General features: G+C 39.9%; 1 non-coding gene and 1 pseudogene across 1 annotated transcript; one reads left to right on the forward strand and one right to left on the reverse strand.

Moving 5' to 3' along the window:
- The first annotated feature begins 3,471 nt into the window (after positions 1 to 3,471).
- Positions 3,472 to 43,467, forward strand: LOC121401494 (annotated as a pseudogene).
- Positions 39,006 to 39,124, reverse strand: LOC121396241. Its single transcript, XR_005962900.1, has one exon. It is a non-coding gene; the product is annotated as a 5S ribosomal RNA (ribosomal RNA).
- Positions 43,468 to 72,089: the final 28,622 nt, after the last annotated feature.

The raw sequence follows: 72,089 nt of genomic DNA on the forward strand, positions 1-72,089 counted from the left end.
GCACAAAAATTGTGAGTAGTGATTTTAAACGTATGTTGCAAGATTTCTGGTTAAGCAAACCATATTACTGCAAGTTGCAGAGTTTTAATGGACACTGGACACTTTGGACACTTTGGTATTTTGGATTATATATGAACAAAAGGTACTTGAATATTTATTAAATATTTATTATGGATTTTATGGATTTTTATATGTCACAAAGGGTTAAAATAAATTTGGTCACATGGGAGGAGGCAATGTGTTCTCCCCTCCCCCTACTGAGGTATATAAAGGCATAAATGTTACACTGGTGTTAAGCTTGATAAAGGGCTGGTTATGCCCGAAACGTTGCTTCATTTGCACAAATAAATTTTTTTCACCTTACCGGAGTGCTGCTGGAATTTGTATTGGAATTTGTACTGGACCTGGGCAGACAGAGTCGCAGCTGGCACCCGATGCTTCAAAAAGCGGTGAGACTGATTGTGTAGCACTACACTCTATGTTTTTGTACAGTCAGACATACAGTGAGACTAGCAGCCCCTTTGGATGCTCAGATAGGAATCTCCTGCTGGTTGTTCCTCCAGTCTGGATTCCTCTCACACTCTCTGTCTCTCCAGACACAGTATGTGGCTTCCCTGTGCCAGTCTGATCCAAATGAATGTGGTGCAGCCTCTCAGCTCTCTGGTCCCACCAGCAGCTCTCTGGCTTCCTTCTCTGTCCACCATGTGGCTCTCTATGCCAGGCTTTCTTCTTTTGCCAGTCTCTGTGACTTCCTCTTCCTGCCTGACACTCACTAGCTGATGTGTCACTTCCTGTTGCACTGAATAGCTGGTTGCTAGGTAACAGCTCACACACACAGGCTCTCTGCCCTTACAGGGATAAGTGCAATGATTTTGCACGGATTCCCTACAGTAACATTACTTGTAATCTTTTGAACCTTGGTGTCAGTCTGAGGGCTAGATCCTCCCCCACCACTAGCTTGTGGCTTTAATCAAGAGAAATTCCCCAAACCAAGCATTGGGCCCCCATTTGTTTAAAGGGGCAGGTGTGTGGTGCTACTGATTTGGCCAATGAATCAATGCTCCTTGGCTGGTCCCCTATCTCATAAGTAATGGTACTATGCAGAGGTACAAGCCTTCTTATGCTACGACCAAAGATAAACAAGTTAGGGACCACAGTATGAGGTTTACCTTGATGTGATATGGTGGCTTATCAACTTTATGATCATAACTTTGTAACTAAAAACCCTGTTTTGTAAACACATTCACTTATATATATACATCACTTATATATATATACATATACTTACATATACTTACATATATACTGAATAACTTATGAGACAGGGGGCCAGGGAAGTGCACTGATTAATTGGCCAAATAAGTAGCACTTACATTGTATTTAAACACATTTAACTTGGCCTTGAAGTGCACCCACAATCCCCCTTTTTTTATTTTGAGGTCATGTAGAAGTCAATGGTAGATGTCCCTGAAGTTGTTTCTTGACATTGTGATCTATGCTGGATAATAAGATAAAGCCAGGGTTTTTTGTCCTTAATCCAGGTTTCATACCCATTTCCCTCAACTACTCAACATACGGAATTTGAGTTTCAACAAAAGCTGTTTTCATTATCAGCCACAATATTGTAGTATAATTAAAAATGAGTAATAGATTGTGTTTTTTATAGCACAATTATGTTTATTTTACATAAATAAGTGCCCTTTCAAGTATTTAACTTTTTCAAATTATTTTACAAATTCGAAAAATTTTGCAAATGTTGATATGAGTCTTTAATATGATATGAGTTTTCATTATATTAAAGGGAATATTTTTACCAGTTTGCATACGTTGACAGTGGTGAATATTAGGGATGCACCGAATCCACTTTTTTGGATTCGGCCGAATACCGAACTGAATCCGAACCCTAATTGGCATATGCAATTAGGGGTGGGAAGGGGAAAACATTTTTTACTTCCTTCTTTTCTGACAAATAGTCATGCAATTTCCCTCCCCGCCCCTAATTTGCATATGCAAATTAGGATTCGGTTCGGCCGGACAGAAGGATTCGGCCGAATCCGAATCCTGCTGAAAAAGGCCGAATCCTGGCCGAATCCCGAACCGAATCCTGGATTTGGTGCATCCCTAGTGAATATATTGGTGGTGATATCTATGTAATTTAATACTACACCATATTTATTTTTTCTTATATTTTCCTTCCAATTGAGACCAACTGAAAAGATGCTCCATATTTCTTGAAACTCTTATATGGTAGCACAAAAAATTCTCCATAATCAAGTTTTCAGATTGAACATAGCATTCAGTTCTGACCCTAATTCCTAGTCCCAATCCAGATGGTTACTTGGTTAAAATGGCCATACATGTAAAGATCTTTTCGTTATCGTGAGACCACGATTATCTCAAAACGATTGTTTAAATGTACGATTTGTCCATCAAATAAAAAGACCATTTCAGTCGATATTGCCTGGAAAACGGAGGGTAGCTGCCTGCTTGGTCCTGCAAATATGGATAGATTGCACTGGGAGTGACAACATTTTTTTAACCTGCCAGATCAATTTTCTGACAGATGGGAAGAAAAATCACACAATCGTTCGATTCCCACTAACTTCCCGATATTTTGACAGATTGGTCGGATTGCACTTAAATCAATCGTTCACTAACGAAAGATCTTTGCATCTATGGGAACCTTTAGGCTTACTTTGGACAGAGCATATTGCTGGGGCTGGGAAAGGCAGCTCAAAGGAGATTAATTTTATACTGAATTTATACATGAATTTAACAAATTTATCAAAAAAATCTAATTGAAAAAGTCAGTGCGGGAAAAGTCTTGAAAAATCATATAACAATTTGATTTGTTCAACTTTTTCAAATTTGACATCCAAATTGTACGATTTTTTCATTGTTTCCAGATTATCATATGTAAGCCAGCAAAGATCACAATGTCAAGAAACAACATCTACCATTGATTTCTACATGACCTTGACAGGTTTTAGAAGGAATATTTTGGGATTCAGATTTTTAGCAGCTTTGGGGGGGTTGCACTTCAAATTTGAGTTTTCCGCTGAAAAAACTTGACCAGAGGCTTCATAAACGGGCCCCATAGCAATACACTTATGTTAAAACTGGAATGTGTTGTGATCCTTTAAATCATGATAACATTTCAGTATAACAATAATAAAGACATACAATTAAAAATACAGTCTAAAGAGGTATAATAATAATAAAGAGAAAGTTATACTGTTATTTTTACAGCTGTTATTAATAAACCCTCTATTGAACATTCTGAGATGATCCTAAAGGAACCTGGTTATATTCAGGGAGCTGTGTAAATGCTCAGAGTATAAAACAAGGGTTGGATCACATTGTTCTACAGATGCAACTGTATCCTGTATCCCCTGCATTCGGTACCAGGGAAAATATTTTTTGCCTTGTTCTGGGGTACACTGTACTATCCAGGGTTGTGATGCTAAAACTATGGCTGCCTCTAACTCTAACATTACAGTGTTGGTATATCTGATATCTGTTGTTTGTTTGGTAACTAACAACTCTTGGGCTTGGATTGGAAATCCTGCTTGTAAACTGAAGATCATTGGCACATATGAGGACTATGAGTATTTTAAAGAAGGAGATATTATGATCGGAGGAGTACTAACTGTCAACTCATTCATAGTTTCCTTTAAGTATCCGTGGGATAGTTACAACAGAATGCTGTGTGTTTGGTAAGTCCCGTGCGTTACAGGAAAAATATTGGAAAAAATAAGATGCAGAGGTACCTTTTGGTCTTTGTCCTGAAAGTTAAAGATTAGAATTTTCCCCATATGTGTTCTCATATTGAATAACATACCTGTATATATACCTGTATATAGCATTTGCAATAGCCCACAACTGTCACAGTGATTGAATTATACATTCCTTATCAGTATCATTTAGTTGCATCCACGATAAAATAATCCTTATCCAATTTATACATAGAGGAACACTTTTCTACTACTTTATCCTTTCATAAATTGAAACAAATAAAGTTTTATGTTTGATTTCTGCTCCCCTCTCCCCATGCTATCCTGAATTCAGGAGAAGATCACATAAATTCATATGCAGTAGATCGGCAATGGTTTGGGTTAGATAGTCATATGTATGAATATATATATATATTGGTACCACTTTGTCTTCCCTTCTCCACACTTTATCCTGTAGCTTTATCCTGAATGCAGAATACATAAAACCCATGGAGGGGAATGGCACATCAGGACAGGGGAAGAGAAAGAATGAAGTAATTGCACATGTAACAGCAATGCACCAATGTCCAGATTTACAACTTTCTATCAAGAACTATGCTTGGGCCACAATTTCACATTTTGCACTGCAATACATATCTGAAAACCCATCAAACACACACTAAAATTGCTCAACAAAACTGCTCTACAAAAAGTTTACAACCAATTCTTTTTTTTTCAAAAAGGATTGTTTGATCATCACTGTGTCTGTCCCAAAATAGGTTATCACTCATTTGTATAAGTACTTATAATAGGGTGTTTTGTTTTACAATTATTTCTCTCTTCTCTGTCTTATGAGTTGTGTACAAACACTAGTCCGAATGCTATTAATTTGCTGTTTACAATCACATGATTTAGGCCAGATTTAATTCAGTGAGAAAAAGGTGGAAAACTCATGAATGAGATTTATTTTGAGACTCAATTCAATTCAGAAAAACCTATCTCATGGTTTATCATGTGAAAACTCTATTGAAGTCTAAAGAACCGGAACTGAATGGAGCAAGGTCTTTTCGCCACAAATTAAATTAAATCTCTTTCCCTTTGTTACAATTGAAAAATGCTAATTCAAAAGAAACAACATAACATAACCTGCTACTTCTAGCAAACATCCTATAATAACCCTTCCTTCCAGGCTACAAACTTCCAACTATGGCTATTCTTGGTATGATTTTTTGCCAAACCACCAAGTGGGTTTTGACATCAGGGTTGTCCATAAGCCTAAAAACTTGTATCTGTAGGAAGATCAAGGGTGTATGAGCTGAGCATGCTCACTCTCCTAGACAGCAGCTTCTGGGTGGCACTAAACTATAATGCAAATGTAAAAGAAGGGGGTATATTTTGACAAATGCATCTTTCTTTTGAGTAGAAAAATAAGTGAAAAAGATTATATTTTTTTTCCTTTATTATTTTTTTGTGTCCCTTTAGAGGGAGAGAGGGCCTAGGAAATGCAAAATAGAGGAGGAATGGGAGAAAGAGCATAAAGGACAGGGGTAAAGCATAAGCTATAGTTATATACTTTATGGTCAGTTGCTCGTTGTTCTCATCATTTTCACAATATCAGTTGCAGCTGAATAACCACATAATACAAACAATATGCTTCTTCTTCTGCTGTTTCATATACAGAAAGCCATTTATCCAATGTTTTCTTAAATGTATGATGTACTCAGCTTTGCTACTGCATGGAGCCAGTCTTGGAGGTAAGGGGTCTATAACATTGAGGGTCTATATGCACTTCTGTGTAAAACTGGCAAATTGTATTAATTGTAGAAGTTTTGAGGACCATATACACTTTAATACCCGGTAGACTAAAACCAAGGGTACCACTTGGTTTTTATTTATAGCAGAGTTGAAAATCTCCTCCAGTATCTTAGAATTTTTCCCAGTTTTTCCAATATGTATAAATTTATATGGCTCAACCATTTTTTGGTTGGAGGGAGAGAGGAATTTAAAATGGCATTTGTGTTTGGGACTGGAATTTAAGCGGAGCACTTACAGTAAGTATTTGCCAAGGGCATTACTTGTAGGAGGGTGGAAGCCCTGAGGGTAGTGATTTCAGCTGGAATTAGGGTTAAGTAACCAAAAATGTGGACTTTAGGGAAAAGACTTATCAATGGGAATGTACTTACAGACAACATTTTCTACTGTCCCTGCATTCAGCATATGAAATACATCCTGCAGGACTTTGCTTGATGAAGAAACATCCAGATCACACACCGATATAGTAATATTGTCTTTCTCCAGGCCTGTCCCTGAGTATTACAGACAGTTTGTTGATTTCAATTTTGTTATTGAGACAAACAACAACGATCCATCCTTGCTCCCCAACCTGACTCTGGGGTACCATATATATGATTCCTGTGGGGACCCAAGGAAGGCTATAAAGAGTGTATTCCAGATATTATCTGGTACCAGGGAGCCGGTTCCAAATTACTCCTGTGTGGGAAAGAGAAACATTGCTGGATTTATTGGGGATCTCACCTCAGAGACAACTGTACCCATAGCTCATATTCTGGGCTTGCTCGGATATTCCCAGGTGAGAAAAAACAATATTGTTTATTATTAACATGTATTTATATAGCGCCAACATATTGCGTAGCACTGTAAAGTAAATGTGATTATACAACTACATCACATGAATTACATACATAGACTATATGGAGTAACAAACATCACAATCAATACAGGTACAAAAGGTGAGGAAGGCCCTATGCATAGGCATACAGTCTAAAGGGAAGGGAGTAATACACAAGGTGTGGGAGTGGGCAAGATCGAATTAAGTGGGTGAGAAATGTGGTGTTGTATGTGGTGTTGCGTTTGGTAGTTAAGCAGAGTGAGGGTAGGCTTCTCGAAAGAAGTGCGTTTTCAGAGATTTCTTGAAAGCAGAAAGGTTGGGAGAAAGTGGGACAGACCGTGGGAGAGAGTTCCAGAGGAGGGGTGCAGCCCTTGCAAAGTCTTGAATGCGAGCATGTGAGGAGGTAATGAGAGAAGAGTTGAGTAGCAGGTCAGTAGAGGAGCGTAGTAAGCGAGTGGGTGAGTATATAGAGATGAGTTCAGAGATGTAGGGTGGGGCAGAGTTGTGAAGTGCTTTGAAAGTCAGGGTCATTAATTTGTTATTACTAATTGTTATTAGTAAAAAAAAAAAAAGAAGTAATCTCCTGAACTGGAATGGCAGGAATTTCCATCAACAGTAAACAACAATCTACTTTTCCCCAATCACAACCAACATAATGTTTTCAGCTGCATGATTTGGTGTAAAAGGGCCTTCAGATTAAACATTCTACTGACATTGTTTGCATTATGTTCCCTTTGATATTTTTTGCCTGTTCAGCTAAAACTATTAATTTTGAAATTACTATTTGCAAGAAAGCTGCCTATTTGTAATTTGTGTAATCTTTTTTACCTTGAATTTATATACTTTCACAATTCTTCCTGATTTAACTATTGCCCCTGCAAGAGGCAACTAGTGATGAGCTACATTATAACAATAAAGGGAAAATTGTGCTCACCGTTAAATTTTAAACCATTAGTCAGGGGTGCAATGAGGTTGTGACCACAAAATTCACACAAATAGAGGTTCTCTATCCATATATTAAGGACATGGAGACAGTTTGTGCATTACAGTTTGTGTTACAAGATGCCTTCCCATTTAAACAAAATATGGATTGTTTGTAAATATATTTCAATGTTTTCAAACTGGTCAACTACTTCAAGGTCACCAATTTAATGGTTAACTTTCCCTTTTTATAGTTTACACAGGAGCAGTGACCAGCTCCAAGTTGTAGCTTCCACCCTTTCCAGCTATAGTCAGGTGACTGCAGTAGGAACATAAACACAGGGAGAAGAAACAAACTCCTTTGTGCACAGGTTGAAATCAAACATAGGACCTGCCAGACATTATACCTGCCACTAACACATGGTATTTTAAGTTACACATACAATGACATGAATGAATGTAAAACTATGTTGATAAAACACTACAATAATAGTGTAGGGGCTGGCTACATCTAAAGTCATTAGCACCATGACTATGTAGTCCATGCATTTTACTATCAGCCATAAAAAAGGGTTAGCAACATAGCAAGTCAACCAGGAGGGCTGGTGATTGATTTGTGGATTTTTGGTATTGTATGAATAATAGGTACCGGAGGGTGGAGAGAGACTCATAGGTGGGAATATCTACCCAACTTGAAACACTTCCCATCAGTAGCAGTGAGTCAAGTACAGATATTAATTTTATGGTGGAATCACAAAGAAGTTAACAGTATGTGGAAGTGTCAGATAGTGGCCCACTAGTTCTGCATGATAGTAGCTCTTATCAAGGAGTACAATAGTGCCCCGTTTGCCAGATTGTAAAATGACCAAATCGCATCAGATCTTAAATATTAAACATTTATCTTTATTTATGATTGTATTTTTTTACATTTCATGTGGCAGTTGAGTCAGCGGAAAATGTGCCTACAACACATATGAACATCTCATGGTCCCACACGGGAGACCTCCTTTTTTGCCCCCTTTAGAGGAGAGCCTCTGTATTCAGTGGATCCAGTATCCCTGTGTGACACTGGTGGCCAGCTGGTAGTCAGTATGGAAAGTGATAGTTGAACTACATTTGGTGATGTCATGGGACTCTACACTTGACAAGCATGGCAGCAGAATTGTCTGCACAATACACATAATTGGAAACAACCCCTTTACTACGGTGCCTGCCAGTTGGATCACCATACTCACATACTCATATTGACTAACCAGCCATAGTGTCCCCCATATGTACCCACAGTGATCACTGATCTTGCAATACACTGAGAAGTGTTTACATTGGTTGACATGGTTACACTAGCTGGAACCAAAAGTGTGAGTATGTGGATGGGTGGGGGCTATTTCAATGTGTGTTCAATGTGTGTGCTCTGTTTGTTGGTCCCTGAGGAAGAACACATCAGTGCTAGAAACATTGGATTTTCTCCATTAAATCACTTATTTGCACTAGGTTCCAAATGAGTGTAGAACAGTTTTTTATTCATACAGTATTTACTTTCTACCAACACTCGGGACAGATGACCTAAATATTGTAAAGGGTAGTGCACTTCTCTTTCCATATATATATATACTACACAACTTAATCCCAGCACTCTAATATATAGCCCCCACGGAAACCTTATTTTTTAAAAAGAGACACTTTTAGTTACAAAGTTTGTACAAAGTAGGGATGCACCGAATCCAGGATTTAGTTCAGGATTCAGCCAGGATTCAGACTTTTTCAGCAGGATTCAAATTTGCATATGCAAATTAGGATTCAGATTCAGTTTCGTATTCGGCCAAATTTCACAAAGGATTTAGGGATTCTGCCAAATCCCAAATAGTGGATTTGGTGCATCCCTAGTCTCTTTTTAATAAATGTTACCTTTAAGTTGTGCACAAATACGTTTTCCCTGGGGGCTATATATTGGAGTGCTGGGGTTAAGTAGTTTACTATGTATATCAAGCCACATCTACAATAAATGCACCCAATAAAAAGGGATGAGTTGCATTCTAGTGTGTTTTATATATAAATAAATATGTGTTTATTTATTTATGTTCCAATTCTGTGTTCTATGTTCTATTTACTTGAATTATTGACATTTTGTAGGAAAAGAAGAAAACAGCATTATGACTTTTTCTGTAGTGGGAATAAAATATAATACTACATCTATTATATCAGCATTTATAATAAATACAAATTAGCACAGTGCTGCGGATATTACTATGAGGGAAAGCATGAAATGTACTTTAGGAGTCATTTTAGTTGCATCTCTGTTTGGGTAATAGACTGGGGTGTTGGGAGGTCTTGACTTGAATTTTTCTGCATTTAGAGTGAGTCTTTCAGAGTGTTGCCTTCATTCCTTATTTCCAGATCAGTTATGGAGCTACAGACACTTTGCTCAGTGACAGAGTCTCTTTCCCATACTTTTTCCGGACATTACAAAGTGATCTTGGCCATTATTTTTCTTTAAGCAAGTTACTGAAAGCCTTTGGTGGGAACTGGGTTGGGATTATCACATCTGATGATATAAGTGGAGAGAAGGAACTTCAGATATTGAGACATTTTCTGTTCATAGATGGGATATGTGTTGAGTTCATCATAAAGATAAGTGACAATATGGATGAGATCTCATCTGTTGGCAACATCCGTAGTCACATGCCCTATAAGGACATCATTCAGAAATCCTCCACCGATGTAGTTATCCTTTGCGGGAAAATTTCTCTGGGAGTCATCGGAAAATTAGTCATTTATACAGATGCATTTAGTGAGAAGCCATTAGTTGTCTCTTTGACACTGACATCTAAAACTCACATTATGGATTATGCTCTTGAGATATTCAGCAACATTTTAGGATTTGTTCAGCATTCTTTATATTCTTTGGATAGTCCAGAAATAAAGTACAATTTGGAGAGTTTCCATCCCAACGACAAGTTACTGGAAGATATTTGGATGCATTACCATTTTTGTTTGTCAAAGCAAAAACATAAAAATTTTTGTATACAAAGTTATATAAATATAAGCTTCACAACTGCACTGGAGAGGAACGTATTACAGACATTCGCCATTTTGATAGCAATTTATACTCTCCCAGCATGCCTCTTTCCGTTGATATGATGTCACACGCTATTCGTGATATGCAAATTACTCGTGCTGAGCAAACGCCTGAAAATCACAAGAAAATGTAAAAATACCAGGTGAATACTGTACTGCATATTAGATAGAACTTAATTGTTTCACTTCACGACTTTTATGTTTGATTTTTTATATTTGTGTAATTTGCGGTTGTGTTAAAAAATGTTTCAGTAAAGGTCATGTATAATGCTTTTTCTTTGTTTCTTTGTTTCTGTGTTTAATTTCTTGCTAAATAGCTACAACAGTATCTGAAGAAACTTCACTACAAGACCACAAGGGACACCATTGTTTCTTTTGAACAAAATGGAGAGTTAATCACTTGTTACATGATTTACAACTGCATCTTGGAACCTGATAATCAAATAACTGTGAATTATCTAGGAGAGCTCCAACCATGGGATCCATCAGATGACAAATTAAATGTCAGGTCTTATCAATTAATATGGATGAGCAACAAGAGCAAGGTCAGATATGGCTAATTCTAAAGCTGATAATATCTATCACTCTAGCAGGTTAATTCCATGTGATCACTAAATGTACAAAGACTTGTGGTCTTGGTTACAAAAAATATTTGCAATGGACACTTGTGTGCCTCGACACAAATTAAATATTGGGTTTATGAAACCAGAAACCATTTACCAGTTACTATGGAAAGTGGAAGAAGGATTATGAATTGTATTATTTGCTCTAAAACATTACAACACTTTCAACCAAGTCTTAAAGGGGTATTAATTGCTCAATAAAACCTTTCAACACTTTTCCCCAAATCTCCACAGCCAGAGACTGCTTGAAAATGCAAAAAAGCCTCCAGTGATAAGTGATAAAATATAAAATTAAAATCCATTGCAGAGATGTTACATTGGTACAGTGACATCCAATAATCACATTTTTTACAACATCTAACAAGGGATACCTAGATGTTTTTTTATTAAAGGTCAAGTGTCAGAGTTTTTTTTTACCTTGAATGAACTCAAATGAACTCAAAACTCGAACTGTGTCTTATTTAAGATAAAACTAGAATGGGAAAAAGCAGATTCTGCGAGTTCGAGTCCTGAAACCCGAAAACTGGAATTAATAGAGTTTTCGGCAAAAAAATAATTAAATCACTCAAATCATTTGAATTTTCTGGCAAAAAACCCTCCAAAAAAATCCTCAAACATCAAGCAGACTATTTACATATTCAAATGGTTCCAGGGACCTCTGCCATTGATTCCTACATGACCTCAATAGATGGTGTATTTTCGGATTTGAGCTATTTCCAGGGTCAGGGTATACTCAATGTTGAATATTTGAGTTTTTAAAAAAAACTAGAAACAATTTGAATTTTTTTAACTTGAAACTGTAAGTCGAAAAGTCGAATTTTCGTTGAATATACAACTCAAACCTTAATAAATCTGTCCCCTAATATTAACAAATTAACACTGAAAAATCCTACATATTTATAAAGCTGTGAAATGACTTTATGTGAAAACATTTGACACTACTTTCTGAGTTAGAATGTACTGTATATACAGCAAGTGTTATAATAATAATTATTATAAAAACATGCTACTAAGGGTAATTATTTAAAGCACTATTACTGTCTTTCTGTCTCAGTCACCTGCCTCACAAACACATAGGGGCCCATTTATTAAACTCAAAATTTTCTGGTCGAATTTTTAAAAGGGGAAAACTCAAATATTAGAGAGGAAAAAATATTGATTTTTTAGAGATGTTTTATGCCCAAAAGCTGCTTAAAATCCACATCTGAAAATACTCCAGTTAAAACCTATAATGGTCATGTCACCGTCCCTTGACTTGAATACAATCTCACCAGTTAAGATATTTTTCAATTGGTAGATTTAAAAAATTGGACATGAATTTGCAATTTCTCGCCATGATTTTCTGAAATCATTGCCAAAAAGCAAGTTTTAGTTCTAATAGATTTCCATCTTAGTGGCTATTCAAGGAATTGCTGAGAAAAAATATTATAGGGGTCGTTTAAAAGAATAAATAAAGTCTAAACACACATAAGGGTTAGCCGATATAAATGAATAAATATAGCATTATATTTGGGTGTGTCACTTGCTATGACAGAATCAGTAAAAGTAAAATTTGCATGTCTACATGAGGGTGAACCTACCTAAACCTTTTGGTTTACTTTCTTTTAGATCCCCAGTACTCAATGTTCAGCTAAATGTCCTCCTGGGCTGTGGAAGGTGCCAAGGATCAGAGCTCAGTCCTGCTGTTACGATTGTGCCCAGTGTTCCGAGGGAGAAATTTCCAATGTGACTGGTATAAAGGATAAGATTACTCTGATACCAAAACAAATATCTACATGATCCTCAAAACAATTTATTTCTTATTTTCATATGTCGTATTTGTGAAAAATAACAAATTCATGTATGTATTTCTATATAATGAAACTGTGAGTGACATGGCCAAAATATCTTTACAAGGAAGAAAGGATTGACTAATGCACAATATTCCATGGCTCCTGAATGTGTAGTAATCAATACCCCCTATCTTGTATATATGAACCCCACAATCAGATTTAACAGTATTGTAAGTGTTTATGAGTGTATCTTTGCAGCAGAAAAAAATATAATATATATGTATGTAAGGAAAATATGGAGATTATTTAGCTTTTCTTTTACCTGAAATGAATAATATATTCTCCTTGTAAATTTTCAATGGTTATCATTAACCACAACAGACAAATATAACACGAGGGATGATGTACAATAGCAAGAGCAGTTGCATTTGCTCAGATTTCACTATAGTCAGTTGCACATAAAACCCCATTTATTAAAGATGATTGTGTCAAACTATGCTCCTTGCCCTTCCATATAGTTTTGCTTGCACCCACTACCTCTTGTTTTGAATCGAGCACTCCTGCACCCTGAGCTGTCACCACCTCTAGACCATGCAGTAGCCCCAGGGTTCCCTCAGCACCAGGCATTAAAAGGCCACATATATCTAAAGTAGTGATCCCCAACCAGTGGCTCGTGAGTAACATGTTGCTCTCCGACTCCTTGGATTTGCTTCCAGTGGCCTCAAAGCAGGTGCTTATTTTTTTTAATTCCAGGCTTGAAGGCAAGTTTTAGTTGCATAAAAACAGATGTAGTGCCAAACAGAGTCTCCTTTAGGCTGACAGTCCACATAGGGGCTACCACATAATCAATCAAAATCCAAATTGTGCAACCCCAGGAACTTTTTGCATGATTTTGTTGCTCTCCAACTTGTTTTACACTTAAATGTGGGGATCTCTGATCTAAAGTACTCAGGCACTCTGGAAATGACACCAACCAGAATATTAGGTGCAATTACATCTGAGTTACAGTACTTCTAAGGGCAATTCAGTTAATTTTGTCACATTGCGCACAACTGCGTCAGAAGGAACGCTCCCCTGTGAGTGTAACAATGCTTGACATCTCGGAAAAACATACTGCATTATGGGACAAACATAATGATTATACTCAAAATTGCACTTTGCTCACCGCATTTGCAGTTATAAATGACGCCTGATATTATCAATGAGCATGATCATTTATATTTAATGATATATATATATATATATATATATATATATATATATATATATATATATCATACATTAGAAAACAAACTTATTTTATGGTGAAGTCTGGGCAACTTGAACCCTACCTTGTTAACCATTACTGTTTATGAGCAGCATCCATAATCCCTGCCTTACTTTCATTAGTTGCTTGAATTATTCATTATACGTTTGAGCCTCTCGTCCTTATGAAGTGCACCTTTGTAGTTTACCTCTGGCTATTATTCTGAGGTTCCTTAGTTGTGGATTGTATGTGACCACTAGGGGGACCCGATTTATTTCAGGTTTTTGTTTATATTGTAGAAGGTGAGTTCTGGGAATCCTGGTGGCTCTATGAATGTATTGATGTACAATCATGGGGTTGTAGCCCCTGTTGATGAAGTCTTCTTTCAACTAGGACTATTATTTATTTTTGTTTCTTTAATCCATTAAATGTTTGCATAGGTTTAAATTAGTGTAATGATGGATGTGGATCAGTCATTATGCAAATTATGAAGTCATTTCCTGTATGTTGCTTTTAAATCTCACGTGTGTAACGCTGATTTTTTTATATGGCTTGCCCAAAACGTTGCTGTACTAATGTTCTGATATTTAATATACACTTTTTGCAAAGAATCGTGTGCTGTTTTATATAAGTATGGGACCCTTTATCCAGAATGCTTGGGACCTGGTGTTTTCCAGATAATGGATTTTTCCATAATTTGGATCTTCATATGTTAAGTCTACTAGAAAATCATTTAAACATTAAATAAACCCAATAGACTGATTTTGCTTCCAATAAGGAATAATTATATCTTAGTTTGGATGAAATTCAAGGTACTATTTTATTATTGCAGAGAAAAAGGAAATCATTCTTAAAAATTTGGATTATTTGATTATAAGGAAGTCTATGGGAAGCAGCCTTTCCTTAATTTGGAACTTTCTGAATAATGGGTTTCTGGATAATCGATCCCATACCTGCATGTGTGTATATATATACACTTTTATGCACTGTACTGCACTGCTGCTCCCTAACAGCACTTTACAAGTGAAGTTATACAGACAAGCTCCATAAGAAAAAGGATAGTGCAGCAGGCAGTAAGAAGAACCCAAAATTATTTTTTAATATTTAAATAGTAAAAAAATGAAGCAGGAAGGGGTGGGACCAGGACCGCCATCAGAAATCACAGGGCCCCATATGACAAAATTTCCTGGGTCCCCTGGGCTGCGCCCACTGCAAGCCCCACCTACAGGTCCACCCTCCCCACCTCACAAGTCTGCCCCCCACCACACAGTAGAAAAAACAAAAATAATATTGGTGGCTAGGGTTCCCACATTTTAATAAAAAATAAAAAGATATTGGTGGTCAGGGCCCCCCATTAAAAAAACATTTGTGGCCAGGGCCCACCCATTAAAAAATATTGGTGGCTAGGACCCCACATTGGGGGGCCAAAATTGGTGGCCAGCCCCCCCCCCACATTATAAGAAAATTGGTGGCCAGGGCCCCTTAAATGTCCATGCCTTCACGAAGTCAGCAGCTCTCAGAAAGATGGGGGGCCTGGCTAATCAAGTAAGTGTGGCGTGGCCAGGCTCCCCTTACCCTCGGCGCCCCCCTACAACTCTCCCTCCTGTCCCCCCCTGATGGCTGCCCTGGGTGGGACCCATAATATCAGAGGGGGGTCAGCTGGTTGATGAGAGCAGAAAAAAGCAACTATTTTTCAATGTCTACACAAATGAGGAACCAGTTAATGAAGGTTTCCTTCTTAGTAGTCCCAATTCTAGTAATACAACTAATGATGCATGGTTCACACATGAGGAAATTCAAAAGAGACTAGAACATGTTAAGATTAACAAAGGTCCGGGGCCAGATGGTTTTCATCCCAGGGTACTTAGCGAGCTTAGCTCTGTATGATGTCAGTGGTAGGAAAGCTTTTTGAAGGGTTAATAAAGGATAAGATACTGGACTTCATTGCAAATAATAATACTATGAGTTTGTGCCAGCATGGTTTATGTATAATAGATCTTGCCAGACTTATTGAATTTCTTTCAGTCAGAAGGTGAGCTGTGACTTTGATTCTGGAATGGCAGTGGATGTGATTTACTTAGACTTTGCTAAAGCATTTGATACAGTGTCACACAAAAGGTTACTGGTTAAATGAAGGAATGTTGGCCTGGAACATAGTATTTGTACCTGGATAGAGAACTGGCTAAAAGATAGACTACAAAGAGTGGTGGTAAATGGAACATTTTCTAATTGGACCAGTGTTGTTAGTGGAGTACCTGTCAGGGAGCCGGGAGCTCCCTCCAGGGAGGTAGTCAGGATCAAGGAGGAAGCCCTCTTGAGGGTGCAAGGTCTCGGTATCCAAAGGGTTAAGCAATTTACAAGGTCAAAGTCCAGGCAAGAGTTCAATGGTAGGCAGATGAGGATCAAATAACAAGAGTCCAGGCAGGGGGTCAAAACCAAGGCAGGAGCAGGAATCAGGAATACAGGAACCCAGGTTCGGGGTAGCAAAACCTATTCTTGGGCGCCCTTTTACAGTTGAATCTGGCGCCATAGTGACGTCACGGCATGTTTGCACATGCGTGTTTTACGCATGGATCGGCGTTGCGGCGCTGGCGTCCTAGCATCCACTAGGGATGTAGCGAACTGCCGTTTATGTGTTCGCGAATGCCGGCAAAAATGCGAACAGTTCGCGAACAGTTCGCAAACTTCAAACACCCGCAAAATCGTTCGATTCGAACGATCGAAGGATTTTAATCGTTCGATCGAAGGATTTTCGTTCGAATCGAACGATCGAAGCCATTCGATCGAATGATCTTCATTCAATCGAATGGCTTCGATCGTTCGATTCGAACGAAAATCCTTCGATTTTAGCGGTAGAAGGAATCGAATGGTTGAATGGTCGAACGATTTTTGTTCGAATCGAACGCGAACTCATATTGGCGAATGTCGCGCGACGTTCGCGAACATTCGGCGGACGCGAACAGTCGAAGTTCGCGCAAACTAGTTTGCCGGCGAACAGTTTGCTACATACCTAGCGTCCACGTGGGCCGACTGGGCGCCGCCATTTTGGATTCTTCGCCGCCGAGAGCAGACGCGTCCCTTCATGCTCCTGGCGGCCTTGACAGTACCCCCCCCTCACAGGGGGCCTCAGGACCACCAGGACTTGGCTTCTGGGGAAACTTGGAATGGAAATTCCTTACAAGACGAGGAGCATGAACATCAGAGTGTCCTTCCCAGGAGCATTCTTCAGGGCCAAAGCCCTTCCACTTGATGAGATATTGAAGAGAGCCCCTGGAGATTCTGGAGTCAAGGATCCTTTTCCACCTCATATTCTTGTTGACCATCCACTGAGATAGTAGGAGGGTGAGACTGGTCCATAGAAAAGCGGTTGGATGTAGCGGGTTTCACCAAGGAGACATGAAACACGTTGGGAATTTGCATCTCAGGGGGAAGCTGAAGTCTGACAGCCACAGGATTGATCACTTCAGAGATGGAGAATGGACCCACAAACTTTGGACCCAACTTAGGAGATGGCACCTTCAACCGAATGTTCCTGGAAGACAACCAGACTTTATCACCAACCTTGTAGAGAGGAGAGGGTCTACGTCTTCGATGAGCGAAGGTCTTGTGCACAAGAGCACTTTTCTCCAAATTAGACTTGGTTGCAGCCCAAATAGCAACCATATGCATGGTCATCAGCGGCTGGGACATCAGACAAAACAAAGTCTTGTGGAAAGGCTTGAGGATGTTGGCCATACACAGACATTAATGGAGATCTTCCAGTGGATGAATGACTTTAATGAATTTTTATGGGCAAATTCCGCCCACGGGAGAAGGTCAGACCAATCATCTTGGCATAGGGAGACATAATTCCTCAGGAATTGTTCTAAGACTTGATTCACCCGTTCCGCTGCCTCATTAGTTTGGGGGTGATAGGCAGAAGAGAACTGGAGAGCAATACCCAAATCCTTGCATAAGGAACGCCAAAACTTAGCTGTGAACTGGGAACCTCTGTCAGAGACTATCTCCGCTGGGAATCCATGCAAACGGAAAATGAATTGAATGAACAATTGAGACAATTCCACCGCAGATGGAAGCTTCCGTAACGGGATGAAGTGGACCATCTTGCTAAAACGATCAATGACGACCCAGATGACAGTGTTCCACTGGAGGCAGGAAGTTCGACTATGAAATCCATTGCCAAATGAGTCCGTGGACGAGAGGGGACAGGCAATGGCTGTAGTAACCCGCTAGGGCAAGAATGGCTAGGTTTGGAAGTGGCGCAAACAGTACAAGCAGCAACAAAGTCCTTGACATCTTTACGAATAGTCGGCCACCAGACTAGACGCCGTAAAAGTTGTCTTAGCAGGACCAGGATGTCCAGCTTGCTTGGAGCAATGGGTCTGTTGAAGAATAGGCAGACGTAGCTCGGAGGGAACAAATGCCATCCCAATGGGGGTATCAGGAGGGGCAGAAGATTGACCAGCAGAATTAGATCAGCAAATTGAGGGTACAAGGAAGCAATGATCTTGACAGGAGGAATAATTGTCTCTTGTCTTTCAGGAGAACGATCCAACGGAGTGAAACTTCGAGACACAGCATCAGCCTTCCGATTCTTGGAGCCAGGGCGATAAGTCAAGACAAAGTTAAATCGAGAGAAGAAAAGAGCCCACCTTGCTTGTCTGGGATTCAGCCTCTTGAGAGATTGAATGAACTCAAGATTCTTATGATCTGTGTAGATCGTGACTGGAATCAAGGAACCTTCAAGGAGGTGACGCCACTCTTCTAAGGCAAGCTTGACAGCTAAGACTTCTCGATTTCCTACGTCATAATTTTGCTCGGCAGGAGAGAACTTCTTAGAGAAATACGCACAAGGGTGCAACTTTCCATCGGAGGAATGTCTTTGGGACAGGATAGCTCCAGCCCCAACTTCAGAAGCATCCACCTCGATGCAGAAAGGTAACTCTGGATCAGGATGGCAGAGAACCGAAGCGGAAGGGAAGGCATCCTTCAGGGATTGAAAGGCTTCAATAGCAGATGGGGGCCACAAGCTGGGTTTACCCCCTTTTCGGATGAGGGCCAGGATAGGAGTAATGCGAGAAGAGAACCCTTTAATGAATTGCCGGTAGTAATTGGCAAAACCAATGAATCTCTGGATTGCCTTGGTGCTCAGCGGAAGGAGCCACTCTTGGATTACGGACACTTTAACGAGATCCATCTCGAAACCCTCTGGGGAGATGATATAGCCCAGAAAAGGAATCTTGGACACTTTGAATACACATTTCTCCAGCTTGGCAAAGAGAGAGAGTTCTTCCTCAAACGAGAGAGTACTTTCTTCACCTGGGAGCGATGGCTTGCTAGGTCCTTGGAGAAAATCAGGATGTTATCAAGGTACATGACCACAAACTTTCCCAAGAGATCCCGGAAAATGTTGTTCACAAATTCTTGGAAGACAGCGGGGGCATTGCAGAGACCAAAGGGCATCACGAGGTATTTATAGTGCCCATCACGAGTGTTGAATGCCGTCTTCCATTCGTCACCTTCATGGATGCGGCTGAGGTTATATGCCCCACGGAGATCCAAGTTTGTGAAGATTTTAGCCCCCTTCAGTTGGTCAAAAAGTTCTGCAGGAGAAGTAGAAGGGCAAATAAACCCCCGCTGGAGATTTTCTTGGATATATTCCTTCATGGCGGCGGTCTCTGCTGGGGAGAGAGGATAAGTGCGACCTCTAGGAGGCATGGTTCCAGGCAGGAGATCAACTGGACAATCGTAGTGACAAAGAGGAGGGAGAAATTCTGCAGACTTTTTACAGAATACATCAGAGAATTCCTTGTAGAAGGAGGGAAGCGTCTTCAAATCTGATGTAGAAATATTCACCCTCTGGATGGGTTCAGCAGGAAGGCAGTGCTGTTGGCAGTATGGACTCCAACGGGAAATCTGCCCCGAGGACCAATCAATGATAGGGTTATGCAGGCGTAACCAGGGAAGCCCCAAGACGACAGGAACAGAAGGACAGGAAATAATCAGGAACGATAACTTTTCTTTGTGTAAAGTCCCAACCTGCACAGGCAATTCCCCAGTCATCATTGAAATAAACTCAGATTCAAGGGGTCTGTCATCAATGGCGGTTACTCGAAGAGGAGGAGTCAATGGAAATAGTGGAACATTCATATACTTAGCAAAGAGAGCGTCCATGAAATTTCCGGCAGCACCAGAGTCAATGAATGCTGAGCCAACAATGGTTTTAGTGGCCAGACGGATCTGTAAAGGCAGAAGAAACCTGTGAGAGTTCTCTTGACATTTGGGAACAACATCCCTCACATGAGACTTTCCCGGGTCACCTTGAAGAGGGGAACTCTGAGGCTTTACAGGAATAACACCCCTCACACGAGTCTTTCCAGGGTTACCTTGAAGAGGAGAACTCGGAGGCTTCACAGGACAAGAGTTAGCAAAGTGGGATTGGCAATAGAGACAAAGTCCAGCCGTACGTCTCCGGAGTTTCTCCTGTTCAGAGAGACAAACTCTTCCGACTTGCATAGGTTCCTCCAGAGGAATAACAGAAGGCTGCTGAGGAGTAGAAGGTAACAGCGGTCTTTGGAAGCGAGGAGCCAACATGGGTTGAAATTTCTTGACTCGATCCCTATCAGCCTGATGTTCTCTCTGACGGGTGTCCACCTTAACAGACAAGGCAATGAGGTCTTCAACCTGCGTGGGTAATTCACGGGAGACCAGGTCATCTTTGAGGTGGATAGAGAGTCCATTGTAGAAGGCAGAATGATAGGCATCATTGTTCCAACAAGTCTCCTCGGCGAGAGTACAGAAATCAATGGCATATTCCGCTACACTGCGATTCCCTTGGCGGATCTGGAACAGACGAGAAGCAGCGGTCGCCACCCGAACGGGAGCATTGAACACCGCCCGGAATTCTTGAAGGAAGGCTTTGGAATCATCTAATAAAGGAGATTCTTTCTCCCAATGCGGCGATGCCTATTCAAGCGCTTTCCCTGCCAGACGAGTGATCACGAAACCAACTTTAGCTCGCTCAAAGACAAATTCTGCAGGTTGCAGGGCGAACCGGATCTGGCATTGATTCACAAAACCACAACAGGCTTGAGGGTCGCCACTGTAGAGAGGCGGTGCAGGAATACGTGGACCAGAAGTGGAGGACTTAGTAGCCATGTCGGCAGCAACTGGCGTGGGCGTTGTCGGCATTGGAATAGTCGGCGTCAGCATGGATAATTTTTCTAGAATTGTCTCCAGCAACATAATTTTGCCGAGCTTCGTACGCCTCCATGCGAGTATGCAGACCTCGAAAGGCCCTGCCGAAATCTGGCTGAGCTTCCTCAGTGGGATCCATGGCCCAAGAATAATGTCAGGGAGCCGGGAGCCGGGAGCTCCCTCCTGGGAGGTAGTCAGGATCAAGGAGGAAGCCCTCTTGAGGGTGCAAGGTCGCGGTATCCAAAGGGTTAAGCAAGATACAAGGTCAAAGTCCAGGCAAGAGTTCAATGGCAGGCAGATGAGGATCAAATAACAAGAGTCCAGTCAGGGGGTCAAAACCAAGGCAGGAGCAGGAATCAGGATACAGGAAATAGGAATACAGGAACCCAGGTTCAGGGTAGCAAAAACTATTCTTGGGCACCCTTCTGGCGTCCTGGGCGCCCTTTTATAGTTGAATCTGGCGCCATAGTGACGTCACTGGCGTCCTTACGCCGGCGTGTTTGCGCATGCGTGTTTTACGCATGCGTCGGCATTGCGGCACTGCCGTCCTAGCGTCCACGTGGGCCGACTGGGTGCCGCCATTTTGGATTCTTCGCCGCCGGGAGCAGACGCGTCCCTTCATGCTCCCGGTGGCCTTGACAGTACCGCAGGGCTCTGTACTAGGTCCCTTGCTTTTCAACTTGTTTATTAATGACCTGGAGGTGCCATTGAAAGTACTGTTTCTATTTTTGCAGATGAGACTAAATTGTGCAGAACTATAGGTTCCATGCAGGATGCTGCCACTTTGCACAGTGATTTGTCTAAACTGGAAAACTGGGCAGCAAACTGGAAAATGAGGTTCAATGTTGATAAATGCAGGTTATGCACTTTGGCAAAAATAATATAAATGCAAGTTATACACTAAATGGCAGTGTGTTGGGAGTTTCCTTAAATGAGAAGGATCTTGGGGTCTTTGTAGATAACAAGTTGTCTAATTCTGGGCAGTGTCATTCTGTGGCTACTAAAGCAAATAAAGTTCTTGTATAAAAAAGGGCATTAACTCAAGGGATGAAACATAATTATGTCTCTTTATAGGTCCCTGGTGAGGCCTCATCTGGAGTATGGGGGCAGTTTTGGACTCCAGTCCTTAAGAGGGATATAAATGAGCTGGAGAGAGTGCAGAGACTAAGTGCAACTAAACTGGTTAGAGGGAGGGAAGAGTTAAATGATGAGGGGAGACTGACAAGGTTGGGGTTGTTTTCTCTGGGGGAAAAAAGGCGCTTGTGAGGGGACATGATTAGACTTTACAAGTACATTAGAGGACATTATAGACAAATAGCAGGGGACCTTTTTACCCATAAAGAGAATCACGTACCAGAGGCCTCCCCTTCAGACTAGAGGAAAAGAAGTTTCATTTAAAGGAACAGAGTAGGGGGTTCATCACAGTGAGGACAGTGAGGTTGGGGAATGCACTGCCGGGTGATGTTGTGATGCTGATTCATTTGGAGGGGTTGAACTTGATGGACGTTGGTCTTTTTTCAGCCTGATTTAACTATGTACAGTGACTATGTATATTCTGCCCCCTAGGCATCTCCAGCATATATCTGACACTTGTGGGAATAAATTATTAAATTTTGCTACAGTCCTATACCACTTTGGTCTGATCTGATCCTCTGTAAGTGTAAGTCCTAGATCGGTGCAGGTTTCATAAGTCATTGAATTTCTGGAGGCACTTGTAGATCATGATGATGTTGTGTCTGGGTGCAAAATATCTTTCCTTAATGGTCCAGATAGAGTTGCTGTTCTGTAGTTACAGTATGTGTAATATGTGACAATTTTAAATGATCTTTAGGAGCAAAATGTAAGACTGTGACATTTTTGTTTGACAATGAATTCTCCATTTCCATAAAGTACAATAATTGTAGATTCCCATGTATTAGCCAATACTGGAATGATCCCGGTTCACCACTCACCAGGAATGCTGGATTATTTAATAAAGGTATTAGTAGTGAAGGATGTTTAGTTAAGGAGTATAACGTCTTAAATTTATCCCATATGTTATACCAGGGGTTGGTCTTTGTGTAACATTTTGTTTATCCAAGGGAGGTATATTAAGGGGGTACTGCTGGTCTGTTGCTCTAACTGTACCCACAGTTTGTATTAAATGTGGTGAGGCCCAATCTATTATTGCTGCATAGTGGTAGTATTCAATATATGGAAGACCTGTACCTGTTTTTTGATGTGGTCTGTTCAGTATTTTCCGGCTCTTCCTGGGTTTTTTCTTTAACCAAATGAATTTAGTATAATTTTAAGTATGAATCCGGTACAGGCATAGGTATCGCTGGCAGAGTGTAGAGCAGTCTTGGGAGAGTATTCATTTTTACCACATTGATGCACCCAAACCAGAAATTGGGTGAGTATCCCGGTGTTTAAAAATGAATTACTCCAAAAAATTAAAGTGTATTAAAATAATTTTGTTTTTGGTGTTATTGTTCTTTTAACCCTTTAAGTGCCAGCAGAATTTCACATTTTGGTTACGCGAAATGCCAGCCGTTTTTGAAACATTTTGTGCTCTCTCACTTTAGGGGCATTTTCTGAGGGGAAACCTATACTTTACCTAGGAAAACTATACATTGTTTTTTTCGGTAGAAACTGAGCTTTCTAAATCTGCCTGAGTTTTCATGTATTTCCACCTGTGCAAAAAAATTTGTAGTGCTAAATACCAAAAAAAAATGAAAAATTACCATTTTTCATCATATATCAATTTATACCAGAAAAATATTTCATTTTACGGAGGAAAATCCAACTGATTTGGAAAGTCTTATGTCTCTCGAACGTGCCAATACCAGATATGTATAGTTTTAGGGAGATTTAGGACTTCTGTACCTCAAAAACTCCCGGCAGTATATTACCGAATTTTGAAAGCACTAAGGCAGAAAACGGTATGCTTTAGATTCCAAGGCAAAAAATCCTGAAACCGTAGGTTTACCCCAGAAAACCATACATTTTTGAAAAGTACACATTCTGCCGATTACAAAATGGGTAACTTTGTCTCTCTACTCCCAACTACCAAACATAAAAGCTTGTCTGAACATAGCGGTTTTTCATAAAAAAATTCAAAATTCTGAAAAATCATTTCAAAGGTTTTATTTTGCTGCTCCGCATATCCCAAACTATATTAGGTACCAAGAAAAAGCACCTGAAATATGATTGCCAGGGGTCCACTGAACAGTTTGATACCCATTATGCATAGGTTTACCAAAGTATCTGGCATTTAGAGACACCAATATGAAGTTAGCACATCCAAATTGTTCAGGACTTTACTTCAGCTACTGAGAAATCAACACATTGACTGCATTTTTTGTGGGGTAAAAACACAGAAATATATGTTTACCCCCCAAAACCCATATATTTTTGGAAAGTACACATTCTACTGAATCTAAAATGGGTACCCATGCCTTTCTGCTCCAAACTACTGAGTCGCAAGGCTTTCCCAAAATTGTCGGTTTTGGTGAAATATCTGAAAATTGCCTCAAAGCTTCAACTTCCCAGCACCATATCACCCATGTATCATTATGCACTAAGAAAAAGCACCCTAAATATGATTGCCAGGGTTCCTCTGAACATTTTGGTGGCCATTGTTCATAAGTTTACCAAAGTATCTGGCATTTAGAGGCCCCAAAATGAAGTTAGCGCATACAAACAGTCCCGTGGGTAACTTCAGCTAATGAAAGATCAACACACAGGAGAAAGCTCTCTGTTTAGTGCTGAATTAAGCATTGAAATTCCTGTTTGAGACAGGATTTTTTGTTATCACTTGGTGTGTGAATGTGTTGTCCACTTGATGGGTGAAATTTGGGAAGTTTTGACTTGATTTTCTTTACTAAAAATCGATTTTTCTTTTGACCCTGAAGGTGAGTGATTCCTAGCCCAGTTCCTTTCACTTGCTCTGGGCTACAAACTCACTGTTAGATCCCCTACCCCTCCCCCGCACCTGGGTGTCAGTTTCATTTGCATTTTTCTCTTGTTTCAGCACAAATTGTTTAATTTTGTACAGATTGAGTGGATATTTTGATTTTGCACTCAGTTCTGTGAGGAGAGAAAGCTAAAGGGAGAAGGATTTAATATAAGTATAAATATAAAATCTTTTCCAGCAGCAGCAGTGCAGCTCCCAGGCACCTGCTCACATTAACCCTCTCCCTGCCACAGCTTCTCAACTTAAAACTTACTTTTTTGTTAATCAATAGTATAAAGCTTTCTTTTTGTGTGGTGTTGTGTAAAATAATGGGAGGGAATAAAAAGGAAAGTTATAAAAAAAACATCTCTTGGTTCTAAAGCAAAAGGACCTGAAAAACCCAGCTGTAGCTCTGCAAGGAAACACCAGTCAGAGCCCATGTCAAAAAGCCCCATTGCCTCTACTTCTGCTGCTGCAGCCAATGTGACCCCTGCTAAAACATTTGCACACGCGGTAGCTACTGGCAGCAACCCAAGCCAAGTCACTGCTGGGGTAGAGAAGCTTACAAGGAAGCATGGGGTCAGATGCCTAATGTCAAGCACTCATGGCATAGAGGCTTATATAAAGGCTGCAGCTGAAGTGGTGGGCCACTCTGCAGTAGTGGCAGCAAGTAAAATGTATGGGAAAGCCATAATCTTTGCCCGTACTCTAACTGCAGTGCATACTCTGGTACAGAGGGGTATCACAGTGGGAGGGAGTTATGTCCCTGTAGAACCCCTAGAAGGATTGGGCACAAGGGTGGTTTTATCTAATGTGCCCCCCTTCCTGCAAGACCACTTATTGTACCCCCACCTGCAAGCCCTTGGGGAGTTAAAATCAAATATGTCTAGAATTCCCCTGGGATGTAAGGAGAGCAGACTGAGGCACGTCCTTTCCTTTAAAAGGCAGGTGCAACTACTTTTACCTCGGGGGCAAAACACTATTGAGGGGTCTTTCGGGGTTCCATTTGAAGGGGTGCTGTATAAAAATTTTTACAGCACAGAGGAAGTGAGGTGCTTCTTTTGCAAGAACCTGGGGCACACTCGCCAGAGTTGCCCCAAAGGGCAAATTAAGACCACAGCCCCTGTTCCTGCTCCCAGTGCCTCAAATAAAACATCTTATCCTGCTGGGACTATTTCAGCAGGGTCCTCAAAGGGGATATCTCCTTCACTAAAGGAGGTGGCTGTTACACAACCCACCTCTACAACATCCAAACCTCCTCCTTCTTCACTGAAGACATCTAAGGCTGCAGCATGTCTTACAATTGCGGCAAAAGAGAAGGGGGAAAACATGTCAAAGCTTCCCCCAGGGTCACAGTTGTTCCTACCACAAAAAGGTGTACCCCTGTTATGGGCACCCCTGAAGGTGTGGGGGTACCCATGATTGCAACACCTGTTGGGGTTGGGGCAGATAGTGGCCTTTCCTCTTCAGATGCCAAGAAAAAGAGGAAATTTAAATCAAACTGGCTGGTACCTGAGGAATGGGCATCAGTGGTTAATGATGGGGCACCCCCATCCAAGGGTAAAAAGGGCAGCAAAACTTCTGCTCCTCATGTGGTGACATTGTCTGGCCCAACTGTTGGTCACGATCAACCGGTGTCAGACCATGCACTCTTGCCTCCAGACCAGGTGGGGAATAATAAGGTTAATGGTCTGCATGGCCTTGAACATGGCAGTGTTGGTTTGCCCACAGAGTCAGGGGTGCAGTATCTGCCTCAAAATCATTTGGAAGATCTTCCCTTGGAGTGTAAAGAGATACCTAATGAGACTCCTGCAGAGTGGGCAGTCAGTGTTCCTGAGGTGCTGAGATTTGGCAAATGCAACCAGCCTCAGTTTTTAGTGCCTCAGGGTATTTCACTCCAGGAGGGGGAGAATATTGGGCTAACCCCCATACAGGACCCTGCAGATAAAACTGCTGGGAAGGATGGTGAGGGTGGAGTTGTAAATACGGTGGAGGGTAGCCAGACAACCTCTACTGTTCATGCTAAAATCTCTCCTCCCTTGTCTTCAACTGACCCAAATGTTATTGCCATCCAGAAAGCACAGGAGGTAGTAGAGAGGGCAGAGGCTAACCATCGAGCCTCCAAAGCTCTACCTATTGCTGGGGAGCTAATTAGTTCTGTTGCTCCTGTGTCAAACACTTCCAAATGTGTTTCAAGTGAAGTTGAGGGAACACCTGAGCCATTGCAGGGTCTCCAGAAAAGTGATTCTGATACTTTTCCTGTAACAACTTGTGGAGAGATTCTCAAAGCTCTAGTGGAGAGGGGAGATTATCAATCCCTTAGCCAGGAAGAGCTCATGGATGAGGGGAACATCGAAGAGGAGGTTGACATAGGAGTGGCAAATCCTTCTACCCCAATCATCCCTGCTGAGGAACTCAAAAAGTTTCTTGAGAGCACCCTTGGTGTTAAATTAGAGAAGAAGATGCACATGGCTCTGGAGAAGTGGCATGATTTGCCTTTAGTTATCAATTCTGTGAGACAATACATTAAGGTCATAAAAGAGGCCAAGAACTATGGAACAGCGGAATATCTCCGTATAATGAAGTTTCACAAAAAATGTTTGTCTCATCAAAGCACTTCCTAAGACTCAGTAATGGCCTTGAGTATAAGCACACTTAATACTAATGGCTGTGGGAATCCTTTCCGAATGTTTCAGGTACTCTCCTTTCTTCGTCAAGGAGGGTACTCTGTGAGTTTCCTCCAAGAGACCCACACCACTCCAGAGCTTGAAGCAAGCTGGAATCTGGAGTGGAAGGGAAGGGTCTTTTTTAATCACCTCACTTGGACATCATGCGGGGTGGTGACCCTTTTCTCAGATTCCTTCCAGCCAGAGGTCCTGAATGCTACCTCTGTCATCCCTGGCCGTCTATTGCATCTTCGGGTCCGGGAGTCAGGTAGAACATATAATCTAATGAATGTGTATGCTCCTACTACCGGACCAGAGAGGGCACGGTTCTTTGAAAGTTTGTCAGCCTACATGGAGACAATTGACTCTGATGAAGCCTTGATTATAGGGGGTGATTTTAATTACACCCTTGATGCTCGAGATCGCAATGTACCCAAGAAAAGAGACTCGTCTGAGTCCGTTTTGCGAGAACTAATTGCTCATTTCTCCTTGGTTGATGTCTGGAGAGAACAGAACCCAGAGACGGTTGCTTTTACCTATGTCAGGGTGAGAGATGGTCATGTTTCTCAATCCCGGATTGATAGGATATATATATCGAGCCATCTCATGTCACGAGCCCAGTCGAGCACCATTAGATTGGCACCATTCTCAGACCACAATTGTGTATCCCTGAGAATGTTAATCGCACCATCTCTGCCAAAAGCTGCTTACTGGCACTTTAACAACAGTTTATTAGAAGATGAGGGTTTTGCAAAGTCAGTCCGGGATACATGGAGAGGCTGGAGGGCCTTTCAGGATGAATTTGCCACATTGAACCAGTGGTGGGATGTAGGCAAGGTTTCACCTAAAGCTCTTGTGTCAAGAGTATACCAAAAGTGTGAGCGGGCAGCGCAATGCAGAGATTGAGGCACTGAATGGGGAGGTGCTTGATCTTGAGCAAAGGCTATCAGGCTCTGAAGACCAAGCCCTTCAGTGTGAATATCTAGAAAGGAAAGAAGCGCTGCGTAACATGGAACAACGACAGGCTCGTGGTGCCTTTGTGCGAAGCCGGATGCAGTTACTTTGTGATATGGATCATGGTTCCCGATTCTTCTATGCTCTGGAGAGGAAGAAGGGGAACCGAAAACAAATCACATGCCTTTTTGCGGAGGATGGAACCCCCCTTGAGGATCCGGAGGCTATCCGGGACAGAGCCCGGTCCTTCTATCAAAACCTTTTTCTCCAGATACCATCTCTCCAGATGCCTGTGAGGAGCTATGGGATGGGCTTCCAGTGGTCAGTGAGAGGAGAAAAGAGAGGTTGGAAACACCAATCACTCTAGATGAACTCTCTCAAGCACTCCGTTTAATGCCCCACAATAAATCTCCTGGGCTTGACGGACTGACCATAGAGTTCTTCCAGTTCTTTTGGGATACTCTGGGCCCTGATTTCCATAGGGTCCTAACTGAGGCCTTCAAGAAAGGTGAGTTGCCACTTTCGTGTCGTCGAGCAGTGTTATCACTACTTCCTAAGAAGGGGGGATCTCCGTCTTATTAAGAACTGGAGACCAGTCTCACTGCTTAGCACAGACTATAAGATGGTGGCCAAAGCTATCTCACTTAGGCTCAAATCTGTGCTGGCAGAGGTGATTCATCCTGACCAGTCCTATACAGTCCCCGGTCGGACAATTTTTGATAATGTCTTTTTAATCCGAGACTTACTACATTTTGCGAGAAGGACTGGTCTATCTCTTGCTTTTCTCTCTCTGGATCAAGAGAAGGCATTTGACAGGGTGGATCACCAATATCTTATAGGCACTCTGCAAGCCTATAGCTTTGGCCCACAGTTTGTGGGCTACCTGAAAACAATGTATGCCTCTGCAGAGTGTTTAGTTAAAATCAACTGGTCTCTGACTCGCCACCTCTGGCCTTTGGACGAGGAGTTCGGCAAGGATGCCCCTTGTCGGGACAACTGTACTCGGCTGGCCATTGAGCCCTTCCTGTGTCTCTTAAGGAAAAGGCTCACGGGACTGGTGCTCAAAGAACCTGACATGAGGGTGGTTCTCTCAGCCTACGCTGATGATGTAATTCTTGTGGCCCAGGACCTAGTTGATCTTGAGCGGGCACAAGAGTGTCAAGAAGTCTACGCTGCTGCCTCATCTGCCCGGATCAAACTGGTCCAAGAGCTCAGGCCTCTGGAGGGTTCTCTAAAGGTGGATTCCTGCCTCCTGCTTTTCGTGACATCTCGTGGGAGAGTAAAATCATTATAATATTTAGGGCATCTACCTATCAGCTGAGGAGTATCCTGTCTCACAGAATTTCATTGAACTTGAGGAGTGTGTTCTAACGCGCCTTGGAAAGTGGAAGGGTTTTGCTAAAGTACTTTCTATGAGGGGAGAGCTTTGTGATTAATCAGCTGGTGGCCTCTCAGATCTGTACCGGGCTGATATGTCTTAGCCCAACCCAAGAATTCATTGCTAAGATCCAGAGAAGGTTACTGGACTTTCTCTGGATAGGAAAGCATTGGGTTTCTGCAGTGTCTCAAGGCCCTCCCGTTTGAAGAGGAGGGCAGGAGTCGTGTTGTATACGTTCTCAAGTGCACACCTTCCGTCGTCCAGCAAATACAGAGATTACTTGTATGCAGATCCTTCTCCATCAGTGGTGTACTCTAAGCATCGAGTTTTTTATCGCCAGGTACGGAAATATGGGATATGACCGGCAATTGTTTATAATTGAACCTGAGGGTTTCCTAAGAAACCTTTCAACCCTGCCGGCTTACTACCAAGACACGCTAAAAACCTGGAGCATGGTATCCGTGTTAAGGCAAGGAGCCATTGAAGGGGAAGACATTCTAAATGAGCCCCTACTTTACAATCCATCTTTTAAGACTAGGATGTTAGAATCCATCAGCATCCGACGTCGCCTTGCCAGGCTCGGTTAACCAGAGTTGGAGATCTCCTGGATTTTGAGAAATCAGATTGGGTGGACTCTCAAAGCAGTTATGCAACGCATGGGATTCCTCACCACTAGGGGTTCCACACCGTCTTCTCAAGGAAATCAAGGACACAATCTCTCCTGATTCTCACACCTTCATTGATGGGGTTTTACATTCTGGGAGAGCCACGTCCACCTTGGAACTCCTCACCTCCAGACATAATAATAGCACCTAAAACCGTCAATCCCCCCAAGCACCTCCTTCCCCCAACTTGAGCCAGTGGAGAATTTTCCATTGACACGCTTTCATGATATAACAAGAAGCTGTTGTACTCTCTAATGCTTCACACTGTACACTTCCTTGCCCTCATCTCCCGATATGATACCATCTGGAGACGTGTGCTTAATGAGGGTGAAAGACCTCAGTGGCAAGCTCTTTATTCCAGTTTGGTGCCTAGACCAACTGGAGACTTGAGTTGGAAAGTGCTGCATGGTGCATTGAGCACGGGAGAGTATTTAGCTCGTTTTACAGACTCCCCAGCTGCTTGTCCATTCTGTGGCAAAAGGAGAGTCTGTGTTTCATGCTTATTTTACGTGTGCCAGACTGCAACCTCTATTGGCTCTTTTGAGGAAGCTTTACCTGCAGTTCTGGTTACACTTTTCCCCTCATGTTTATATTTTTGGACGCCCAGTATCCCGGGACAATAAGAGAAAGACCTTCTCTCCAACTTGCTCTGGCTTTAGCTAAATTAGTCATCCATAAATCTAGAAAGCAATTTTGGAGGTGGAATCCTCTGCCAGCAGAGGTCTTGTTCCGAGTGCTGGTGCGTTCCCGCATCCGAGCAGAGTACACCCAAGCAGTGTTTACTGGTCGGTTGAAAGAATTTGCTGACCAGTGGGCAATAGATGGGGTACTTTGCTCAGTATCCCCAGACCTGGTTTCTGTTCAGACAATTCTCACACTCCATATTTAAGTGCACTTTAATTTAAGTGACAGTTGTATTTTTAATCAGTTAATTATCTCCTTTGAGATGTGATTAACTTTGGTGAGCAATCACTCACCTGCAATTTGAATAATATATCAGCTAATGAAAAATTCAACACATTGACTGCATTTTGTGGGGTAAAAACACAGAAATATATGTTTACCCCCCAACCCCATATATTTTTGGAATAACACTTACAGCATCTAAATGGACCCACCTTCTGTCCAACCGATGCAAGCTTTCCCAACAATTTCGGTTTATGGTGACTTATTAATGCCTCAAAGCTTCAATCCAGCACATATCACCCTTTCTTACTAGAAAAGCACCCTATATGAGCAGGGTTCCTCGACTTTGGCCTTGTCATAAGTTACCAAGTATCTGCATTTAGAGGCCCCAAAATGATTTCGCATACATTAAGTCCCGTGATACTCAGCTAAGAAATCAAACATTGCTCATTTTTGGGGTAAACAGATTATGTTTACCCCCCAACCACATATATTTTTGGAATAGTACACATTCTACAGAATAAATGTACCATGCTTTCTGCTCCAAACTACTAGTCCAGGCTTGCAATTGCTGTTTGTGAAATCGAAATTGCTCAAAGCTTTAACTTTCCGCATCTATTTGTTAGACCACAAAAGATCCTAAAATAAATGGGTCTACTACAGCTTTGTGCCCAATGTGCTAATTATACCAAACTTGTGGCACAGACCCCAATACAACTTATAGACATTTTCCGCTGATCCGCGTGCATATACCACCGGTGTGGATTTGCGACATTACACCTATAACGTCACCCAAACCATTTTTCAAATAACTTCTGACGATCCATATGGTAAATAGTGTTTTTACTGCATGCAAATGCAAACAAATGGAACATCGTTTTTATCAATTCTATCACAAAGCTTGAATTTACCCCTTATATGCCCCACTTCGTAAGTTCACAAACCTATATGAAGCAGGGTCTACGACACTACAGTTGGGGGTTAAATATTTTTATTCTACATAGTAGCATAGTAAGTTAGGTGGAAAAAAGACACACGTCCATCAAGTTCAACCTTTTTTTTTTAAATTATTTCTGCCAAACTGCCAGTTGATCCAGAGGAAGGCAAAAAACCCATCTAAAGCTTCACCAATTTGCCTCAGAGGGGGAAAAAATTCCTTCCTGACTCCAAAATGGCAATGGGACCAGTCCCTGGATCAACTTGTACTATGAGCTATCTCCCATATCCCTGTATTCCCTCACTTGCTAAACACCATCCAACCCCTTCTTATACCTATCTAATGTATCAGCCTGTACCCCTGATTCACTTCCCAGCTCTCCCTGTAACACCCCTTTCCTTCCTCTAATCTCATTGGCTCCCTCCTGACTGCTGGGAGGAGCTACTGGTGAATAAAGCATCCAACCCTTCCTTATACCTATCTAATTTATCAGCCTGTACCACTGATTCACTTCCCAGCTCTCCCTGTAACACCCCTTTCCCTCCTCTAATCTCATTGGCTCCCTCCTGACTGCTAGGAGGAGCTACTGGTGAATAAGCATCCTACCCTTCCTTGTACCTATCTAATGTATCAGCCTGTACCACTGATTCAGGGACAGAATTACATATCTTCACAGCTCTCACTGTAACAAACCCCTTCCCAATATTTAGCCGGAACCTCTTTTCTTCTGATCGGAATGGGTGACCTCGTGTCAACTGGAAAGACCTACTGGTAAATAAAGCATTAGAGAGATTATTATATGATCCTCTTATATATTTTATACATAGTTATCATATCACCCCTTAAGCGCCTCTTCTCCAGCGTGAACATCCCCAATTTGGCCAGTCTTTCCTCATAGCTAAGATTTTCCCTTTACCAGCTTAGTTGCCCTTCTCTGTCCCCTCTCTAATACAATAATGTCCTGTTTGAGTGATGGAGACCAAAACTGTACGGCATATTCTAGATGGGGCCTTACCAGTGCTCTATACAGTGGGACCCCCTCCTCCCGTGACTCTCTGCCCCATTTAATACAACTCAAGACCTTATTTGCCCTTGATGCTGCTGACTGGCATTGCTTGCTACAGACAAGTTTATTATCTACAAGGACTCCAAGCTCCGTCTCCATTATGGATTTGCCTAGTGCAGTCCCATTAAGGGTATAAGTGGATATTGTTACATCCCAGGTGCAGGACTTTACATTTTTCAACATTGAATCTCATTTGCCACTAGCTAGCCCAGATTGCCAGTTAGTCAAGATCCTGTTGCAAAGTGCCACATCCTGGATGGAATAAATTGGGCTGATAATTTTGTGTCATCTGCAAACACTGATACATTACTTACAATCCCCTCCCTAAGTCATTAATGAACAAGTTAAATAAAAGTGGACCCAATACTGAGCCCTGAGGACCCCACTAAGAACCTTACTCCAGGTAGAGAATGTCCCATTAACAACCACCCTCTGTACCCGATCCTGTAGCCAGTTTCCTATCCATGTGCAACGACTTCATTAAGCCCAACAGACCTTAGTTTAGAAAGCAGTCATTTGTGGGGCACAGTATCAAAGGCTTTGGCAAAATCCAAAATACATCTATTGCCCCCCCACTGTCTCAGCATCTTACTTACCTCATCATAAAAAGCAATCAAATTCGTCTGACATGAACTATCCTTCATAAAGCCATGCCTGCTCATAATACCATTTACTAGAACAAAATTTTGAATGTGATCCCTTAACAAACCTTCAAATAATTTGCCCACCACAGATGTCAAATTTACTGGCCTATAATTGCCTGGCTGAGATCATAACTTTTCTCCAATCCATAGGCACCATACCAGATGAAAAGTGAATTCTGAGAAAATCAGAAATAGGGGCTGGTTCCAAAACTGAACTAAGCTCTCTTAGAACCCGGGGTGTATGGCCATCAGGCCCTGGAGCCTTGGTTTAACATTAATTTGTATTAAAGCTTTTTGAATCATATCCTCAGTCAGCCACTGACTAGATTGAGCTGAACCATTTCGTGCAGTTATAAAGTGAGCCTCGGGAACCCAGACTCCTCTATTGTATACACTGAAGAAAAGAACTGATTTAACACATTTGCCTTATCTGTATCTGTTACAACCATACTGGTACCATTATTTAATGGAGCAACACTCTCAACCTGCATCTTTTTACTATTAATATAACTTAAAAACTTTTTTGGGGCATCTTTTACAACTTTTTTTTATAGTATTTATATTCATTAAGTTCAACTTCTGTTCCCACAGACTTGTAGGGGGTTATTTACTAAACTTCAAATGCAAAAATCCTGAAAATATGTGATTTTTAATAAAAATCTGACTTTTAAAAAATCTAACATTTTTCAGAATTTATAAAACCCCAAGGATGGAAAAGTCAGAAAATGTTGAGATAAACTCGGACTTTGATAAATACCCCCCATTGTTTTTAAATGTCTTTCTCTCTTTCCTATTAACTTCTTTACTTCTATATTAAGCCACACAGGATGATTCTTAGCACTTCTACATTTACTCTTAGGGAATAAATTGAGAACAGTAACAATTTAATATCATTTTAGATGGATAAGTATTTCTGTTCTGTATTTTTAGCTGAAAACGTAATGCCACAATGATGCTCTCATCCAGAAAGGGAAGAGTGTATCATACTTACCGTAATCTTCCTTTCCCTGAGAACTACATGTCAGTACTAACCGGGATAGCCCCTCCCCCTTCTCCCATCAGAAGGACCCTCCCCAAACCTTTAAAAAGGAAACCAACCCACTTACTGGCGTCTTTGTAACAAGCTTCTAAAACTTACAATAAAAGGGTGGGAACGTACTGACATGGAGTTCTCAGGGAAAGGAAGATTACGGTAAGTATATAATACAATCTTCCCTTTTCCCCTTTCAAACTCCATGTCAGTACAAGCTATGTTTTTCCCAATGGGGGGGGGGGGGTAATAGGCCTCTTAAACCAAGAATCTGTAATCAGGAATTAATAACACTGAAGAAAGAGCCCACAATCAAGCAACCTCTATAATGGAAATAGAGACTCCAGGAGAAACTCCAGACTAAGCTTACAAGGATAAAGAACAGTCCTATAGTATAAGATGAAGACACCCCTCCACGTGGCAAATTCAACAAGTTTGAAATACTTACTCTCCTGCTCACCAAAAGCATCCCTCACATGTAACACTAGTTAGTTTCAGTGCAGATGTAAGGCACCTGTAAGAAACACTTGGTAGGAGTGAGAACCAGACAAACAGACCCCTTGTAGATATGACCTGTTTAGAATTTTACATGAAGCACAGGACATACAATTGGCATACGAGGCCTGTACCATAAACATCTACATATGGGAATGTCCAACAGTCAGCACTGTTCTAACAGAAAACAGATCCTAGGAGAATATGGACAAGGGCACCTGAGAAATACGTAGGGTGAGAATTCCTTACACTGTGCAAGATCCTGTGTTGAGGGAAACGTAACTAACAATGGAAACACTGGTACCAAATCACCTTAGCCAAACGGATAGTCACAGTGTAACCGGGGCATCTGCTAAGAAACTAGACTGCTTGTTGGATGACCGATCATCACCATATGAGAAGAATATATCTGGTTAGGCCTAGGTTCCTAGATCCAAAATTAAACTTAACCCCAGTAGGCTAAAAGGTAATCACATGGGCCATGGAGGCAGGCTGTAACACCTGGAGAGATGTTTAGAATCACCCAAGAAACCCGTCTGTTATCATTCCACGTGTAAGGAACATTTCTCTATGTAAAATTATCAACTACCCTACTATTATAAGTACATCAATGAAGCGAACTCTAAGACTGGAGTGGCCTTGTGGATATTCCCATAGCTACAGAAGGGCTTTGAATGTACCAGACTAGAGCAAATTGGGTCAGTTGGACTAGAATGTAGTCAGACCTAGAGTATATCAGGAGAGACTGAGCTTCACCAGGAAGTCCTACTTCTGCAGAACAACAGTGTGAGATCCAGAGAACAAGCAAGGCTAATAGGAGTGGAATAACTATAAGGTTACCTGACAGAAGGCCCTGTGACTATGTAGTCTAGACACACAATGCTCAGCCAGTGTAATGGGAATCCTCACCGTATAGGAAACAGTGTAACAGATTTGACAGGCAACACATCCAAACATCTAGTTAGGAGTTAGCCACTGCAGCCCAGATAACTTCATTTCCCTCAATGTATCCACTAAACTGAAAATCTACAAGGCTGGCAGATGTAGGATTTGCACTTTCCTGAATAACAGGACCAGTACTAGGGGTAGGCAGAAGAGGCACCTGTCTAGGGCGCAAAGATGTGGGGTCGCTGGGCAGGTACCAGTTCAAAAGTTTTCTGCCTACTCCTAGTCTGGCTTGTTTGTTCCCCTGCTTGATTTCCTCCTCCGCTCCCTCTGTCCGTCACTCCCCTCCCTCTGTCACTTACGTGCCCTTCCCTTTCTTTAATCTCCCCGTATAGCGTATGAGCATGAGTCTTCGCCTATAATGCATAATGCACTGGCGCATGCATGCAGTAACAAGCTCACACGCTCACATGGGGGAGGGCAGGGGTAGCTGACTGGATGCCTAGGGCACCCCATTGGCTTGCCCCGACCCTGATTTAAGGGACCAAACACTGCATTGCTTGATACACAACTGTTGTTTGTTGCTAACCCAGCAATCCTTAACCGATGTGAGTTAGAACTCCTGCTGTGTGTATCAGACAATATGCAAACCTTCCCATCACAGGGAGAAATATTGAGCTTCATTTATTGTAGGGCAAATATTGTGCTTCATTTATTCTAGGGCACATGCCATTACTTAGAAGCAATGCCGTATCACAGGGGCATTATATTACACTAGACATTAAGCCAGTTAAATTAACGGCGCTAGAACATATGTAAACGACGGTCCGTGGGGCACATGCGCAGGTAGCGCAATCCCACAGACACAGGGACTTAGACGCAGAGACACTTGAAGATTATTATATAGGATATAGGATCCCTCCTCTTGGCCACAGGGTGGGGCAGTTAAGGGGACTGAGTGACAGGGGCACTTGCTTGCTGGAACACACCACTTCCATTACTTGCTGCACATACTGACTCTCAGGGATGGAGACTGGACATTGTGGGACAAGCAGCTCAATGAACACAGATCCCTTAAATCAATGAGCATTTTCAGGTGAAGCTTTGGGACAGCCCTGAGCTTGTCAGGGAAATTGGAAGCTGAAGTGAGGTGTGATCCCATCAGTGCTTTTGTGCAGTTCATTCAATGCTGCCTCTCTGTGTCACAGCGCTGGGTGCCTCAATCAAACAGGCTGGAGGTGTGGCTTTGCTGCTCCCATCCAATCAGGTACCACTCCTTTACATTTTAACTCTGCACCTCACCTGAGCCTCTCGCTCCCTCTCCTCGGTGCTGCTTCTATAGCCCAAAGTAAAGGTAGCGGCGAGTGCGCCTGGTTGGCTGCCCCTTAGCAACCCGTGAGGGAGACACTCCCCCGCCCACTCCGACGCCAATCAGCCAACACCAGTCACTCGTGTAACAGCCAATGCCCCCCGAGCTCATTCAGCTTCACTCCAGGGTTCAGCGCCGCTAAGCAACTAACTGAATAGTGAGGCGCCTCTCACTATTCTGCCTCATTATATAGGAATTGCTGGGACTCCTTCTAACTCTCCGCTTGCACATATAATAGCCGCTGCCTACCTGCCTTTCCACGGCGATTCCCTTCAGATGTCTGGCTGCTGTGATACACTCCCTCCTGCCTTTCAAGTTCGCTTGACCAGCGAGGTCTCACAGCCGAACCTGATGGCAAGCGGCACTCGCAGTGTAATGAAGCTTTAGATACAGTCGCATGCGCTCCCCTTCCACTGCAGCAACTGGATGAAAGTCATTTCAAATATAAGCTGCAGTGTAACAACATTGTGGAAGGCAGTTATATGTAACGACGGACACAGGGACTGGACGCAGAGACACTTGAACTTTATTATATAGGATATTAAGACATTCTGATGTAAGTGTATTAGACACCAATCAACCCAACATACAGTCACGGGGCATTCGTTGTATAATAAGACACTCAGATGTAAGTGTATAAGACCCCAGTAAACGCAACATACAATCGCAGGGGCATTTGTCATTGTATTAAGACATTTGAATGTAAATGTACAACATGAAGTGCACAGTATACTTTAGATTAGCTGATGCTTAGATCAAATATAATAAGAGTTTGGCAATCTACCTCCACTATGGCTGTTGGTTTCAGGTGAGCAAAAGCTAAACCTTATATATATATATATATATATACACACACACATCATTATACACATAACCAATCATACATGCACATACATATTTAGCCTACGACACCTGGTATTCCCAGGCGGTCTCCCATCCAGGTACTAACCAGGCCCAACCCTGTATCACTTCTGAGATCAGACGAGATCAGGCACTTTCAGGGTGGTGTGGCCGTAGGCTTCATATCATCTAAAAGAACTACTGGATTAGGGTGAGCCACTAGACTCCGCATACGCTACAGGTAAGTATAAGATCACATGCATGTAAGCTCCATTATCTATTTCTATAAGATCTACTGGCTTCAGGTAAGCACATAGGCAGAACCTAGCACAGTGCAGGTCAGCATATGATCACAGTGCATGTAAGCAATTAGCTAGAAGTATATTCAGTATACAGCAGAACAGAATAGGAACATATACCTTACTTACTGCTCATTATGCCAGGCTGTAATCAGGCCCCTAAAAGCCACTGCATTGTAGGACACTAGATCCAATATCACATAGGCAGACAGGTATCACTTACCTGAGGCTTCAAGACCAGCATTCTAGTCTGTAGAGTTAGAGAGTGGGCGGGGCCATCTCCACCTGCTATAGCTGACAGTTGCACAGGAATCACCTGATTATACTCAGCAGGTGTCAGTACAGACAGAGGAATCACCTGATTGCACTCAGTGGGGAGTCACGGAGCCAGTGGAACCCCCTGATTATATTCAGCTGATATTTGCATAGGCAGGTAACCTGTAAAAACATCTTGGATAATTGGTGTCTGTACCTTTTACAAGGGCCCAGGTATGCTGCCATTTCATATGAAAAGTTATAGAGCAAGATTTATAAATAAACACCTTTATTTATTTCCTTATATTTGACTACCTCGCCCTCAGGAAAGTCTGTTGAGGGAGGCAGCTGGCCGTGAAACCTGCCCTCCATTAAACAATGAAAATAAAGGTAGTAGTAGTAGGCAGAAAGGCTCAGGCCCCTAACTAATTATGCCTAACTGCCGCCTCCCTCGCCCATCCGTAAAAATAAATGGGGGGTGTAGGGGCCACATACACCACTGACGCTGGATGCCTTTTGGGCAGGTCAGGGGGGCACCCAGATGGGGGAACAAGCACTTGCCACCAAATGCTCCGAAAGCAATAAGGAAGGCAACAGGCAGACAAGGAGGACCAAAAAACATGCACCGCAGTGTCTTACCTGATCCAGGAGTTAAAGCAGAAGACTCCAAGGTATGAGCTAGTGAGCTGGGGAACCAAGGGCCCATGGACCAAAACCCCTGTCCCCAGGACACCCTATGGGCCGGCCTATGCTTTCCCAAGGATAAAAAGAAAGATTTTGCTTCAAATGTGAGCAAAAGCAAAAAGGAGAAGGACAAAAAAAAACGCCAGTAAGTGGGTGTGGTTGGCCATTTAAAGGTTTGGGGAGGTTCCTTCTGATGAGAGCAGGGGGAGGGGCTATCCCGGTTAGTACCGACATGGAGTTTGAAAAGGGGAAAGATTAATTACTGATGTTCTTTTGTTGCGAGTAATTGCTTCTTATCCTACAACTTTAGGTGCATCACTATATGAAAAAAATTTATTACAGACAAAATGATCACATTCTTTATTTTGATGAAAAGAGAGAGTTTGTTTCTCCATATTTGATTATGAATATATATGGTAATTCAGAGCAACAATCTGCTTGGAAAATATTTGGAACCTACATCCCCTGGGCTCCAGCAGTGTTGCAACTAAAGATCGCAGGAGAAAATATACAGTGGAAAACCAAAGATAATAAGGTGAGATAGTGACTCTTTCTTATCTCACTTAATCCAACAGCACTTTCATGGCCAGACATTTTAGGGGTTTGAGTTTTTCCTCAGGATTCTAGAATCATTGTGTGCGATATGCCAAAATGCCAAGCCACGCGTGTCCAGGGTGTAGTTGATTCCAGAATTCCAAATAATACAAGGAGCACATTTGGGAACAAGTAAAGGAGCCCCTGCTGCAGCATTCAGCCAGAACCAGAAAGGGTGAGACTGTCCATGAGACGAGACAGGATTCTGTTTCTTCTGGTGTGGAATTTGGCCAGGAGAAAAGGTCTGGAGCCCCAGATGTTCAGAGAGAGCATCATCCTTTTCTCTACCAAACTGCTAGAGATTCAGGGAGTCATTTGTGCCACTGTGGAGAGTGTCATCCAGTGTGACTGCATCTGAATATGAGTGAATATGGCAAGAATATGAGTGTGGGGTCCCAGTGTTAGGACACATGTAGCTGTTACATACTTTGGCGTAGGTCACGCTACCCGGGGTATAAGAGCACTTGGGAATGGAATATTTTACACTGAGCTGAACTGGGCTTTGTTAATCCCCTGTGTGTAGCACTATATGAGGCAGTGCTCCCTCTCATTATTTTTCTTATGTTCTTGGAATAACTGCAGTTTGGAGGAGCTCAGCACAGGTGTGGGTGCACTGAACCCTCTGCAGTCCCTCTGGGACAATGTGTTAAGGGAGCAAGATTGAGTCTGTGTTGTATATTAAATGGGACTTATCATATGAAGACGGCTAAAGCAGAGATTGCATATTTTACATGTACATTAATGGTGGTAAATTCTGCTCTAATATTACAGTCGATTATTTCCTTCTTTAAGGTGCCAAGAGCTCAGTGTTCAGACTCATGTCCCACTGGATTCAGAAAGACCTTAAAGCCAAGAGCCCAATCATGTTGTTATGATTGTGCCCCATGTTCTGAAGGAGAGATTTCCAACACAACAGGTATAAATGTTTGCACAGGATTTTTTTTTTCTAATTTCCATTCCTAATTAGTTATGTTTATTTCTCACACTGATCACTTATCTATATGTTTTTTTAAAATCTGTCCTTAGTAAATGTATATGGAGCAAAAAGACATCAAAAAAAGTCAACGATTGGGTTAATTCACAAAGAGAGTATCAATTCTGATGTGATATTATGTCTAAAATGCTGCCACTGCATCAATCACAAACCGTTCTTACACCAATACAAGTTCATTGGACTTGCAAGTGACCCAACCTGTTCTGGTGAATATTGTTCAAGCCAGAGAAACCCTCTTGTATTTTACATTCTGGTCAAGAGCTGGAAATTATATTGTCTGCTTCCATGTATATTATTGAAGGGATTTCTATGGGGAAAATGTTGAGTTGATCATGGAAAGCAACATATGTGTTTTATCAGAACAATCTAAACGTTCTGCCTGATTGTTTGCTGTAATAACATTTGTCCAACAAGATATAGGGCTTTAGTAGGGAAAAGTGTCAGTCTTCTCCACACTTATCATCTTTCCTGTGGCTTTATCAGTTATGGAGCAGTGCCAATCATTTAGACTGCAGCACTTAATCCTCATATTTTGTCTGTAAGTTACCCACCAACTTAGGTCCTAAAGTCTAAAGAGAAGGGATTACCTTTCTCTGGTTATACACTTAGTCCCTAATTTTTAATATAAATGAACTTTATATTTACTTACAAATATTATTTTTCTAAATCAGTTGCACTATATAAAAAAAATATATATACATAAATACATTTTAGAATTTTAGTTTTCATGATTGCATTTTCTTCATTGAAGAGTGAAACTATTTTCTTTCTCTTTTTTGTTACTGTAACAGACAGTGAAAACTGTATCAGATGCCCATACAATGAATGGCCCAATGAGAGGAGGAATCAATGTGTTGGCAAAATAGAAGAATTCCTGCCATTCACTACTGATGTGATTCCTGTGTTCTTCTCTGTAATTTCTGTCATTTTAGTCCTTTTAACTGTGATGATATTGGGCGTTTTCATTTCATTTTGGAACACCCCCATAGTGAGAGCCAACAACAGGAGCCTGAGCTTCCTCCTCCTTGTCTCCATCAAGCTGAGCTTCCTCAGTGTGTTTCTGTTCCTCGGTCGCCCTGTGGATATAACCTGCATGCTGCGTAACATCACTTTTGGAATCACCTTCTCCATAGCTGTCTCTTCTCTCCTGGCCAAGACTATCATGGTTTGTGTTGCTTTCAAAGCCACCAAGCCAGGGAGCTCATGGAGAAAATGGGTGGGAGTCAAACTGTCCAATTCTGTAGTCTTGTTCTGCTCATCCATTCAAATAATAATCTGCATGACTTGGTTGGCCATTTCTCCTCCCTTTCAGGAACTGGACCTTCACACTTACCCTGGAACCATCATCATTCAGTGCAATGAGGGCTCAGCTATTGGCTTTTACTCAGTTATTGGGTATATGGGGCTTCTGGCAGCTGTTAGTTTTGTTTTAGCATTTTTAGCTCGGACATTACCGGACAGTTTTAATGAGGCCAAGTACATCACTTTCAGCATGTTGCTCTTCTGCAGTGTTTGGATCACAATTATCCCGGCCTATCTGAGCACCAAAGGCAAAAACACTGTGTGTGTGGAGATATTTGCCATACTCACCTCAAGTGCTGGACTTTTAGCCTCTATATTTCTCCCAAAATGTTACATTATTTTATTTAGACCTGAATGGAACATTAAATCTGGTTTACTTGTAATAAAAACCTAAAAATGTTTCAAATATTGTTTCTTAATAGAATAAAATGTTACTTTATCTAATGAATAGTTTAAATATTTCAATCAGAATGTAAATGTGCCAGAATTTTAAAGTCAGCTCTAATTTAGCTAAACTGGTATTCCATCGAAGGCAGAATATAAGTAGTTGAACTGTAACCATTCTAGTAATATTCTTGACCAACTACATCCTTTTAGGCACATTTGCTTTTTTACAGCTGTGTCCAAAGCCTCAATTGGGGCAGTTACAGAAGATCTCTGTGGTTCTATCAGGATATGCAAGGTCTCTATAAACAGGCAATAATTCAATATCTTGTGTATACATATCATATGTTTTTCTGATGAACAGAATATGGTACCTTTTTTATTAATCTTTGCTTTGGTACAGGATATAAATCAAAGAACCAGTGAGAAGAAAATATGATATCAATAAACTTTAAATAAAAATGTGACTTTCCCTTATTTAGAAAGTGTTATCGTCTGTTCCTTCATACATATAAGGTTTGTGTTTTACTTACTCTTTCATATAGGGATATGTTCTCACTTGTACTACAATAATGCTGATTTTCGAAGTAAGCAAGGTTGTGAGGGATCCTTAGGATCATAAAGCACTAAGGTTAAAGGCCTAGCGTTCATGATAGCTTCTATTTATGCCATGAAAGTGGTTAGTTTCATCAGTAAGCCTCGTTGACCTTTCTTGCAAAAACATAAAACCAAGAATCCTGTGAGCATCCCGTATTAAAAGCACATCCATATGGGGAAAATAAGGAGGGTTAAATGTCCATGTACAACCTTTGTCAGACAGATCTTTCAACAACTCTTTTGACTACTCTACTGTTCTACAAAAGAAGCACGCGCCTTTACTACAATCAAGCAAAGATTCGGGATCTACAATATAAATATGCTCTGCTATACCCAGCCAAACTTAAGGTGGTAGAGGGCACCCTGTCCCACTTTTTCAACACAAAAGGATGCCATTGAGTAGCTGGACAACAGACCACAGGCCAGCACAATAGCCCAAGGCATTTATCCCCTGGACAGGCTCTGAATATAGTCTCTTGGAACAGCATAGGCCTTAACTCTAAGGTTAAAAGAGGACTGGTGTCCTAATATCTTTAAGAGTACAAGCCAACCATCGTTCTCATTCAGGAGATGCACTTAATAGGCGGCTGTGACCTGGCTCTACCACTCTCACTTTATGGCATCTTAATTCTAAATGGCTAAAAGTACCCGAGGTACAAGAGAAGGTGGGACAGGAAACATTCTGGGCAGACCTCACAGGCTCTAAAGCCTCTAAAGCTTGCTTTGAGGGTCCTTTATTGCAAACAAATGTGGCCCAAGCACAAAGGGACCTACAACGTCATATTCTTAATAAAGCTACAACTGTTATGTACCTCACAAATTATATTTGAAAAAGGTAACAAGGTTGGCAAACTCCTGGCCTACCTCTCTAGAGAGCAAAAGCCATCAACAATTATCCCTAGAGCTAAAAGACTAAACAGTACCCTTGTTTACTCCCCCAAAGATATTAAAGGAATCCTGTCATTGGAAAACACGTTTTTTTCAAAACACATCAGTTAATAGTGCTACTCCAGCAGAATTCTGTACTGAAATCCATTTCTCAAAAGAGCAAACAGATTTTTTTATATTCAATTTTGAAATCTGACATGGGGCTAGACATATTGTCAATTTCCCAGCTGCCCCAGTCATGTGAATTGTGCCTGCACTTTAGGAGAGAAATGCTTTCTGGCAGGCTGCTGTTTTTCCTTCTCAATGTAACTGAAGGCGTCTCAATGGGACATGGGTTTTTACTATTGAGTTCTGTTCTTAGATCTACCAGGCAGCTGTTATCTTGTGTTAGGGAGCTTGTATCTGGTTACCTTCCCATTGTTCTGTTGTTTGGCTGCTGGGGGGGAGAGAGGGGGTGATATCACCTCAACTTGCAGCACAGCAGTAAAGAGTGATTGAAGTTTATCAGAGCACAATTCACATGACTGGGGCAGCTGAGAAATTGACAATATGTCTAGCCCCATGTCAGATTTCAAAATTGAATATAACAAAATCTGTTTGCTCTTTTGAGAAATGGATTTCAGTGCAGAATTCTGCTGGAGCAGCACTATTAACTGATTCATTCTGAAAAAAAAAATGTTTTTTCCCACGACAGCATCCCTTTAATGATGTCTTTATGGACTATTATACCAAACTTTAATAATAACCCCCCTACCCCTGAGCAGGCTTTTCAACCCCAGCAGATCCTCCAAGACATTATGCTCCCCTGCCCTGCATGCTCAGAACAACGATTCCTAGACAACCCCATCACAGTAGAAGAAGTCAAGGCAGCAACCTCAGCCTTCCTGACTGGGAAAACCCTTACCTTGATGGCATTCCTATAGAGTTCTATAAATCCCACCAAGAAGCCAATCTCCTTACTTATGTGCAACAACAAGATACTGGTCAAAATTCTAGCACTAAGACTGGTGCAAGTGATTAAGACATCATGTTACCCAGATTAAACTGGGTTAATGGCCGGGAAGGCCACTTCTATTAAGATACGCAGGCTATATACTAACATTGGATACCTAACCCTCACTAAAAACAGTGGGGCAAAAGCAGCACTCAACATTAGCAAGGCATTTGACTCCCTACAATGGGACTTCTTGTGGGCAATGATGGAGCACATGGGATTTGGCCCCACATTTCTTAAATTGGCTAAATGGCTCTAAACAAACCCCACAGCTAGAATTCAGACCAATGGTAGAATATCTACCCCATTCCTACTAACTAGGGGTTCAAGACAGGGATTCCCCTTGTCCCCATATCTGCCATTGCCATTGAACAATTAGCATGCTTGATCCGCAAAGACCCTGACATATGTGGCCGGATGGTAGCCTATACAAAGATGGTGGAGAAGGAAAATAGGTGGGGCCACAAGTGGTGCTATGGTATCTCCCAGGCAAGGGACAGTAGTATGTTTTATTGGAGTAAGTATCCAAAGAGAACATGGGGCACCACTTAACACGGGGATATCATAGATAAACCCACATAATCTCTTTTAAAAAATAGCATTTTATGTTTCCCCATGGCCATTGTTCTAAATGTAGTTTGGTTAAATAAATAATCAGAATATGTAGTTCATTTGATCGCATTTATAATCTACAATTGATCGGTTTTTCACCCATTCCACATAGTTCACCATTGTGCCACCAGGTGCATTCTCTTCCTGAGCATTTGTTCCCTCCTTTGTTGTTGTTCCCTGACCCCAACTGTCCATATGGATATGAAGTGTCATATTTACATGAGACACTCAGGGGTATATTTATCAAAGATCTAAGTTAGAGATCGCCACAGTCCTCTAGAGTGAGAATCCACAGCTCTCCATTCATTTCTATGGAATCGGGGCATTCCCCAACCTCACTGTCCTCACTGTGAAGAACCCCCTACTCTGCTTCAAATTAAGTTCTTTTCCTGTGGGATAAAGGGGGGCTCTGGTGCTGTGGTTGTTTTTATGGGAAAAAAATATCCCTGGCTGTCTGTGATCTATCAATAACTCTTTAACCAGTTTAGTTGCACTTAGTCTCTGCACTCTCTCCAGCTCATTTATATCCCTCTTAAGGACTGGAGTCCAAAACTGCCCCCATACTCCAGATGAGGCCTCACCAGGGACCTATAAAGAGACACAATTATGTTTCATCCCTTGAGTTAATGCCCTTTTTATACAAGAACTTTATTTGCTTTAGTAGCCACTGAATTTGTAACTGCTTATCTTTTCATTCCCACCCTAAATTTTCAACACTGAACCACGCATTTTAAACCTACCCTCTCCAATTGCTTACATTTTCCCCAAGCTTCCTATATCTCACACCTGATGTCACAGGCCAACCATTTTCCCACCCTGTGACATAATTAGCCAACTCATTTCCCACTCTGTGACATCATTGTCCCACACATTCCACACCCTGTGACATCATCGGTCCACTCATTTCCCACCATGTGACATTTTTGGCCCACAAGTTTGTTGACCCATAGATCATTCATTATTTCAGTTGAAAAGTGATTACCCTTGATACAGTTGTAATATTGGGAGGCCCATTTATCAGAGGTCAAATTTCAATTCATGTGAGTTTTTTTTATCTCTAATAAACTCAAATATACTCGAAATTCGATTGAGAGGTTATTTAATAAATGAATCAAATATCTAAAACTCAAACAAATATTACCGACCCAAAACCTAAATTTTAATCAAATTCGACTAAACTTGAATCAATTTTGTTCTCAGAAAAAAACTCGAATGTGAGGAAGGCTATTAACATGTTCGAATGGGTCATTGGAGCTCTCCCATTGAATTCTACATGAACTTGGCAGATTTTGAGTGGTGAATAGTCAAATTCATATTGTGAAGGTTTCAAGTTTTGATAAATCTTGATTTTCAAATTTGAATTCAAGTTAAAATTCAAATTGAGTTTGGATTATTCTCAATTAAAATTTCAGAGTTTTGACCAAAAAAAAAAATTTGAATTTACAATTTGACCCTTAATAAATCTGTTCATATATTCTCTTTTTCCTTTCTGTTGGACCTTTTTTAGATCCATATAATAAGTTGATATTTGCAAATCATGCTTCCTCATTTAGATATGCCCATTCATAAGTGAATTGGGTGGAATAGGGCATATAGGGTCAAATGAGGAGGATATCGCACGTACTGACATCGTATGTCTAGAATTGACGCATCATCGCTGGGTGTAGACCAATATGTCACAATAATGCGCAAACCTCGCGAGAACTTGGAGGACACAGGAGTATGTCCTTTAGCGCAGGCGAAAACACGGCCACACGTCATAATACTGCGTGAAGTCTCGCGAGATCCTTGGGAACACGGAAGCATTTAAAAATCACGTGGGCAAGAGCGCATACCATTTGCCTTGACAAAGCTTATTGGCGAAACGCATCGGCAGAGCCTCTCTTTATAATTGATTTTATATATTACCTAGATTCTTTTAATTTGCTTGAATATTTTGGAGAACTTTGACTGAATACTGAACGCCTATAGCCTGGTCCAAGAACCGCATTCAATCTCTCTTATTCTCTGTTATTTCTCTGGCACTGGTGGATTTGTGTTTTTTTAGGAAATCTTAGCTCTTCAAATGAGATATTTTATATAATCACGAGACCACAGTCCTCAGTGTACTACTTTCTCCCCGTGTGGGGTCCCAGGGCTTAGAAATGTAATAGGCAGCAGCTTCTTTGGGACTTCTCCACCTCTATACTATTTTCCTATTCAATGTTTCTTGAATGACGGCTCTGGATCCTTTTTTAACTATTTTTTGATGAATGAATTACCTCTTGATTATATTATATAATTCACTAGCACCTTTAAAATATTATCAATTTTGAACCACAAGCAGTCTGAGACTGCCATCAATTTAGCACTAGCACTTTATAAATTATTAGTATCCTGAATTAATTGTCAACGGACACCAGATAATCTTAATATTACGCTAGCACTAGCAATTATTAATATACACCAAAAAAGCATTTCTCTGCCTTTTGAATTGGTTATTTGAAATTTGCCTAACATTTTATTAATTCATTAGAAGGATTATATTAAAAAAGTAATTAATTCTATTTCAGCACATGCACTTAATTCATATTAATTGATTGGTTCACAGTATATCTGAGATATTATTTAATTGATTTCATCGGAGAGGGCAGGGGTTTTACTATCCTTTTCTTTTTTCTCTCAAATGATTGATACCAGTAATCCACGCCTTCGACTCTCTACGAGGTAATAACATTATAAATTGAAAAGATTGCCTTCCTTCTTTGTTTTTTTCCTTAATAAATCTGCCCCTTAGTGTCATTAGAATTTGCTTATAAATACATATTTGATTTCTCAATTCATGTTTTGCTTTTCAGTGACATAAAACAATTCATAGTAAAATCTCAGGTCTTATAAAAATGCATTTTGTTAGTTATTAGTGGGACACAAGGTATTTCAGCCTTTATCAGGGGTCTCTTTCTATTGTCATACAGTTTCTCTGTCAATATTACAGTTTCAATGACATTTTATCTATACAATGGGCAGTGATGACAAATGTATTTGCTAAAATCACTTGTATTTGAATTTGAATGAAAAAGGTTTTTTTTACAACATTAACCCTCTCTAAATAAAAGTAAGGTTTAAAACTCATCAATAAGCTTTTTTTTTGTTGTAGAATTGTCACGGCTTTACAGGAATAAGTGAATGAATAAGACAAAGCCACCGCTGTCCCTCTGGGAGAATCTGCTGAGCAGTTATTTTCTGAACAGAAAGTTTTCTGATCAGTTATGAGAGCGAGTCTGTAATTATTAACTTGGATATAGACCCCCCCAGGGACTCACCTACTTGATACTGAGGCACCTGAGGGAGGGGTCGGAACAATGTTATTCACGGTGTTGTTTCATATAATTATACAGAGTCACTAAGGATTCCTTGTAGTTACAGAAAAGTCTGAACTTTAGGAAAAAGACTTTTAACTCTTCCAGCAACTGAATGAAACTAATGGATACTGGAAATTCTGAGATTCCTGTGAAGAGAGGAAATATCCCCCCAATGTTACACTTAAATGCACAAATACCATGAGATTTTCATCAGAGTGAAGCCTTTGATATGTTGTGTAGGACTGTACCAGAGCTTCTGGCTATTTCCCATGCGCTTCCCAACTAATCACCAATTCCACATCATCTGTTTCCCTTCAGCAGGGCTGCCATATTGTTTATTCTTCAGCCACAACATGGGAAATATACCCCTAATTCTATTCTCTATACCCTTAATTCACTATGACAAGTCACCCCAGAATCTGCTCCCCGTGTCTCATTTCAGTTCACACAAGGATGTCACACTAGGATGTCACACACCACCTTTCATTCCACCACACAGGCTGCCTAGGAGTCATCTTAGACTCTCATCTGTCTTTTTCACCACACATTCAAACACTTGCAAAATCTGGCCGTATTCAACTGTGCAACATTGCTCGAATACGACCCTATCTCAGTTCAGAATCAACTAAAACACTGATTCAGTCTCTCATCATCTCCCGCCTTGATTACTGCAACTTACTCCTCACAGGTATTCCAACAAGTCACCTTTCACAACTCCAATCTGATCTAAACGCGGCCGCTAGACTCATTCATCTATCTCACCGCTCAACATCAGCTGCTCCCATATGTATGTCCCTTCACTGGCTCCCAATCTCTTCTAGAATCAAATTCAAATTACTTACACTCACATTCAAGGCCCTTAATAATGAAACCCCTCCCTATATTTCATCTCTAATCTCCAAATACTCTCCTTCACTCCTCCTACGCTCTGCTTCTGATCTTCTCCTCACTTCTCCTCTGGTCACTTCTGCCCATTCTCACCTACAAGACTTCTCTCGGGCTTCTGCTTTTCTCTGGAACTCTCTGCCTCCAGCTGTCAGACTTTCTCCTTCTTTCCAAACTTTCAAGCTCTCCTTAAAGACCCATCTGTTTAAAGAGGCTTATTCGATGTACCTTAATTAATCATTGCTGTATCAAAAATGACAAAGTGTTTATATAATCCCAATGTCTCAATTGTACCCTAACCTTTTAGTTTGTAAACCCTATTGTACTCTGTAATCCTTGTCTGTTATCCACCATTTATTCCCTGTTTGCTATAGCTGCAGTAAAGCACTGCGTATCTTGACAGCGCTATATAAATAAATGATGATGATGAAATAAATGATGATGATGATTGTTAGGCCAAAAAATGCCCAGGTTGGGGCCAACATCTGCCCAGGTGCCCAATGATAGACAGATCATGTCAGTGAGTGTGAGTGGAGGTTATGTGCCTTATCAACAACTGAATCATCTCTAACGCTCACATTTATCCAACTCTCTATTCTTTCTCTACTTTATATTACTCTTATTCTCTATTTATGCCACAAACCCTCTAGTCCAGACCTCAAAATTCTCCCATGATTCTTCACTTCTTGGTCTTTCTCTAAGTAGGGGAAATAAAGAATCATATCCCGAATATCTGGAGCTTGACAGATACCCCTTTTTATTCATTAATAGTGATGGGTGAGTTTCTCCCGTTTTGCTTTGCTAAAAAATTTGTGAATTTCACATCAAAAACACAAATGATGTCTACATCAATTAGCGTCAATTTTGATGCCAGAGTTAAAGTCTGAATAGTGTTGAAGAGCGATGGTCTTGGCACGTGCATCTTTTCCTGGGCACGTCCAAAAATTTTTGATGCCGCAGAATTTTCGCTGCAGTTTCGCAAATTTATTCACTGGCGGCAAACCACTGAAATTCACTGCAAATTTGAGCCTGGCAAATTTATTCACCCATCACTATTCTTTCAAAGTGTATTTATAGCAGGTCAGCACTTTTATAGTTGGGTTCAATAGACACCACCCATCTTACGGAAAACTGGGGAGGGAATAAATCCACTAGAAGGAGGAAACCCCAAATACCTACAGAAGAAAAAAATGTCTGATTAACCTTCTTTTAACAGCCGCTCCATTGCTCACCTAAAGGAATGTCCTGCATCACTGCAGCAAAGCCAGTTGCCCCATTCTCTATTGAGCTTGCTCATTAATCAGATACATTAATTATAATTAATACATTATCTTTATTCTCATGAAACAGGAGGTTTAACTGGATTCAAATTTCAAATGCTAAAAATGTTTAATAAAATAAATATAAATACACACTCACTGATATTTACCAAAGGGAAAAGGTTAAAATGTTGTTTATTTTTGCAAAATATGAACATTTTAAAAAAGGGTGATTATAAAGGGCAGATTTATCAGAGTCAAAGTGAAAATTCAAATTTCAAAATATTTAATTGAATTTTTGAGTTTTTTATGGCCAAAACTCTCAAATTTGACTAGGGAGTTGTTAAAATTTGATTTTCACTTTTTAAAATTCTAATTTGATTTTCAAAATTTATCATACACTGGCACTTTAAGAATTCAAATTTGACTAAATGCTACCTAAAACCTGCCAAATTGCTGTTTTCGCCACTAGAAGACGTCCTGGGATAATTTTGGAGTTGTTTGCAGCCTTCCTGACATTCAAGTTTTTGCGCAGAAAAAACTCTAATTTGAAAAAGAATCTAATTTGATTCTAATTTGATTCAAATATTCTAGTCCATAGTATTCATTTCTATTGGTCAAATCCTTATTTCACGGGAGTTTATGGGAGAGTTAAAAAAAAACTCCCATGAACTCAAAATCCGACCCTTAATAAATCTAACTGTATGGGGCAGATTTATCTCAGGTCGAGGTGAATTTTCAAATTCAAAAAATTCGAATTTTGACCTTTTTTCTGTACTTTGACTAGGGAATAGTCCAAATTTGATTTGAATATGAAATAAATTAGAAAATTCGAATATCGAAATTTATTGTGTACTGTTTCTTTAAAATTTTGACTTCGACCATTAGCCATCTAAAATTTGCCGAATCGCTGTTTTATCCTATGGGGGACCTCCTAGAACCTATTTGAAGTCAATTGTTGGACTCTGAAAAATCAAAGTTTTTTTTTCAGAAAAACTTTGATTCGAATTTGATCGAATGTGCTATTACTTCGATTCGTATGATTCTCATTCATAGTTAAAGTTACATAGTTACATAGTTAAATTGGGTTGAAAAAGACAAATTCCATCATGTTCAACCCGGCTGAATACGGACCTAATTGATCGAAAACTGACATATTTGGCCAAAAAAAAACATTGACTTAATTTCGGTTGGTCTTTTTGAATTTGAGTTTGAGTTTTTCAAATTTGAAATTCAAATTGTCTGAAAAGTCTGAACAGCAAGCTGTTTTTGAGAAGGGGGAAAAAAAACAGCAAAATAAAAAAATATATATAATAGGGATGCATCGAATCCACTATTTTGGATTCGGCCAAACCCCCCGAATCCTTGGCAAAGGATTCGGCCGAATACCGAGCCGAATCTGAACCCTAATTTAAATTAGGGGTGGGCAGGGGAAACAATTTTTTACTTCCTTGTTTGTGAAAAAAAGTCACGTGATTTCCTTCCCGCCCCTAATTTGCATATGTAAATTATGGTTTGGATTCGGTTTGGCCGGGCAGAAGGATTCGGCCTATGGGGGACCTCCTAGAACCTATTTGGAGTCAATTGGTGGAATTTGAAAAATCAACATTTTTTTCGGAAAAACTTAGATCGAATGTGATATTCCTTCTATTCGAACAATTCTAATTCGGCCCTATTCAATCAAATACGGACCTATTTGACCCAATAAAAATTGACTTGGTTGGTCTTTTTGACTTTGAAGTTTTTTCAATTTGAAATTCGACCCTTGATAAATATGCCCCCAAATGTCCCATCAGCATTTCTAATCTTCCTTTCTCCTTATGTGGCCAATATAAAGGGACATGTGCAGAAACGTTTAACAAACCTTTAATAAACAATAAAAAAACACACTCAACTTACTTACACAACATTTGTATAAAAAGCGTATATATATATAAAGATTTCTCCTTAGTGTCTCTTAGGATGATCTGCACTTGCCTCCACTTGCGTCTTCCAGGATTCTGCACCTTTGTCTCTGCTGACGCCTTTAGCCAGTTGGCTTCCTCCAAGAGCGATGATGTGGCTTCTGGGAAGTCACTATTTATTGTCCCACATATTTTGAAGTCCAAAACGTTATTTATCTTAGACAACGGTCCTTTGAAGGTGTCAAATCTGTATTGAAACTGTCAAGTCCGTGTTTGAAACAATGTGTGTACGTTATTCCGACTTCAACCCTACACAGTGTACTATACATATGTGTTACAATACATTACAGTACATGCTAGGAGTGTAATATTGCTATAGAAAGAGCAGACTTGCATAACCTCCCAACTGACCCATTTTTCTCAGGACAGTCCGATTTTTACAGCTCAGCCCGCAGACCCGGATTTTTACTGAAATTGGCAGCTGTACTTAGATACATTTGTAAGATAAGCAAAGATTCAATTGTGAATAATAACATAAGCAGGTCTCTTGGTCAAATTTGAGATGAAATGTTAAAATTGCCCCTAACATGAAGGGATCTCAGTACTGACAAGGGATTCAGGTTAATATTTACTCCCTAAACATTTCCACTGGAGGGTCCAGACCACTAACTGGAGGCCTTAAAGGTGCATCTCACAACCTGTAGGACCATCTCCACAGTGGTGTCTTTGTCATGCTCTGTACTAAATCTATTTATACATCATCATCCAGTGTTGGACTGGGACACCAGGGGCCCCACCCAAAAACCTTAGACCTGACACAACCTCTATTCTCCTAGTGTCTTTTCTTTACAGACTATAATCTATTATTCCATCTATTTAGTCTCTTTGTTCTCATAGAAATAGGGAATGGCCATGAAATAGGCCAAATGTTTAGCAGCATGAGGGGCCACTGACACCTGGGCCCCCCCGGGAGTTTTCCTGGTATCCCTGTGGGCCAGTCCAACACTGTCATCATCATATACATCATTGTGCTTCTGCAGATAACCCCATGTACTTGTACAGATATGGGATGAATTATCCACAAACCCATTATCCAGAAAGCTCCTCTCCAACTCCATTTTATGTCAATAATCCAAATTTTTAAAGATGAATTGCTTCCCCTCTAGGTACAGCAGCTTGTACTTGATCCCAACTAAGATATAATTAATCCTTATTGGAAGCAAACCCAGCCTATTGGGTTTATTTCATGTTTATATGATTTTCTAGTAGACTTAAGGTATGAAGATCCAAATTACATAAGGATCCGTTATCCAGAAAATCCCAGGTCGTGACCATTCTGCATAACAGGTCCCATACCTGTATTTTGTGTTGCCTGTTTAGGAACATCATCCATTACACCCTGTTACAGCTACTGGAATAACTGAATGACACACTTCAACAACCCATGCCCCTCCCCCACCCTACAGGCCACTCCCCGTCAGAAGCCTTGGGCAAATTTGACCCTTTTATCTTTGTCAAAAATTCGCCGCAGATGTCCGTTAAAATCTACGGGCCCCAAAATTTTTTTGGCGTTCGTCTTTTTTTTTTGGATTCGCACCGCTATACAAATCTATGGGCTAGTGATGGGCAAATTTGTTCGTCAGGTGCGAATTTGCTGGTGTCAAAAAAAATGTCGCCGGGATCAAAAATGGATGCTGGCGTCAAAAACGAGATGCCAGCATCATTTTGCGAATTTCTAGCCGATTTGCAAATTTTGCGGAAAATTAGCAAATTTTTCAGTGAATCGAAATGGCGCAAATTCGCTCATCACTACTATAGGCGTCATTTCCACGGCGAAACCCATCACTAGCCGTCAGCGCTCAGGTGTATAATTCCCTTTAACTGTGCTGCAACTGTTCTCATTATTATTATTATTATTATTATTATTATTATTATTATTATTACATTGCATTGTGTTGTTTGTGTGTTGTTTTTATTGTTTCGGCTGCTGTTGCAGAGATTTTGCTCCCAGAAAAATCTGAAAGGATTTAATCCCAATTGTGTTGAGTCAAATTGACAAATCAAAGGAAAACTCTGTTCATTACCCAGTAAGTTAATACATTGGGACTTGCACAAAATCCTTGTCTGCCTAAAGTTTCCCAAGATCTTTCGTTTTCTTTACAAACGTTTAAAGACGTAGATGTCAGATGCCAATTCCGCATTTATACTTTACCAATATTCAGGCCTATGATAAAGATTTCCCATCCAATATTCCAATATCAGCTGCTTCATCTCCCACAATACAAGCACCAAATATTGCCCAAAATGTATGAGGGTCAATAATAAACTTTGTACAGCGCATATTTATTCGCAACTAGTTGCACTGCTGTCACTATCTTTTTGCTTTTTTGCTAATTTTCACAAGTGGCTCATAAATGAGAGGGAGTTTGTATGAGAGCGCCCACTGCGCCCACATAGCGTCAACAGTAACTTAAATTTGAAATTTGCAAAAGTGTTTTGAGAATATTTTCTCCACCACCAAAGTTGTGGCGTAACTCAAATGCAGAGTATTCGTAATTTGCATTTTTTTTTGCCATATTTAAAAAGATCTGATGGACATGCGCAGAGCGCAACAAAAAAATTGCAATTCTGTTTGCACATTCGGGGGCAGGTTTGAGCTATTTTTGTGTAATTCGACTAGGGAATACTCCAACGAATATCGAAATTTATCATATAATGTGTCTTTAAAAATTCGACTTTGACCATTCACCATCTAAAACCTGCCGAATTGCTGTTTTGGCCTATGGGGGACCTCGTAGAACCTATTTGGAGTCAATTGGTGGACTTTGAAAATTTTTGAATCAAATTCGATTGATTCATACGATTTGAATTCTGCCAAATACTGACCTATTCGATCAAAAATGGAGCTATTCGACCAAAAAAAACTTTGACTTAATTTCGATTTCAACTTTTTGAAGTTTTTTTCAATTTGAATTTCGACCCTTGATAAATATGCCCCTCAGTACAGCACTTTTATCCAGCTTTATAAATATAACCATATTAATATATATATATTTTCCCTGTGCAAATCATTGCGCGCTGTGTGAAGTTGATAAATGTGAGTGTGCACATAATATTTGCAATTTGCGATTTTTGCCATATTTAAAAAGCTCTTATAGACATTCGTATTGTAACAAAAAAATCACAATTCTGTTTGCTCCCTCTTATTGATTAGCAGGGCAAATATATTCACTATGCGACTCAACCTGCCCTGCCCAAAGTTTATAAATGAGCCCCTCTGTCTTATAATAAAACCTGTGCATGTGTGGCCACCTTAAAGGAGAACTAAAGCCTAACTAAAGAAGTAGCTAGAAATGTTGTACATGATGTTTTGTGCTTCTGTACCAGCCCAAGGCAACCACAGCCCTTTAGCAGTAAAGATCTGTGTCTCCAAAGATGCCCCAGTAGCTCCCCATCTTCTTTTCTGCTGATTCACTGATTCACATGCTCTGTGCTGCTGTCACTTACTGAGCTTAGGGAGCCACTCACAATATACAGTACACATAGAATAGAAATGTCACAATATAAGGCTGATTAGTAATTAATACACATAATTACTACATGGCAGCACAGAAACCAGTGCAATTAGCATCAGAATTTAATAATCAGCAAACCTGTAGCATCAGCTTATATTACAGCCAGAGAAGCTCATTTTCTGCTGCTGGATAATTAGTGACGAGCCCTAAGCTTAGCTTCTCAACAGCCAATCAGAGCCCACTGAGCATGTGAGTGTCACAGACACTTTCCAAGATGGTGACCCCCTGTGACAAGTTTGAAGTCCTGGATCATTGCTGCTATTGACAAGCTCAAACTTTAGCCTCGTGCAATAAGTTCACTATAGAAAATAGGACATTTTTAGCTACATTCATTCTTAGGGTTTAGTTCTCCTTTAAGATTGACATTGAGGCCCTCTTGTTAGATTACAGATGATGTGATTTTAATTTTCAACTGTTGTTTATAAGATTAAATGCGGCTAAATTGTGACTGTTTATTCCAACTACACCGGCGTCCAAGTGTTTAATGTTGAATTGAATGAATATTTCCCATGTGTTCCTATGAATGTATTATATTAATAGAATAATAAACACCGATATACACACAGACTTGTACTTATTAATGTATTTATTCAAATATTAGACTTTCTTGATAATAAAGACAATCTGCACATTGACATGATCTGAGGGTAAATACTTGGAGGAAATATTTCCCAGAAATCAGGCTCTGCTCTATCCTTAATATTCAATCGTTTGCTGGAAGAGTTAAAAGAGTTTTTGCTAAAGTTCAGACTTTTCTGTAACTACAAGGAATCCTTAGTGACTCTGTATAATTATATGAAACAACACCGTGAATAACATTGTTCCGACCCCTCCCTCAGGTGCCTCAGTATCAAGTAGGTGAGTCCCTGGGGGGGGGGTCTATATCCAAGTTAATAATTACAGACTCGCTCTCATAACTGATCAGAAAACTTTGCTTTAGCCCCAAAGGGTTTCCCTGTAGTGACAGAAATGACATTATGTTACTTACTATTTTATTCCTCTAACGCTACGAAGATTCCTGCGAAAAAATTGTTTGATGAGTTTTAAATATTAAAATGACATGTAGTGATGGGCTGTAGGGAAATATTATATGTTTTCTGATGTGACATGAAACTATAATATATTCTTGCAGATACCTGCACTTTCATACAGTTTCCTACAGGCATTGATTTATAAGACAATAGACTCTGGGCCTGTTCTCTGTACATAATGATCAACAAACCCTGGGCCTGCTCTCTATAAGATTCTGTTTATCATAAACAAATGAACAACAGACTGTCGGCTCCATGTCTTTCTTACAGTCAATTCTGGGCCAGGAGTTTCCCACCAAAAACATATGGAAATATTGGGAGGGATCACCAGTTTGATCTGATAGGTCCCTAATGTACAGGGGGAGTGTCGTCTGTTTAGGTTGTGAAGTCTGATTGGATCAGGATACCCAGGAAATGAGCTCACACAGGTCTGCTCAGGAGAATTTCACTGAAGACTTTGAAGGACCTGGACAAATAATCTTGTGTTGAAGGTGGTTAGAACCAGGGGCCCAGAGATTCTACTTTTGTGCAAGGACTGCAGCTCTTCTATAAACTTCACCTCCTAAATGAAGCTTAGTATTAAGTGTTTAACTGTTTTAATTGACTATAATACATTTAGCATTGTGTGTAGTGTTTAGGATTGTTTGTCAGTAGCCATTTTCACTAGTAATATTGTGTTATAAGCCATAGTGTGTGTTTATTTCCCTGACATTTACTGCAATTTCTGAACTTAATAGTACATGGGCGAATAAATTTGGCAAGCGCAATTTCTCGGTGAGCGTTCGCGTTTCTCCGCCGGCAAATAAATTTGCAAAACTGCCATGAAAATTTGGCAGAATCAAAAACTTTTGGATGCACATCTGAAATGTTGCTCGCATCAAAACTGTCACGCATCAACATTATTCGGACGCCCATTGACTTTAACATTGGCATCAAAATTGACGCGCTCGTCACAATTCTACGGGAAACTCATTTTTCGGTGAAGCGAAACGGGTCAAATTTGTCCAACACTACTTACATGTATTTCAATAGATTGTAAGCTCTCTGTGACAGGGACCTTATCCTAACTGTGTACTAAAAACACCTAAACATTTCAACATAGATTTGTCTTCTTTTTACTGTATTACTTATAATAACTTTAACACTGTGTTTCTAAAGCACTGCATACAATTGTCAGGCTATATAGATAAATAAGCACATTATTTTTAGAGAGGGTAATTGGAGTAAATAAAACACTATTCAGCAAAATCTATGTGTTTAATTGTAATAATATTTTAATACTGACAGAGAAACTGCTTAACAAAAGAACAAACACACCGATTTTTAAAGGGGACCCTGATCCAAACATTATTTTTGTGCATAATGAAAGAAAATATAATTCCAAATAAGATGGAGGCTGTTGAGGGTTTAAAATTCTGAAAATAAATTGTTGCTGAGCCTCAACCTGATTTCCCAACTTGACAATTTTTAAAAATTTTATGAAAATATTATATTTTGAATAATTTTATTTAGAGATTTAAAAAAATTGTTACTGAGCTTCAAATTTCCTGACTGGACAATTTCTGAAAATTTCATAAAGTGTTTTGTTTTGAATAATTGTATGTAGGGGCAGATTTATCAATGGTCGAGGTGAATTTTCAAATTAAAAAAAATTTGAATTTTGAGCTATTTTTGTTTACCTTGACTAGGGAATAGTCCAAATTCGATTCCTATTTGAAAAAAAAATTTAAAATCCAAATATCGAAATTTACCTTGTACTGCCTGTTTAATAATTCAGCTTCGACCATTCACCATCTAAAACTGGACGAATTGCTGCTTTAGCCTATAGGGGACCTCCTAGAAGCTATCTGGATTCGATTGGTGGTCTTTGAAAAGTTTTATTTGGGAAAAACTTTGATTTGAATTTGATCAAATGCACTATTACTTCGATTCTTACAATTAAAAATTTATCGAAAACTGGCCTATTCTATCAAAAATGGACCTACGCAGCCAAAATAAAACTTCAACTTCATTTTGGTTGGTCTGTTTGAATTTCAAAGTTTTTCACATTCAAATTTGACCACTGATAAATATGCCCCTTAGAGTTCTGAAAAAAATTGTTTGTGAACTCAAAACTGATTTCCTGACTTAGCAGTTTCTGAAAATTGAATTTTTTTTAATAATTTTATTTAGAAATCTGAAAAAAAAAGTTACCAAGCTTAAAATTTTCTGACAATTTCTGAAAATTTAAAAAACTTTCTTTAGAGCTCTGAATTATTTTTTTCCTGAATTCCAAACTGATTTCCTGATTTGAGAGTTTCTGAGAATTGAATTAAAATGTTTGATTTTGAATAATTTTATTTAGAATTCTTGAAAAAAATATTGTTGCTGAGCTACAAACTGATTTCCCCACTTGACAATTTCTGAAAATTTAATTCAAATGTTTTATTTTGAATAATTTTATTTAGAGCTCTAAAAAAAATTGCTCCGGAACTGATTTTCTGACTTGACAGTTTCTGAAAATTGAATTATACTGTTTGATTTTGTAAAATTTTAGAGTTCTGAAAAAAATGTTCCTGAGCTTCAAATTTCCTAGCTTCAATTTCTGAAAATTGAAAAAAATAATTCATCCTGTTACACCTGCAGCCCTTCCTTGGATTAAAGATGAATTTCATCGAAAGGGAATGTCGGAATTTATGAAGCATTTATTATCTGTCAGGGACTCTATTCTTTTAAACTGATTACCCCTCATAAACCAGCTTCCCCTTTGTGGGGTAATCCAGAATTCCCTCTCGGACTAGAATCCACTCCCTTCAAATGTTGGCATTGGAACTATATAAACTATGTTAAAGATCTACACTTCCCTACTGGTAAAATGACCTGGGAAACATTTGCAGGTAAATTTCTTAATAAAAATAAGTCGGATCTTCCTGAGAGTCCAGATAGTTCAAATCCAGGGAGTAGGAATTACGGCAAACTTTAGACCCAAAAGCGTGGGAGAAGATGTGGGAAGGAACAAGTAAATGTTCTATTCATTTAGGTCAAGTCGAAACTTCATATAAGGTCCTTACTCGATGGTACTTAACCCCCTCACGTCTACCTAAAATGTTTCCATCCCAATTTTCGGTTTGTTTCAGGAATTGTGGAGGTGAAGGGACGATGGCTCATATATGGTGGCAATGCCCTTTAGTACAGAGGTTTTGGTTAAGAGTTTTTGGTATAATTGACTCTATTACCCAGATCAACATTCGGAAAGACCCTTGGATAGCCTTATTTAATAATTGGATACCCAATATTAATGGTAATTTCTAGAAAACTAATTACATTTATTTTCACAGCAGCCAAACAATTAATTGCTAAGTCTTGGAAGAGTCCACAACTCTCAATAAAAAAATCAAAATCAAGCATAACGGCTATAATGATAAATTAAAAATTGACCTCCTTTTTATCAGGAGGAAACCTTGGGTTCCTCAGGCCATCAGCTTGGGTCTTAGTTCATCCTCTCTTTCTGCATAGGGGTGATAATCTTACTTAATCTTTATTCATTTGCTTGTAAGGCAAAACTGGGTCGCACAAAGAATTATTATTTCATACTATCCATTGATGTATGTTACTTAGTAGGTCAGGGCTACATAATAAAATAAAAAAACTTGATAAAGGTAAAGAAAATTGGGCAACAAGTTTGTTTTAAATTTGTAAGCTCATTATGTTTGTATGAACAAATGTGAACATAATTCTTTCATTTTTAGTTTTTCTCTTCTGTTATTCCTTTTTGTGTACAATATGAAAATGTCAGAAAGAGTTAATTACAGTGTCTGTAACAAAAATGACAACTCTAATAAAAATATGGATAAAACAACTCAAATAAAATTGTTTTCTGGCAAACATTACCTATTATTTATTAATATATTTTAAAGTTTGTTTATGTCTATCCATTCTGTGTTTTTGATATTTTTATATCTAAGTATGTTAGCGTGTTTGGTGTCCAAATGTAGGGGAACTATGGTCGCATGGAATTTATTACTTCTTTTAGTAGGGAAATGTTTAGAGCTATAGATTTACTTTGGTTGATTTTTAAATTGCTCAGTCTCCCAAATTTTTCCAATGCCTTGTTTAGGTGTGATAGACTGGATCGTTTTGTAATGGTAAACAATGAATAATTTGTGTAAGATAGGATTTTGTGATGGCGATTCAAGCCATTTATGTTTGGTTTTTGCCTTATTGTATTTAAAAAGGGTTCAAGTGATAGAAGAAAGAGGAAGGGGGAGCCCTGTCTAGTGCCCTTTCTAATGTGGATTGGTTGTTAGAGGGAACTATTGATCTTTATTCGAGCAATAGGGTTAGAGTACAGTTATTGTATCCAGGATACCATGTTCAGGCCTATTCCATAGAATCTAAAATGATCCTCATCCTCACAAAGAAATTGCTCAGCAGAGTGCTATAGTGAATTTCTTTCTTGAAACAGACCATCCTCTTATGTGTTTGTATACAGACTGTTGATGCTGGTTGGCCTTCATACTGTGCCACAAATACAGAAAAGAGAGGAAAATGGACATTGTGCATCTTTTTAGTCCCAGTGTGACTCTTGCACTATAGGGTTAATGCCTCTGCTTGTGTCACGGAATGCAAGGAAAGTTCCCTTCAGATTTGGCTACTTAAAGTTCCATTAAATAATAGAGGGTTTGATTTAAGCATGTGCAATTGAAATTAATATGGCTGTAGATTATATGTAAGTCTTCATGTTACACCTTAACCATAACAGCCAAAAATGAAGTACAGTAAATCAAACAGCTCCAGGCAATTTTGCGTCCTTGATAAGGGCATTGCCTGAAAGAACTAGAATGTTTAAACTACTAATAAAAACATTTAAAGTTTGTTAATTACTGCATGGAGTTGTTTGATTCCTTCTACTTTGTTTTTGACTATTAAAATTCCATTTACAGGTCACTTAATTCCCAATGTTTTGATATCTTTTATTTTTGCAATTTCACACATTTTTGGCAAAGTGAAAGGGGTCAGATTGGCCCATCACTAGTCAGGGCAGGAATCATTCAGCATTGTTAATAAGGAATCAAGAGGAGCCAAAGCCAAAACCAAAGATAACATGAAAAGGACATGTCAGTTTTAGTCTGGAAACAAAATCTACTCACACTAAACTGAATACTTGGCACATGAAATACACTTGCATCTAAGTGTCCATGTGACCACATCAAAGTGGCTGCACCAATAAACAACTAAGCGCATGAATTGGTCCACCATATAGGGGGCTCAAGATGAAGGATACGTCTTGAGAGACCAAAAAAACCTGGGAAGGTTCCACTTGATATTGATGCTAAAGGTAAAGGACCACAGAAGATTTTAAGCCAGTGAATGCAGAGCAGTTAACTTTCCAGAGAGTGCGCCACTGAAAAAATACTGGTTTGAGTTGAGTCTGGATTGTTGAAAAGAATAATATAATAGATCAATGGGTTCTTTCTTCAGTCCTGTCTGTATTCCTTTCAGGGAGCAATCCAGTTCCTGTGCCTGTATGTCCTGTGGTTATATGCAGGGAGCAATCCAATTGGCTGGGAGGTGGGAGAAGTGCTGGAAACATGCTGGAAGCAAAGGCCAGATGTAAATTGAAATGAGAGTGTTTCAGTAAAGGGTTACAAATATATGAATGCAGAGGGCAGAATCATTTATTTCCATAATCTTCAAAGCTATAGAGAAAGTAGAGCCCTCAGATGTGGGGGAGGGGGGGTTAGAAGGTCCGGTAAGACTTGAATTATAAATAGATTTCAATATAACTTGGTAGAAAGTCATTTTACCAATTTTAGTGCTTTAAATTAAATTTGCAGTGGGGTCCAGCAACATCTAGTTATGCCACTAAAAACAATGATACTGAGACATTCCTCCTAGAAAGAAATTCCCCCCACCACATGTTGATATGGAAGAAGTTTACTTTTGCCCCCAGGGTTGCAGGGTCTGCTGTACGATAGTTACACTATTGATTTAAAATGATATTTAAGTAATAGAAGTGCAGTGTGCAAAGTGCTATAACATGTACACTTGCTAAGGAACCAAAATATCCAATAAACTGAGAGACTTTATTTTGGACTCTAACTACAAAATACAGATAATAATTATAAGCACTTTCAGAATAGAGAAGAGATCCCCTGGCACCTGTGTCTATATTCTCTCTCTCTGCTCTCTATAAAATGAGGTTGGATTAGCCACGTCCATTGTATTGTCCCTTGTTCTGCCTCATTTTGTGGTGCATTATATTCCATGCAATGCTGGGAGACACTCCTGTCATAAAAATATTGTTCTGTCTAATTGTAATGTGTGTGGGACCCTGCAGATCTGAGACCCCAATCATCCAACCTGCTTGTCACCTGGAGATCATTAAAACAGCTGAGGAATATGAATACATTCAGGAAGGAGACATCATGATCGGAGGGCTGATAACTGTCAGTATGTTTATGCCAGCGGATTATTTCACAGGACTGAGATGTAACTAGTGAGTGGCATTTCTTGCAAGTAAACAAGCCAAGGTGGCTAACATTAACCAAACAGTTGGATGTTGTGTGATTTGGCCCCTCATTCTGCTCTGTGTTTGCTGAGTAGAAAATAAAGAACTAAGTGCATCATATAATAATAGGTGCAAAGGTTGGGCATCAGGAAAAAATTACTGGTCACCTTTTTGGAAGCTCCCATCTAATTGGCTGTTGTGAATTACTAGACAGACGTTAGTCTATAAAGTTCTTTTTGCTTTTGTACTTCCTTTCTTTTTTTGGGGGGCAAGGAGGTTGTTTAATTTCTTGCAAACATTGTTATAATGTGTTCTGTATAATGCAACAGGTCTAATTACTGTGCGGTTTAAATGAATTTAGAATGTATTAAACTTTAATATTGAACCGATACAATTCTAATGCAGAAATCCCGCATTGTTAGTTCCCTTCAATTATTCTCACAAAGTTAAAGGGAAGCCCAGTGATTCTCAGTGGATCCAAAATGCATCAGAAAGTTTGTGGGTCACTGATAATGAACATGTTCTAACAATGGACCAGATTTAATTCAGTGAGAAAAAGGTTCATCATGTAAAAACTCATGGACAAGATTCAATTTGAAATGCAATTCAGTTCAGAAAAACTTATCTCACGGTTTATCACATGAAAACTCTTTTGAAGTCTATGGAAAAACTGGAACTGAATTTGAAACAATGTTTTTTCTTCATGAGTTTTTATGTGATAAAACTTTTTCTCGCTGAATTGAATCTGGCCCAGTGAGTGAGTTGCTGAAACGGATTTTAACTTACAAGATAACGATTTATGTCAGTTCCTAAAATACATATATAAAAATGTTTGTTAGAACTATAATAGGCATTATAGTAATTCATGTTTTTTCTTCAAGTCCAAGTGTCCAAAATTACAAATATCTTGTGGATTTTATGTATGTGATTGACCGCATTAATAAAAAAAAAATTGCTTCACACAACACAACTCTTGGATACCGTATATATGATTCCTGTGGAGACCCGCGGAAGGCTATAAAGAGTATATTACAGATATTATCTGGATCCAGGGAGCCGGTTCCTAATTACTCCTGTGTGGGAAAGGGAACACTTGCTGGATTTATTGGGGATCTTCTCTCAGAAACCACTGTACCCATAGCCCAGATACTGAATGTGTTTGGCTACACACAGGTAAGACATTTAATGAAACAGAGTGGGGCTCATGTTTTAAAACTTGACAAACGTGAACTTGGGTAGTAATTCATAGAAACCAATTGCTGATAGTTTCCATAGTTCTATAAGATATAAGCTAACTGCCTTGTATAATTGTCTTGTCATTGACTCAAGCTATATTCACTGTATTTCATGATTTTATTTTTTTTATCTATTTCACTAGTTTTACCATTGCACTTTATTTATTACTACATTTGAGGACCTCTCGTGTGTTTTTATGATGCCACTTTTTGTAAGTTTTTGTCCTTTTTTTTTAGTAATACATTTTATGGGAATTTGAAAGCTATTAGCTCAGATACTGCATTGGTTTATTAATTACTCACATATTTGGGTACAGTTCCAGAATTTTTGCTACTTTGGCTATTTTGCCCAATAGGATCCAGGATGAGTCCCAGTTGCTTGAGTATGGCTTGCTCATCAAAATGATTCAGTTGTATTGCACGGTGAAAGTGGTGTACTGTCCCTTTCATGTTCATTCTTTTATAATTAATATACAGGCAGTCCCCAGGTTATGTGCCAGATTGTAATAAATGCAACAAATGTTTCTCTTAATATAGTGGGGCTCGTTTGCAAACACTGGGCAAAATGTCAATTTTATTTAACTAAGCATTAGAAATATTTTTTCTTCAAAGTATTTCCCTTGAGAATTGAGAAATTGAGAATTAAGAAAGATTCTGGCAAATGGTCCGGTTATGTTCAGAAGAATGACCAACAGCAGGGAGACAGGACATTTTGCAAGGTGCTTTGTTTGATGGGGGAGAATTTTGTTTTTTATTTGAGAAAAATCACAAAAAGGGGAAAAAACATTATTAAAATTAGAATTTAGAAATGTATTTTGTTTCACCAGAATTAACAGTATTATCAGATTGTGTCAGTTTATTTGTTCTGGGGAAATAGTCTCATTCACTCTAATACATTTGACATAAGAAAAACACATGGGAAAAAACACAAATTGACTCCAATTCATTATCGCTATCAAAGAAAAAAAGGGCACCCAAGACTTTATGAAATGGTTTTAAGTGGGATGTAAAAAATAACCCACACATGCAAAATATGAGCCTATCTGAAATATATTAGTATTTCAATTCCTTTCTATATTTACAGATCAGTTACGGAGCTACAGACCCAGTGATGAGCGACAGATTCAACTTCCCATACTTTTTTCGGACAACAGGAAGTGATGACGGTTATTATTTCGTTATAAGCAAAATAGCAAAGTATTTCCAATGGAACTGGGTTGGAATTATATTATTTGATGATGAGAGGGGAGAGCGAGATCTCCAACTGCTGAAATATTATCTCTCTAGTGAAAACATCTGCATTGACTTCACACTAAAGATAACTGATACATTTTTTTGGGACATAAGGTACGAGGAGATGATACAGAAATCCTCTACAAATGTAATTATTTTTTGCGGAGCAGTTAATATACAAACTGTATTAAAGTTTAAATATCTATATGACACAATGAGTAAAAAAACATATATTTTCACATTTCACTGGTTACATTATTATCATGTTTTAAACTTTGGTCATAAATGGTTTCAAGGCAGTTTGGTAATAATGCAAAATAAAGCAGATTACCCCAGTAATTCCCCATATGTCGCATTCTCAAAGCACTTCCACCCATCAAGATACCCTGAAGACAAGTTACTTGAAAACATATGGATGCATTACCATTTGTGTTTGTCAACAAATCACCAAAAGAACAAGCTCTTTGAAAGACAGTTTAATAAACATCTGCACAATTGCTCTGGACAAGAAAGTCTTTCAAAAATTAATACCTTTGATAATGGATTTCATACTTTAAACATGATATTGGCAGTTGAAATTTTTGCTAGTGCCCTGTATCATACGCATTACTTGTTTGGTATGGAAACGTCTGGAATGTACAAAGGGATGTACAATTACAGGTACAAGGTAAGCTTTACAATTCATATATTAGTCTCCATGTCTGATTATCTGTGAGTGATTAGGGGGCAGATTGAGCAGAGTGTGAAATCAGAGCTCAGCATTAAGCTGGTCATAGATGTAAGGATTTTTAAAAGATCCAATCCTTATTGTGAGACCACGATTATCTCAAAATGATCGTTTAAATGTACGATGTGTCCATCAACTAAATAGATCATTTCAGGCGATATTGCCAGTAAAACTGAAGAGTAGCTGCCTGCTTAGCCCTGCAGACATAGATAGATTGCACTGGGACCCATAAAGATTTTTTAACCTGGCCGACCAATTTTCTGACAGATGTTAGCCAAAAAATCGTAAGATGTACGATCGTTCGAATCCCGCTAACTTCACAATAATTTTGAAGGATCGGTCGCTAAAATCGGTCTTTCTGCAAGAAAAATCTTTGCGTCTATGGGGAACTTGAGATGTTTATGCGTTTGTAAATCCCACAGAAATGAATAGAGATTAGTAGAGATTTATTGTGGTGAGGTCTAACCTTATAAATCACATTCATGCATCAATGAATATCTGGGAGATTAGATAGTTCATCATCATCATTTATTTATTTATTTATAGTTACATAGTTACATAGTTATAGTTACATAGTTACATAGTTAAATCGGGTTGAAAAAAGACAAAGTCCATCAAGTCCAACCCCTCCAAATGAAATCCCAGCCCCATACACACACCCCTCCCTACTGTCACATAAATGATATATACCCATATCTATACTAACTATAGAGTTTAGTATCACAATAGCCTTTGTATTATGTCTGTCCAAGAAATCATCCAAGTCCCTCTTATAGTCATTAACTGAATCATCACCCGGCAGTGCATTCCCCAACCTCACTGTCCTCACTGTGATGAACCAGCTCGTTCAAGAACCTACCAGGAATAATTCTCTTTTGTACCTGTAATAACTAACAATACTGAACTCATCTCTAACATTTGTGTGGGTGAGGGGCATTTAGGGAATAGTGATCATAACATGGTCTCCTTTGAGATTCTGTTGCAGAAGCAATTCTATAAGGGAGTAACTAAAACACTAAATTTCAGACGTGCAAACTGTGACAGTATAAGGGCATCTCTGCAACATATTAAGTGGGAAATGCTTTTCACAGGGTTAAACACAGAACAAAAATGGGAAGTCTTTAAAGTGCTGCTTAATAAATCTACTTATCAGTATATTCCACTTGTAAGTAAGGAACGTCGTTGCAAAGCAAAACCTTTTTGGTTCAATAGAAGCATTGGTGTTGAGGTGGGTAAGAAAAGACCTGCTTTTAAGGCTTTCAAGTTAGCTGGTACAGCCGAAATATTTATAAGGTACAAGGGGGCCAATAAATCATGCAAAGAAGCTATAAGGCAAGCTAAAATTGCTATAGAAAAGGATATTGCAGCAAGCAGTAAAAAAAAACTAGTTAGAGGGAGGGAAGAGTTAAATTATGAGGGGAGACTGACAAGGTTGGGGTTGTTTTCTCTGGAAAAAAGGAGCTTGTGAGGGGACATGATTAGACTTTACAAGTACATTAGAGGACATTATAGACAAATAGCAGGGGACCTTTTACCCATAAAGAGAATCACGTACCAGAGGCCTCCCCTTCAGACTAGAGGAATTTGTCTATAATGTCCTCTAATGTACTTGTAAAGTCTAATCATGTCCCCTCACAAGCACCTTTTTTTCCAGAGAAAACCTTGGTGGCCTCTCCACAAAATCTGGCCATGGGTAAGTACTGTTGACCAACACACATAATGGTACCCCAGATGAAGATAAAATCTTTAGTGCTTTGAAGCCAATTAGCACTATGAGGAAAATTCCTTCCTGACCCTTTCTTGGCGATTGGTGCAGCTACTCTATTGTTCTAGCCTGGGGGGCTGGGGGCAGCTAGGTACTATGACTCACCTGGAGGAAGGGACCCTGCATAACCTCCATCTCAGCCCTAAATAAGCTTCATTCCCACAAAGTGCCAGAGCAGGGCTTTAGTTTTTAATGAGCAGCCAGACAGGACTGTGATTGGTTAGTGTGTGCGCATGATTAATAAGTGAATAGGCAGTGACTAGAGCAAGCAACCCGAGGAATGAAGAATATTGTGAGTCAGTCCCTAAGCTTTCATGAGGCAAGAGGCATGGATCTTCATTGCTGTAGAGCTTTGGTAGTTTTGGGTTGGTACAAGAGCCAAAACAAATAGACAAACATTATATGCCATATTCTTTTTTTAGTCTTTAGTGTCGCATCAAAATCAAGGTTTTAGTAAATAAGACCCTTAGAGTTAACATGGAGCTTTTTCTGAGGGAAAATAGTAGAGCATTCCCAGAGTCATGGTAGAAAAAAATAACAGGTGATGAGAAAATCTGTCCTGTTTTGTTGAAAAATTCGCAAAAATCATTGAAGTCAATAGTTGAAAAAAATGTGGTCTGAGACAACAATTTGTTATGTGCTGACTTTTTTTCTCACTCAAAATACATTAAGTCAATGTTATTTTTCTTGCAGCAACTTTTTGTTTCAGAGGACTTTTTTTATCGCCGCAGTTTAGTAAAAAAAATGGTGACATTTCTTTATGGATCTATGCATGGCCAAAAAAATTTGCTTAGCACTACTGTAAAAATTAGGTGAATAGCAGGGTTGAGATCAATACATGAGAGATGGATTTGTGTGCAATCTTCATAAAGGTGATTAGAAGAGACAAAGGGTGTGAGTTCATCCAAGAGAAAGAATGTAAAGATGCCATAAGAGAGACCAACCGATGAAGAGGTCATTTACAAACTGTTACACTGAAGGTTCACATAGAGAGATTGAACCAGGATATAGGAGATATGAGATAATGATAAACTATTTGATATACTGCAGAGTGATCAAGGAGTATGAGCATAAACAATATCCTTGGTCCTTAGAAGTATGGATATCATTCTCAGGGATAGGTAGGGGTACTGTTGAGGCAGAGGTGGGAAGGGTGAGTTTTTGAGGCAGGATCTGTTAGTGCTCAAGGGACATGGAGAGAAATGGGCAGGATCAGGGTGATGAGGGCAGAGAGAACAGAAACTGGACAGGATCAGGATGGTGCAGGTGAAGATTGGATAGCAGGATTGGATAGCAGAGCAGATAGGACAAGGCAAAGTTCAGGGCCAGAGCAGGAAACCAGAGCTTAGGGGCAGGCCTCAGAAAGGCCAAAGCCAGGCACAGTCTGTGGGGTAGGATGGGTTTTAAATAGGACAGGGTCAGCCCTGATTGCTGACCCCCAAACCATCAATAAAGATGACTGGGGCAAGAACAAATCCATGGATCCGGGTGCAAAGCGCTTGCTGGCTGCTTCTAATGGCTCAGTGGTTAGGTCAAGTAGCCACCAACCAGGAGATCCCTGGATCGAATCCCAGCAGAGCTGACTCATTTACTGTGGTTTCATTAGAAATAGTGTATGAAGTAACCTCACTGGAATATGTCAATAAAAGGATTCCTGTGCAAGTGATGTATTTCTGTAAATGGTTAGACACAATCCTTTGAGGAGGTTGGAGGTGAACAGCAGGGATGACATTTGCCTGTAAGATAAAAAGATTGAGAGTATGGTGTGATTTGGTGAAAAGAGTAAGGGCAGGAAAAACTGTGCATGAGAGATCTTTTAGGAGATGTGATGAGTTGAGGTTGATAGAGCAAGCGGTGGCTTGGGAGGAAGAGAGCAGCTATTATACTACCATAGAAAGGAGAGATGCTCAGCATAGCTTAGTATTGATGGTAGTATAGCATTGTAGGAGTCAGAAGATTCTCTGGTGTATAAGATTCATTTTAGATTTGAAGTGGTCTATGATTTCCTGAAGAAAATGTTTGATGGTGCTACAGTGTGGGGTTTGAGCCAAGTCCAAATCAAGTATAAGTATGACATCCATCATCCGTAAACTCAT

This window comes from Xenopus laevis, chromosome 1L, assembly GCF_017654675.1.
Source record: "Xenopus laevis strain J_2021 chromosome 1L, Xenopus_laevis_v10.1, whole genome shotgun sequence".
Taxonomy (NCBI): domain Eukaryota; kingdom Metazoa; phylum Chordata; class Amphibia; order Anura; family Pipidae; genus Xenopus; species Xenopus laevis.